Source organism: Mobula hypostoma, chromosome 18 (assembly GCF_963921235.1).
Source record: "Mobula hypostoma chromosome 18, sMobHyp1.1, whole genome shotgun sequence".
NCBI classification, from domain to species: domain Eukaryota; kingdom Metazoa; phylum Chordata; class Chondrichthyes; order Myliobatiformes; family Myliobatidae; genus Mobula; species Mobula hypostoma.
The window spans coordinates 66,377,491-66,449,579 of record NC_086114.1 but is presented as its reverse complement, the minus strand read 5'-3'; positions in this window follow the sequence as shown (position 1 = coordinate 66,449,579).

The window sequence follows — 72,089 nt, the reverse complement described above, 5'->3', positions numbered from 1 at the left end:
AAAGACTGGATGAACTAGGCTTGTACTCGTTGGAATTTAGAAGATTGAGGGGGGATCTGATTGAAACGTATAAGATCCTAAAGGGATTGGACAGGCTAGATGCAGGAAGATTGTTCCCGATGTTGGGGAAGTCCAGAACGAGGGGTCACAGTTTGAGGATAGAGGGGAAGCCTTTTAGGACCGAGATTAGGAAAAACTTCTTCACACAGAGAGTGGTGAATCTGTGGAATTCTCTGCCACAGCAAACTGTTGAGGCCAGTTCATTGGCTATGTTTAAGAGGGAGTTAGATATGGCCCTTGTGGCTACAGGGGTCAGGGGGTATGGAGGGAAGGCTGGGGCGGGGTTCTGAGTTGGATGATCAGCCATGATCATAATAAATGGCGGTGCAGGCTCGAAGGGCCGAATGGCCTACTCCTGCACCTATTTTCTATGTTTCTATGTTTCTATATTCCGTCTGGGTAGCCTCCAACCTGATGGCATGAACATCGACTTCTCTAACTTCCGCTAATGCCCCACCTCCCCCTCGTACCCCATCTGTTACTTATTTTTATACACACATTCTTTCTCTCACTCTCCTTTTTCTCTCTCTGTCCCTCTTAATATACCCCTTGCCCATCCTCTGGGTCCCCCCCGCCCCGTGTCTTTCTTCCCGGACCTCCTGTCTTCTCCTATCATTTTGGATCTCCCCCTCCCCCTCCAACTTTCAAATCCCTTACTCACTCTTCCTTCAGTTAGTCCTGACGAAGGGTCTTGGCCTGAAACGTCGACTGCACCTCTTCCTAGAGATGCTGCCTGGCCTGCTGCGTTCACCAGCAACGTTTTTGTGTGTTGCTCCCTCACACACTGTCTACTGACTTTCTCTATTTGTGAACTAACCTCCTCTCTCCTAGTCTCTTTAATTTGATTCCCTCTCCCCAACCATTCTAGATTAAAGTCTCCTCAGTAGCCCTCACAAATCTCCCTGCTGGGATATTGGTCCCCCTAGGATTCAATTAAACACCGTCTCCAACACACAGAGGTGTGTCTGGATAGAGCACAGTTAAAGAAGATCCGCCAAACACCGTCTCAAACACTCAGGTTGGGGGCTGGCTGGTTTAAACAGTCAAAATGTAATCGGCAATTGGTTGTATTGCAAGTAATTTGTTGGTGTCGCAATAAAAAATTAATAATAAAAAAACACTGTCTCCAACACTCAGAGGTGTGTCTGGATATAGTACAGTTACAGAACCCACTGTCTAACACCATCTCCAACACTCAGAGCTGTGTGTGGATAGAGTACAGTTACAGAACCCGCTGTGAAGCATCGTCTCCAACACTCAAAGGTATGTCTGGATGGAGTACAGTTACAGAGCACTCTGTCAAACACCATCCCAAACAGACAGAGCTGTGTCTGGATAGAGTATTGTTACATACACCCCTGTGAAACACTATCTCCAACACTCAGAGTGTGTGGATGGACAGAGTACAGCTGTAGATCACCCCCCATCAAACACCATCCCCAACACTCAGAGGTGTGTCTGGATACAGTACAATTACAGAACCCCCATTAAACACCATCTCCAACACTCAGAGGTGTGTCTGGATAGAGTACAGTTACAGAACCCCTTGTCAAACACTGTCTCCAACACTCACTGGTGGGTCTGGATAGAATACCGTAACAGAACACTCTGGCAAACACTGTCTCCAACACTCAGAGGTGTATCTGGATTTGGTGCAGTTACAGAACTCCCTGTCAGACATCATATCCAACACTCAGAGGTGTGTCTGGATGGAGTACAGTTACAGAACCCGCTGTCAAACACCATCTCCAACACTTAGATGTGTGTGTGGATAGACTACATTTACAGAATGGTGTGAAACACCGTCCCCAACAGTCGGAGGTGTGTCTGGATAGAGTGCAATTACAGAAACCCCATTAAACACCCTCTTCAACACACAGAGGTGTGATTGGACAGTTACAGAACACCTGTCATACACCGTTTCCAACACTCAGAGGTGTGATTGGACAGAGTACAGTTACAGAACCCCCATCATACACTGTCTCCAACACTCAGAGGTGTGTCTGGATAGAGTTCAGTTAAAGAAGACCCGCCAAACACCATCTCAAACACTCAGGTTGGTGGGGGTGACTGGTTTAAACAGTCAAAATGTAATTGGCAATTGGTTGTATTGAATGTAATTTGTTGGTGTTACAATAAAAAATTAATAATAAAAAAACACCATCTCCAACACTCAGAGGTGTGTCTGGATAGAGTACAGTGTTACATACTTCATGGCCATCTTGTGACTGTCTTGTGAGGATGATGTAATAGTCTTGCGGAGGTCACATGATGTAATTTTCCCGCCAATGTGAGGTCATGTGATGACCTGTTCTCACCAGGTATGTAAGTGTAGACCCCTGGTGACGCAGTTAGTTTACAGTTAGATCATCAGTCAAATACTCATCTGCACTGCTTATTAATCTCATGACGCAGTATAGTTTTGATTTAAAACGGAGTTTTACATTCTGTTGTAAGGTACAATAGTGTTGGGCCAGCAGTTTAACCAATAGCTACCAGATTTGATGATGTACCTTTTCAGTAATATTGGAGAGTGAAGACGGGAGCCTGAAGGAGTCGTTCAGCAGTTTTGGATAGGATCAACCATTATTGAATTTGTTCAAGAAAGAGTGATCTGCATGAGATAGCCTCCACTAAAAGCAACAGAAAAGGCTGTGCAGTATCTAGTATCCAGAGGGAAAGGTCAGTGCCTTTAAACCATTTTATTTCCGTCCTCGTGAATCCTGTGGACAAGGCAGGATCCGGCTGGGATCGGCAGTGACGTCGTGTCTTCGAGGAATTCTTTACTTCAGGAAAGTCTGTCCTAAGTAACTGTATAAATCTCTTGGACTTTGGAATTTACCATTCTAAGAACTGTGTTTGAATTTACCACTTTAAGAACTGTTTTCGCATTTATCGCTTTAAGAACTAGAACTGAGTGGCGCTTTGTTAAATGTCCGCATAGCAGATTACTTCCGGTTAAGATTTTCATTTGTTTACTTTTTTTAGTATTGAGCAGAGTTTAGTAAATGTTTGATTGTTTTTATCAAACCTGACTCAATTCTATATTCATTGTTGCCGGTCACGTGACATAATTTGGGTGCACGTCGGGATCTGTTCCGATTTTTGAGCTTATTTGCTAGTTTAAGTATCAATCTGATTTGAAAAAGGGAAATACTTAATTCTTTTGTTTGATTGGTGTGTGCGTGGTATTCAGCAGCAATGACTATTGACAACTTTATGGAATCGCCAAACCTGGAGTTTTTAGCGAAGGCGAATAAGGGTGATGTATCCGAGTTTGCTAGAAGGTTGAACCTTAAAGGAATTACGAAGGTTACAACAAAGCCCGTAATTCAGAGAAAAATCGCGGAACATTATATACATTTGGGTGTTTTTAATGAAGCGGAGTTAGATAGGTTCCCTGTAAGTAAAGCAGCAATCCAGTTACACCTGGAACAGGTAGCGTTAGAAAAGCTTAGAGTAGAAACTGACGTAAAACAGAAACAATTAGAAGCTGACTTGGAACGATGTCGGTTAGAAGCTGCAAATAAGCAGAGGGAATTTGAAGAAAGGGAAGCAGATAAAAGGAGGGAGTTTGAGCTACAGACGGAGAAATTGAAATTCGAGAATCAGGCTTCTGGTTCTAAGAAACAGCTTATTGCTAGTCGAGAGGTCATTTTGGCTCCTCCATTTAGTGAAGCAGAAGTGGACAAATATTTCCAGCATTTCAAAAGTGTTGCTCTGAGTTCAGAGTGGCCGAAAGAGAGATGGCCAGTGATGTTACAAAGTGTAATTAAAGGAAAGGCAGAACAAGTCTATACAGCTTTAAATGCTGAGCAAGCACTGGATTATGATATTGTGAAACAGCATATATTGAAGGCATATGAGTTGGTTCCAGAAGCGTATAGAGAAAGATTCAGAAATTTGAAGAAATCTGTGGAAAAAACTTGGAATTTGCCTACGGGAAACCTGTGTGTTTTGAGAGATGGGATTCCTCTGAAAATGTGAATGGGGAGCATAATAAATTAAAAGAATTGATTTTACTGGAGGAAGTTAAAAGGTGCATTCCTGTTGAAGTGAGGACATACTTAAATGAAAGGGGCACTGCTACATTGCCCGAGACTGCTAAATTAGCTGATGAGTACGCTTTAATTCATAAGAATAAATTTTCTGCAGGTAGGACTTTTAAAAGGAAAAATAGCACAGAGAGTCAAGGTAAACCAGAAATTAAATCTGAAGTTAGTGAGAAAGGTAAGGATGAAGGGAGACATGTGAAGGAAAGACATTTTGGTCTTATTTGTAATTATTGTAAGAAACCTGGACATGTAATAACTAACTGTTTTCGACTGAAAAAGTAAGAGAAGGAAGCAGTACCAGACGCTTGTGTGCAGCATATTGAAACACCTGTAAATCCACAGAGTTCGATAAATACCAATGAAGTTTTGTCGGAGTCTGACCAAGTTAAGAGGGGATATGAACATTTTATAACCGAGGGATTTGTATCCTTGAAAGAGGGATCCACTCCGGTACCAATGAGAATACATAGAGATAGTCATAGTCACAGTCATAGTCATACTTTATTGATCCCGGGGGAAATTGGTTTTTGTTACAGTTGCACCATAAATAATTAAATAATAATAAAACTATAAATAATTAAATAGTAATATGTAAATTATGCCAGGAAATAAGTCCAGGACCAGCCTATTGGCTGTCTGACCCTCCAAGGGAGGAGTTGTAAAGTTTGATGGCCACAAGCAGGAATGACTTCCTATGACGCTCTGTGCTGCATCTCAGTGGAATGAGTCTCTGGCTGAATGTACTGCTGTGCCCACCCAGTACATTATGTAGTGGATGGGAGACATTGACCAAGATGGCATGCAACTTAGACAGCATCCTCTTTTCAGACACCACCGTGAGAGAGTCCAGTTCCATCCCCACAACATCACTGGCCTTACGAATGAGTTTGTTGATTCTGTTGGTGTCTGCTACCCTCAGCCTGCTGCCCCAGCACACAACAGCAAACATGATAGCACTGGCCACCACAGACTCGTAGAACATCCTCAGCATCATCCGACAGATGTTAACGGACCTCAGTCTCCTCAGGAAATAGAGATGGCTCTGACCCTTCTTGTAGACAGCCTCAGTGTTCTTTGACCAGTCCAGTTTATTGTCAATTCATATCCCCAGGTATTTGTAATCCTCCACCATGTCCACACTGACCCCCTGGATGGAAACAGGGGTCACCGATACCTTAGCTCTCCTCAGATCTACCACCAGCTCCTTAGTCTTTTTCACATTAAGCTGCAGATAATTCTGCTTACACCATGTGACAAAGTTTCCTACCGTAGCCCTGTACTCAGCCTCATCTCCCTTGCTGAAGCATCCAACTATGGCAGAGTCATCAGAAAACTTCTAAAGATGACAAGACTCTGTGCAGTAGTTGAAGTCCGAGGTGTAAATGGTGAAGGGTGAGGGAGACATGACAAGACAAGATACTGGAGCTTCTCAGTCACTAACGTTAGACAGTGTTCTAAAGTTTAGTGATGAGTTTGACATTGGTGAGGTAAACTATATAAGAGGAGTTGGGAGTGCTCTTATGCCGGTACATTTGCATAGAGTAAATTTAAGGTCAGGTTTAGTTACAGGGCTTGTTAAAGTAGGACTACAACCCAGTTTACCTGTGAATGATGTTTCTCTTTTGTTAGGGAATGACTTAGCAGGTGGACTAGTTTATCCTGAAGTGCATTTGACAATAAAGCCTACTTCTGAGGATCCACAGAGGAATTCTAACACAGATTCTACCTGTGTTGTAACACGAGCTATGGCTAAAAAGACTGGTTGTTTAGCTATGGCTAAAAAGACAGGATGAGGTTGTTACCATTTACTGTTCAACTTGGGATGTGAATTTTGAGGATGTGTCAGAAACTTTCTTACCTTCATTATTTGATCAGGAATTTGGTAGTAAGTCTGACCATGAAGATTTGCCTTTATCTCGGAAGGAGATGATAGCAAAGCTGGGTAGAGATCCTGAGATAGTTAAATTAAAGGAACAAGCTCTTCCAGATAGTGAAATTGTGAAAGTGGCAGTAGGATATTATTTTGAAAAAGGGGTATTAATGAGAAAGTGGAGATCACCTACAATTTCTGCAAGTGAAGAATGGGAAGTTAATCACCAGGTAGTAGTTCCTAAAGTTTATCGAAGTGAGATTTTAACTATGGCTCATAGTATGCCTTTGGGTGGCCATCTAGGTGTAAAGAAAACTATGAACAAGGCTTTTAAGCATTTTTACTGGCCTAGTTTGAGAAAAGATGTGGCGATATTTCGCAGGACATGTCATACTTGTCAAATTGTGGGTAAACCTAACCAAGTTACTCCAGTGACCCCACTGCAACTGATTCCAGCATTTGGTGAGCCGTTTTCCAAAATTATTACAGATTGTGTTGGCCTATTGCCAAAAACTAAAATTGGACATTAATATTTGCTGACCATTATGTGCACAGCATCTAGGTTTCCAGTGGCAATCCCACTCAGGAATATAACAGCCAAAACTGTGACAAAGGCTCTTATAAAGTTCTTCACTTATTTTGGGTTGTCTAAGAAAATACAGTCTGATCAAGGTAGTAATTTTATGTCTGGATTGTTTCAGCAGATAGTTTATAAACTGAGAGCAAAACAGATTACCTCATCTGCATATCATGCAGAATCACAAGGAGCCTTGGAGAGATTCCATTCTACCCTCAAAACTATGATTAGGATGTATTGTGTGGAAAATGAAAAGGGTTGGGATGAAGGCGTACATTTACTACTTTTTGCAGTACGAGAGGCAGTACAGGAATCATTAGATTTTAGTCCTTTTGAACTTGTGTTTGGGCAAAGAGTTTGGGGACCATTGGCCTTGTTGAAAGAACAGTGGGTTAATAAAGAGGTACACACGAATTTGCTGGATTATGTTTTGAAATTCAAAGAAAGATTACATAAAGTTTGTAGCTTGATCAAGGAAAATTTAAAATTGGTTCAGGAGAAGATGAAAACTTGGTATGATAAGGAGGCTAGGATGAGGTCATTTAAGCCTGGAGATAAGGTGTTGGTTCTTTTCCTGGTGCAAATGAACCCATTACAAGCTAAATTTCATGGTCCTTATGAGATTAAATCTAAAGTAAATGATGTGGATTACGTGATAAAAACTCCAGATCGAAGAAAGCCAACTCAGATATGTCATATAAATATGATAAAACCATATTATGAGAGAAAGGCTGCTACTATGACTGTTGTGGTCAATTATGAGTCTGATCTTTCTAAAAACTTAATGGATGATTCATCTGAAACTCATTTTAAATACATTACTTCTGCCAGGTTACCGAATTCAACAATTCTAGAAAATATTGATAAGAAATTAGCTCCTTTACAGCCAGAGCAGAGAGAGCAGATGAAACAGTTAATTTTTAAATATAGAGATTTATTTCCAGACGTTCCTAGAAGAACCAATGCAGCTTCACATGATGTAGATGTTGGAAATGCAAAACCCATAAAACAACATCCGTATCGTATGAACAAGGAAAAATGTGAACTTGCTGAACAAGAAATTAAGTATACGTTAGAGAATAATATTATTAGATCTTCCAATTTGAATTGGAGTTCATCGTGTGTTATGGTGCCTAAACCAGACCATAATATTAAGTTTTCTACAGGAAGGTGAATGCTGTGACAAAAACTGATGCATATCCAACCCCTAGGGTAGATGATTGTGTGGATAAATTTGGACAAGCAAAGTTCCTTACAAAGATTGATTTGTTAAAAGGTTATTGGTGTGTTCCATTGATGGATAGAGGTAGAGAGATTTTTGCATTTGAAAATCCATCTGGGTTATATGAATATAATGTTCTTCCATTTGGGATGAAGAATGCACCAGGTACTTTCCAGGGGATGATGAAAAGTGTGATTCATGGGTTAAAAGACACAGATTCCTATATTGATGATTTAGTTACAGGAATTAATACTTGGAAAGCACATATTACTGTGGTGGAGAAATTATTTGAGAGACTTTCAAAAGCTAACTTAACTATTAACTTAGCTAAAAGTGAATTTGGTCATGCCAGGGTAACCTACCTTGGTTATGTTGTGGGTCAAGGAAAATTAGCTCCTGTTCAGGCAAAAGTTCAGGCAATTTTAGAAGTACCCACTCCAAATGGTAAGAAGACTCTCAGAAGATTCTTAGGTATGATAGGATATTACCGAAAATTTTGTAAGGATTTTGCGAACGTTGCTCTTCCATTAACTAACCTCTTGAAGAAAAATGAAAAGTTTGTTTGGATAGAGCCTTGTCAAGAGGCCTTTGATAAATTGAAAACTATAATATGTAGTCAATCTGTGCTCAAAACCCCTGACTTTGAAGAACCATTTTCATTAGCTGTAGTTAGTGATGAAGCTGCAGGAGCAATGTTACTTCAAAGGGTTGAGGGTGATGAAATTGATCGTCCGGTAGCTTACTTTTCTGTAGCCCCCTTGGCCACTCTCTGGGTCGCTCGGCTCGCTGTCATCTAGGGAAACAGCCCTCGGCCCCGCCAAACTGGGCAATTAGTTTGTGTGGATGCTGTGTGATGTACCCCACGGCACCAAAATAACAGACAATACACCAGATACGATTAAATGATTTACAGTTTATAGATATTACTGGAATAAAATATAAAAGGAAAATAAAAGGCGCCACACTTATCAAAATTCAATCTCTTCATGCACAAACAGTTGGAGTTCGGGACCCTCCTTCTTCCACCTCGACCGGCCGCCTGGGACCATTGGTGAGACTGGAAGGCCATTGAAGACCAGGATACTAGAACATAAAAGTGCCTTAAAGAGCAGAACGAAGTTGAATTGCTGAACACTACCTAACATGCTCACGTAGACCAAGGTTTGGTGAGGCCAACATCCTTAGCAAGGAAGAGAAAGGGTCCCAGAACATGTCCCTGAGTCACACCACTGATTACCGACTTCCATGCGGAATATGGTCTGGGACCTCTATTCGTGGTGATTTTTATAAATGATCTGGATGAGGAAGTGGAGGGAAGGGTTAGTAAATTTTCTGATGATACAAAGGTTGGGGGTGTTGTGGATAGTGTGGAGGGCTGTCAGAGATTACAGCGGGTCATCGATAGGATGCAAAACTGGGTTGAGAAGTGGCAGATGGAGTTCAACCCAGATAAGTGTGAGGTGGTTCACTTTGGTAGCTCAAATATGATGGTAGAATATAACATTAATGGGAAGACTCTTAGTAGTTTGGAGGATCAGAGGGATCTTGGGGTCCGAGTCCATAAGACACTCAAAGCTGTTATGTGGGTTTGCTCTCCAATTAAGAAGGCATACAGTGCATTGGACTGCATCAATCATAGGATTGAGTTTAAGAGCCGAGAGGTAATGTTGCAGCTATATAGAACTCTGGTCAGACCCCACTTGGAGTACTGTGCTCAAATCTGGTCGCCTCACTACAGGAAGGATGTGGAAACCATAGAAAGGGTGCAATGGAGATTTACAAGGATGTTGCCTGGATTGGGGAGCATGCCTTATGAGAATAGGTTGAGTGAACTCGGCCTTTTCTCCTTGGAACAACGGAGGATGAGAGGTGACTTGATAGAGGTGTACAAGATAATGAGAGGCATTGATCGTTTTGATAGTCAGAGACTTTTTCCCCAGGGCTGAAATGGCTAGCACGAGACGGCATAGATTTAAGGCGCTTGGAAGTAGATACAGAGGAGATGTCAGGCTGTAAGTTTCTTTGTTCTTTGTTCTTTGTTCTAAGTTTTTTACACAGAGAGTGGTGAGTGTGTAGAAAGGGGGTGCTGGCGACAGTGGTGGAGGTGGAAACGATAGGGTCCTTTAAGAGACTCCTGGATGGATACATGGAGCTTAGAAAAATAGAGGGCTATGGGTAAGCCTAGGTAGTTCTAAGGTAAGGATATGTTCGGCACAGCTTTGTGGGCTGATGTATTGTGCTGTAGGTTTTCTATGTTTCTATGTTTCTATGAAGAGAATGCCTACAAGAGAAAGATTGGGAAATCACTAGAGATCTAGCATGTAGGGGACCTAAATGCAGGATCTACAAGTGTAGAGATAGCTCCAGTCTGAGACCATTCCTAAAGAGAGCTTGGCCTAAAATATCAACAAGAAAAAAAAGCCAATTCAATCTAACCAATCAGGAATAGGCAATACAAATCCAGCCAATCATGTTTGAGCATTAAGCCCCACCCATGTCCTGCTGACTCAAGAGGTATATAAGGCGTTGTCTCGAGTGGGACTTGCCCTGATTCTATGACTAATTTGTGCCTGGGGAAGATGGTGGGTTTTACTATTGAAACATTGCTATCAGTAAGTGCGTGACTGTTAAGGCCAACGGGTAGTATGGGTAGATTTGATGACCAGTCACAAAGCTTCTGCTGTCAGTTATCTTTGATCTACAGTGACAGTCAAAAGCTACGGTTCTGCATGGTGATGTGCTCCCGTTCTTGGAGCTCGCTGATTGACTGCACTTTGGAATGTCCAGGTTCAGCTTGAAGTCAGGCGTCTTCGAGGTCTTGCGTGGCCCTGTAGACATGAATTCTTGCTGATGTTGTGGACTGAAACGTAGTGGGAGCCGGAATATCAAAATCAGTGAGAGTGACTGTCAGAGGGCTCTGCACTCGGTGATTGATCTGCTGTTTTTCGAGTTGGGGAACTCGAAATAAAAAGCAATGCTTCAGACTGACAGTAACATCGAAATAGCAACTGTTGTCTCCCCTGTCGCTGTAGAAGGAGCGATATCTGTCTCTCCCTTGTCAGTGACAGAGTGCCCGTGGGGTGTCGAAATATCGGAGTGAATGGTTAGTTTTTGATGTACTGCAGACCATGGTCTCCCTTTGGGGGCTTTGCCTTTTCTGGCCTGGTGGGTGTGGGAATGCTGATGCTTTCTGCTCAGATAAATGGATGGGAGATTGGAGGGTTGATGCTGCTTGTGTGTGGGAGGGGGCAGGGGGCTTTGGGGTTTTTACATTTATTTTTCTCTGTCATTCATTCTTTAGGAGCTTTCTTCAGTTTTGAAGATGTCTTCAGAGAGTAAGAATTTCATGTTGTATATTGTATACATTCTCTGATATTAAATGGAGCCATTGAACATAAAAACTATAAATTATGGTATGTATATGCATGTGTGTGTGTATATATATATATATATATACACACACAAACAAATTAATAAGTTAAATAAGTACCAAACAAAGAGAACAATGAGGTTCAATGTCCATTCAGGAATCAGATAGCAGAGGGGAAGAAGCTGTCTCTGAATCATTGAGTCTTCAGGCTCCTGTAGCTGCTCCCTGATGGTAGCAATGAGAAGGGGGCATGTCCTGGCTGATGGGGGTCCTGAGCGATGGATGCCACCTTCTTGAGGCCTCGATCCTTGAAGATGTTCTGCATGCTGGGGAAACTAGTGCTCATGATGGAGCTGACTAAGATTGCAACTTTCTGTAGCTTATTTCGATCCTTTGCAGAGGCTCATCCATATCAGGCAGTGATACACTCAGTTAGAATGTTCTCCAAAGTTAATTGGTCATTAGAAATTGTCCTGTGATTAGGCTAGTGTTAAATAGGTGGGTTGCTAGATAGTGCGACATCAGGCTGGAAGGTCCCGTATCGCTTTGTATCTCTAAATAATTAAACTGCCTCAGTAGCTCATTCCATTCACTCACCACCTCTGCATGAAAAGGTTTCTCTTCAAGTCCCCTCTCACCCTAACTCCATGCCTTCTTGTTTTAGTCTCCCCTACCCTTGAAAAAGACTACAGCCATCCACTTTATACAGTATATGCCACTGATGATTTTATAAACCTCTCTTCTCTCAGCCTCCTTTGTTAAAGGGAAGAATATCCGGCTGCTCCTCTTTTAACTTGAACTTTGCAGTGCTGTAACATCCTTGTGAATGTTTTCTGACTATTGTGCAGTCTGCACTAATCTAAATGTCACAAGGTTGCAGTTTGAAATAAATGTGAAAATTAAGTGACCTCTAGGCAAATTTTTATGCAACCTCCACAAAACTCTATAATCCTGTTCGTCTCTTCATCCATGATTAGACAACAATTCAGTTGAAATGCTTTTTCGTTAGAAACCTAATGGAATATGCACATTGGATTAAAACTGGGATCAAAGTCTCTTATCTTGTAACTGTGGAGTTACCTAAATTGAAAGAGATATCTACACTGCAGATTTAAAGGCCCTAGTAATTTTGGCAATCCAGAAGTCTGTATTTAAAAAGCACCTTTAACGTACTATCACTTCTAAAGTTGCCTCAGCAAGGTGATTACCAACAAAATCTTAACACTAAGCCTGACAGAGTGATTTTTTTTTCAGTGGGAGATAAAGCACAGTAGCAGGTACTTCCAGCATGGCTTTTGTCCAGGTAATCTGGTTTCCTCCCACATTCCATAGACATATCAACTTCAAAATCCCTTGGCAAGCAAAAATCTATCAACCTTCACATTGTGTATAATCAACAGAGAGTCCCCTACACTCTTGGGCAGTGAGAGTGAAATATTGTTGGGGGTATACAGTGGATTCTGGATAATTGGGTCATCGGTTAATCAGGGCAGTCACTTATTTGGGACAACTCTTCACAAACGGAAGGCTATATTGGCTTTTAGAGGGAACTGCATCAGCTGGAAAATGGCAGAGTGCCGAGAGAATTTACAAGGATGTTGCTGTGTCTGGAACACCTGAGTTATAAGGAAAGATGGAATAGGTTAGGACTGTATTCTTTAGAGCATAGACTTCAATCAAAGGTCATGGGTTAAGGGTGAAACATGAGAAGTTTAAGGGGAACATGAGGGAAAACTTCTTCACTCAGAGGGTCGTGAGAGTGTGGAATGAGCTGCTAGCACAAGTAGTACACACAAGCTCAATTTCAACATTTAAGAGAAGTTTGGATAGGTACACGGATAGAAGGGGTAAGGGCCTGCTACAGGTCGATGGGAGTAGGCAGTTATAATGGGTTTCAGCATAAACTAGATGGGCCGAAGGGCCTGTTTCTCTGCTGTACCTCTCTATGACTCAATAATTCTAACAAAAACTAATGGAGAAAGTAACCAGGAATCCCTTCAATTATTTGGGACACTATGCCACTTAATTGAGGCAGGCAACTGTTGAATGTGTGTCTATAAAGTTGATTGTTTGTCCATAAAGTGACACTAGGCACAGGAGTGTCTTACGTAAAGTGACTCTGACAGGAGATGATAAAGTAGTAGTGGTTGGGGGTGTGGATGGGTGGGTTAGTGTGTGGAGGTGTTGATCAGCCTTACTGCTTGGGGAAAGTAACTGTTTTTGAGTCTGGTGGTCCTGGTGTGGATGCTATGTAGCTTCCTCCCTGATGGGAGTGGGACAAACAGTCCATGGGCAGGGTAGGTGGGACCCTTCGTGATGTTCCTGGCCCCTTTCCAGCACCTCTCTGTATTTATATCCCTGGTGGCAGGTAGGATGGTGCCAGTGATGCGTTGGCCAATTACGCCTACCCTTTGTAGAGCCGGTATCTGTACTGTTTCTTCTGGAAGATATGGAGGCGTCATTACTGCGGTACATCTGTGTGTGCCGCATCATTACTGTAGTACACAGCATGCCAACAGTCACCACTCAACGTGCTTTGGATGCACAGCTGGCTGCCAGGTCCTTGCAATATTAACAAAGATATCTCTTCCATTATGGATAGCACTGGCTTACTTTCTCCCCCGGACAGGATAAATTATGCAAATGACTCACACGTTTGAAAAGTTAATGTATTTCACACACACTGAATGCAGAAGAGACCAGCCAGAAGAAAGCCAATGCTCATTAAGACCAGAGACTCTCTGCTCAGCAGAGCCTGATGATGCCATTAGCATTCTTCAGCAGTCCCATGGGCTTGAGGAGGACTTGATTCTGCAGGTGCTGATACTGCAAATGTAGGAACCACAGGCCCTGTCATAGTGGGGATGGAAGCCTCCATCCGTTGTCCAAACTGGACTAACGTCCCCAACAATGGCCCAGTTTCGCAATATGTCCTTTTCATTCTGAACAGTTATGCATCAGGAATCCCAGGCGTTGGTGGAGAGGATATATTTGTTCAAGAACAACCTGGAATCTCTCTCCATGTCCACCTGGAAAACTCTTTCAGTATGGAAATTGGAATATTCGGCTTTGGGATCTGGTGCTGAGCCTAGTACTCTGCCCTGTGGTGCCTTGTGCAGCCATGACTTACAGAGTCATAGAGCACGACAGCACAGAAACAGGCCATTTAGCCCATCTGTTATTCTGCCTAGTCTCATTAACTGGCATCTGGACCATAGCCCTCCATATCCCTCCCATCCATGTATTTCTCCAAACTTCTCTTAAATGTTGAAATCAACCCTGCATCCACTAGCAGCTCATTCCACAGTCGCTCCACCCTCTGAGTGAAGAAGCCCCCCCTCGTTCCACCTGTTTCATCTTTCACTCTTAACCTATGATCTCCAGTTCTAGTCTCAGTGGAACAAAACCTGCCTGCTCTTACCCTATCTATAGCCCTCATAATTTTGTATGCCTCTATCAAATCTCCACTCATTTTCCAGCTCTCCAGGGAATAAAGTGCTAACCTATTCAGACTTTCCTTATAACTCAAGTCCCGGTAACATCTTTGCAAATTTTCTCCATGCACTTTCAAACTTCAGCGCTGGTGAAGTTGTCCTGTGAGAGGATGTGAACATTGCTCACATGTCCACTCTGGGTTTGATAGTTTTGCAGTGATGGGATTGGTACATCTCCCCTAGTACTTAGAGATGCCCCCTTTAGGTGGGCAGCATCTACACAACGTAAGGAGAATGGGGATTACTGCATTCAGTAAGCACAAACTTCTGGTCTTGATGTTCAAGCACATGGCCACAGACTGTGCTGACACACTGGAGGCAACGGTGAACATAATCATCGATATCAGATTGACTGAGAAGCTGCTCACTTCCTTAAGCCCATTATCCTTTCTGGGGCATTGGCCACCAACAGTGGCTCACCAGAATCTTCTGTCCTAGGAAATCTTTCAAGTTTTCCCAGGTGTAGTAACTGTGACGCTTCTCTTCCTGACGAACTTAACATATTCTACGCAAGATTCAAACAGAAGAGGAGCGTCCTGCTCCCTCCGGATGAACCGGACCTGGTGGCATCGAGATTGATCATCAAAAAGGACGTTAGAAGGGCCTTCCTGAAGATAAATCCAAGGAAGACGACGGGCCCAGATGGCGTCCCAGGACAGGTTCTCCGGGCCTGTACAAGCGAGCTAGCTGGAGTGTTTGCTGACATCTTCAACTGTTCCTTGCTTCAGTTTAAGATCCCCTCGTGTTTTAAGAAGGCAACGATAATCCCAGTGCCGAAGAAGAGCAAGGTGGCATGCCTGAATGACTATCGACCTGTGGCTCTGACATCAATTGCTATGAAGTGCTTTGTGAGATTGGTTATGGCACACATCAACCACAGCCTACCGGTCAACCTCGACGCTTTGCAATTCACCTACCGGAGCACCAGGTCAACGGCAGATGCCATCTCTGGCCCTACGTTCCTCCTTAGAACACCTGGAGAATAAAGACGCATACGTAAGGCTTCTTTTCATTGACTACAGCTCTGCCTTTAATACCATCATCCCAAATAAACTGATTCCTAAGCTCCGGAACCTGGGCCTTAGAACTCAGATCTGTAGCTGCATCTTCAACTTCCTCACAGACAGGACCCAGGCTGTAAAAATAGGGGACAAGCTCTCCTCTACAATCACTCTGAGCACCGGTGCCCCACAAGGCTGTGTACTCAGCCTCCTGCTGTACTCACAGTACACCAATGATTATGTAGCCAAGTTTCCATCAAACTCAATATATAAGTTTGCTGATGACACAACAATTGTAGGCCGTATCTCAGGTAATGATGAGTTTGAGTACAGAGAGGAAATTAAGAACCTGTTGGCATGGTGCAAAGACAATAACCTATTCCTCAATGTCAGCCAGACAAAGGAATTGGTTGTTGACTTCAGAAGGAGTAGCGGACCGCACGACCCAATTTACATCGGTGGTGCGCAAGTGGAACAGGTCAAAAGCTTTAAGTTCCTCAGGGTCAATATCACAAATGATCTGACTTGGTCCAACCAAGCAGAGTTCACTGCCAAGAAGGCCCACCAGCGCCTTTACTTCCTGAGAAAACTAAAGAAATTTGGCCCGTCCCCTAAAACGCTCACTAATTTTTATAGATGCACCGTAGAAAGCATTCTTCTAGGGTGCATCACAACTTGGTATGGAAGTTGTCCTGTCCAAGACTGAAAGAAGCTGCAGAAGATTGTGAACACGGCGCAGCACATCACACAAACCAACCTTCCATCTGTGGACTCACTTTACACCACACACTGTCGGAGCAGAGCTGCCAGGATAATCAAGGACACGACCCACCCAGCCAACACACTTTTCACCCCTCTTCCCTCCGGGAGAAGGCTCAGGAGCTTGAAGACTCGAACGGCCAGATTTGGGAACAGCTTCTTTCCAACCGTAATAAGACTGCTGAACGGATCCTGACCCAGATCTGGGCCATATCCTCCAAATATCCGGACCTGCCTCTCGTTTTTTTTGCACTATCTTACTTTCCATTTTTCTATTTTCTATTTATGATTTATAATTGAAATTTTTAATATTTACTAATTTTTACTATTTTTAATATTTTAAATATTTAATATTTGTAATCCAGGGTGTGGGAAGTGCAGAATCAAATATCACTGTGATGATTGTACGTTCTAGTACCAATTGTTTGGTGACAATAAAGTGTAAAGTAAAGCAAGTAAAGTGTAGCCTACCTTGGTGTACCCTTCCTCTCCCAGAGATGAGGTCTTTGGAGCTTCTCTTGTCATTTCTGTAGCTCTGTGTTTTTACAGGATGGGGCTGCTGGCCCAGTCCTCCTCCTTTTACCGACGACCATGGCAGTAGAGCTACTAGGGCTTGATGTTTCAGTCCCTATGGTAAGTTGGCACTCTCGATGTTGGCAGTGGGTTTGTAGTGGTGACAAGGAGGGAGGGTAGGTACGTTATCGGGGTCATCAGGTGGGCACCCTCCTTCTTTGACATTTCGTTGATAAGCCCACAACGTTTCCAGAGGGCTCAACGGTGCTACCTGGCATCCCAGATACACCCCCCTCAGTTCCATACCTTCCTGTCTTGATCTTGCAGCCCAGTTGTTGTCTTTCCTTTTAATCCAAATCCAGTTGCTGCTTTCTTCTGCTGCATTTGACAACGACTTGATTGCTTGTTGGACGGAGTGATCCCTCACCCCCATCTTCTTCAATAGACTGGTCGTAGATGTAGCAATGAATCCCCTGCATCCCACTTCTACAGGGAAAATCTTGGTCTTCCAGCCATTCTGGGCAGCTTCAATTGCCAGTTCAGCGTACTTGATCTTTTTCCTCTCAGAGTTCTAGTGAGAAGTAGTTTCCATATTTCAGGGTCACACCAAGAATGTTTATCAATGGAGAGCAATGTGTGGGTGGCTTGGTAGATCCACAGGTTGTGGGAGATATTGAGTATAAGGGCCATTCTTGCCTATACCTTCCATCTACAATATCTGTGAGCTCAACTACCAAGCATGCATGTACCCAAATATTGTCTACACACTGAGCTTCAACCTCAGGACACCTGAAGAGTTTCATTCCTTTTGAAACCTTCTGAAGATCCAATCAACGATAATTTGCATTTTTATTGATTAGTAGTTCATGAACCTACTGGTAGTTTGCATCGAAACAGGCCGGGGGGTGGGGGGTGGGGGGTGGCGGGTGGTGGGTCTAGCAGAGAAGCAAAGAGCCTCTGGCCAGTGCTGGGTGTGGTGAGCTTCACTCTCGTCCTATGTCCTGTTGTGCTTCCACCTACATACCTGAGTGTAACCTGAGCCCTGATCAACACATTACTTCCCCCCCACCCCGGTTGGGGTGTCTGTTCTGCATTCCTTTGAGTCTTTCTCCCTGTATCCACGCTAGGGCCTGCCTCTAGAACTCCAGCGACAGAATCTTGGAATCACAGAGCGATACAACACAAAGAGAGGATCTTCACTCCACCCAATCCTTTCTGACCGTCAAATCACCCAACTTTACATTAATGTTCTCATCCTCCCCAGATTCCTGTCCTTTACTCAGATTCCACCATTCTACTGCATATTAGGGAGAGCTCCTTGTGGCCAATTTGCACGCCAACCTTGCCTTTTTTTGCTGATTTGGAAGGAAACCTGGATGAGATTTACAGGAAGAACATGCAAATTCCGCACAGACAGCAATGAAGGTCAAAATTGAATGTGGTTTACTCGAGCAATGAGCTCTACCGACTGTATTTCACTTTGTCACCCCAGTTACCGGGTTCATACCTGTTCCATCAAACATAGGAGCAGCTTTGCCTTTCAAACTTGGCTGATTTATATTCTCTCTCAACCTCAATCTCCTGTCTTCTTCCATGTAACTTTTGACGTCCTGACTAATCAAGAATCTGTCAACCTCTGCTTTTCATATACCCAACGACTTGTCCTCCACAGTCATCTGTGGCAATGAATTCCACAGGTTAACCATCTTCTGGCTAAAGTAATTCCTCCTGATCTTGGTTCTCAGTGGGCATCCCTCTATTCTGAGGCTGTGTCTTCTGGTCCTAGACCACTCTCTCCCACTGCAGGAATCATCCTCTCTACGTCCACTTTGTTTAGGCTTTTCAATGTTCAATAGATTTCAATGAGACCCCCTTCATTCTTCTAAACTCCAGTGAGTATAGACTCAGAACCACTGAAGGGGTCTTATACTTTAACCCTTTCATTCCCAGAATCATTCTCGTGAACTTCTTCTGAACCCTGTCCAACGTCAGCACATCGTTTTGTAAATAAGGGGCCCAAAACTGCACACAGTACTGCAATTGCAGTCTCACCAATGCCTTATATAGCCTTAACATTACATCCTTGCTTTTGTATTCTTGTCCTCTAGAAATGAACGCTAGTGTGCCTTCCTTACCATCAACTCAACTTTCAAGTTAACCCTTAGGGTATTCTGCACAAGTCCTTTAGTGCAGGAACTTTACTGTACAACTTTCTTCGATGTGCAGGGTGAATACTGCAGGAGTGGTGTACAGAGTCCTGCTTCGGAACGTGCAGGGTGAATATAGCAGCAGTGGTGCTGGTACCGAGTGCTCTTGACTGCAGAAAGTGCAGACTCCCTTCTTGTACAGACAATTCCTGTCTAAACCAAAGATTTTTAGAACATAGAACATAGAACAGTACAGCTCAGGAACGGGCCACTCAGCTCATGTTGTTGTGCCGAACCAGCTAAAAAACAAATCAAAAACAAACAAAGCACTAATCCCTGCTACCTATATGATGTCTATATCCCTCCACCTTCTCACATCCATGTGCCTATCCAAATGTCTCTTAAAAGTCATTAATGCATCTGCCTTTACCACCAAACCAGGCAGTGCATGCCAGGCACCCATGATTCTCTGAGTTAAAACTTAACCCTAACATCCCCCTTGAACCTACCCCCTCTCACCTTCAATGCATGTATTAGACATTTCCATCTAACTATGCCTCTCATAACCTTGTTCAATCCGTCAACAGGTACATTTAATGTCAGAGAAACATAATCAATATGCATCCTGGAATTCTTTTTCCTTGTAAGTATCCACAAAAACAAAAAAGTGCCCCAAAGGATGAATGACAGTTAAATATTAGAACCCCAAAGCCCTCTCCCTCAGCTCCCCCCTCCCACGCATAAGCAACAGCAAGGCAATGACCCTCCCCCACCAGCAAAAATGCATCAGCGACCCCCCCCCCACAGAGCACTCAAGCATGCAGCAAAGCATCAATAAAGACACAGACCCGCAGTACCCCAAAGACTACTCATTCACCAGTATTTGACATACCACAGGCTCTCTCTCTCCGTAATAAGGGAAAAAGAGATGTCCTCTTTTCACAGTGAGAGGGGAGACATAACAAACAACTCATTGATTTGTGATGTTAAAAAGTCTGTAGCATCGCTTTTTCCAAGCTCTGAGCTCAGAGAATCAGCCCTGGAAAGGCTCAGGTCTCCGGGCACACAGCCCATGGCAGCTAACCCATTGCTCCTGATGTTCCATGTTCTCCCACGATGCCTCAGTCAGGGGCACCTGCCTAGAATCAGTCTGTCTCCAGAGCCAAGAAAATCCGGCATCCTGAAAACAGCTTGGCTTCCAGGCCGTGTCCTTGGGATATCAAAAAGCACCCGGTCATGAAGCCCTGAGAGCAGGTCCCATTTCTACAAAAAACCTCAGTCAGAGTGTAACTCCAGGTCTGTCATGGTCCAGTCTGTGAATTCCGCATCCTGGATCACAGCCTGGTCCGTCGATTCCTTATTCTGGCTTTTCCTGTTCTCCCTTGTTCCCTTGGGTGCCTTAATTGAGGCACCTGATTCTCATTTTGGGATGGCACATAAATACCTCTCATACCAAGGATTTGGGGCAGGACTGTTCCCTTGCCTTTCCTTCTGAATCCTCGCCAGTATTGCCGTCAATTTCAACAGCTGGAGTGAGACTGGAGCCTTGCCATGCCAAGATAAGGACTATCTATCGTTGCGTTTGGAACTGTCTCGTTGTGTCCCTTGTGTTTAGTGTCCGTGTCAAAGAAGAGTCCTGGCCCTATGTCCTGTTCCCAAGGAGGGATCCTGGCTCTGTGTTCTGTGTTCCTGTTTTCCTAGTTCCAGGTGCCGTGTTCCAGTCCTGTCCAAATCAAGGCTTCGTGTTCTCATCTTGTGCTGGAGTTTCTTGTCCGGTGCTGGATCGTCCCCATCCGTGTCCTCGGCAGTTCCTTCAGCAAGTGTCCTCGGCTGTCATCCTGGCCCTGCGTCCAAGAAAGGGTCCCGGCCCTACTCTTCAAGGAGGAGCCCCGGCTCTGTACTCAAAGGCCTAACCAAGCTGAGCCCAAGAGCCGAGCCTAGCCTAGTCCAAGAGCCAAGTCCTGCCCAGGAGTACCTTGCCCAGTCCGGTGCTGGAGTTCCCTCGTCCAGTCCAAGCCACATCCAAGAACCTCGTCCAGTCCAAGCCACATCCAAGAACTTCGTCCAGTCCAAGCCACATCCAAGAACCTCATCCAGTCCAAGCCACGTCAAAGAACCTCGGCCAGTCCAAGCCAATTCCAAGAACCTCGTCCTGTGCAAGTCAAGGCTTTGTGTCCTCGTCCTGTCCATGCGCCTTGTCCTGTGCAGAAGTTCCACATCCAGTCCTGTAGCCACGTCCTATCCTCACCTAGATCCGGGGCCCAAGCCTGAGTCAAGACCCAGGTTCCAGGACCCTGTCCAGTCTCTGGCTTAGAGTCCTAGCCCAGGCTCCTAGTTCCAAGTTCCTTGTCCTGGTCCTGCTTTTCTAGTCTTAATCCTAGCCCAGGCTCGGTATCTTTGTCTCATCCAGGGCCTGTGTCCATGTCCAGCGTCGTTTCTTCCTGACTCCCCTTGCTTTCTTGATAAACCTTGTCCTGTTCCTAGTACTTCAGTGCCTGTGTCTTGCATTTGGGTCCGCTCTCAATGCCCCCTTTTGACAAGGTCAGGGTCTTCAAAAGAACAGTGAAAAAGAAAAAGAAAGATATGAAAGATAGAAATAGAGCTGTTTCCAAAGATGCAAGCAGAGGAGTCGCCGTTTAGCACCATCTTGACTTTGCTCTGCACTCCAATGCCCCTGTCAGATCTCCCCTCAGCCTCTGACACTCCAGAAAAAACAACCCAAGATTATCCAAACTCTCATGATAACACATGCCCTCTAAATCAGGCAGCGTCCTGGTAAACCTCTTCTGCATCCTCTCCAAAGCCTCAACATACTTCCTATAGTGAGGCAATCAGAACTGTATGCAATACTCCAGATGTGGCCTAACCAGAGCTTTATAAAGTTGCAACATAGCCTCCTGACTCTTGACCTCGATACCTCAACTAGCATTCCATAAGCCTTCTTAACCATCTCATCAACCTGTGTAACCACTTTCGTGGAGCTCTGAACTTGGATCCTAAGATCTCTCTGCTTAGCAACACTGTTGAGGACCTTGTCCCTAACAGTTACTGTCTCCTTGCATTTGCCCTACTGAGGTACAACACCTCACATTTATCCGGTTAAACTCCATCTGCCATTTCTCTGCCTATATCTGCAATTGATATTGTGCTGTATTTTTTGTCAGTCTTCTAACTATCCACAACTGCACCAAACTTGGTATCATCTATAAACTTACTAACCCACCCATCTACATTTTCATCCAGGTCATTTACAGACATCACAAACAGCAGAGGTCTCAGCATAGATCCCTGCAGAACACCACTAATTACAGGGCTCCAGCTTGAACAAGTCCCTTCAACCACTACCCTCTGTCTTTTATGCATCAGCCAGTTCTGAATCCAAGCAGCCAATTCGCCGTGGACCCTTTACATCTTAATCTTCTGGATTAGCCTCCTGTGAGGGACTTCGTCAAAAGCCTTACTGTAATCCATGTAGACAACATCCATTGCCCTCCCCTCATCAACCTCTCTCATCATCTTGTCAAAAAAACCCAATCAAGTTGTAAAAGAGCGCCTGAAGGCTTTGTGTGTCAATGCAAGGAGCATTCGTAACAAGGTAGATGAATTGAAAGTGCAGATTGTTATTAATGATTATGATATAGTTGGGATCACAGAGACATGGCTCCAGGGTGACCAAGGATGGGAGCTCAACGTTCAGGGATATTCAATATTCAGGAGGGACAGACATGAAAGAAAAGGAGGTGGGGTGGCGTTGCTGGATAAAGAGGAGATTAACACAATAGAAAGGAAGGACATAAGCCAGGAAGATGTGGAATCAATATGGGTAGAGCTGCGTAACACTAAGGGGCAGAAAACGCTGGTGGGAGTTGTGTACAGGCCACCTAACAGTAGTAGTGAGGTCAGAGATGGTATTAAACAGGAAATTAGAAATGTGTGCAATAAAGGAACAGCAGTTATAATGGGTGACTTCAATCTACATGTAGATTGGGTGAACCAAATTGGTAAAGGTGCTGAGGAAGAGGATTTCTTGGAATGTATGCGGGATGGTTTTTTGAACCAACATGTCGAGGAACCAACTAGAGAGCAGGCTATTCTCGTCTGGGTTTTGAGCAATGAGGAAGGGTTAATTAGCAATCTTGTCGTGAGAGGCCCCTTGGGTAAGAGTGACCATAATATGGTGGAATTCTTCATTAAGATGGAGAGTGACATAGTTAATTCAGAAACAAAGGTTCTGAACTTAAAGAGGGGTAACTTTGAAGGTATGAGACGTGAATTAGCTAAGATAGACTGGCAAATGACACTTAAAGGATTGACGGTGGATATGCAATGGCAAGCATTTAAAGATTGCATGGATGAACTACAACAATTGTTCATCCCAGTTTGGTAAAAGAATAAATCAAGGAAGGTAGTGCACCCGTGGCTGACAAGAGAAATTAGGGATAGTATCAATTCCAAAGAAGAAGCATACAAATTAGCCAGAAAAAGTGGCTCACCTGAGGACTGGGAGAAATTCAGAGTTCAGCAGAGGAGGACAAAGGGCTTAATAAAAAAGATTATGAGAGAAAACTGGCAGGGAACATAAAAACGGACTGTAAAAGCTTTTATAGATATGTAAAAAGGAAAAGACTGGTAAAGACAAATGTAGATCCCCTACAGACAGAAACAGGTGAATTGATTATGGGGAGCAAGGACATGGTAGACCAATTGAATAATTACTTTCGTTCTGTCTTCACTAAGGAGGACATAAATAATCTTCCAGAAATTGTAGGGGACAGAGGGTCCAGTGAGATGGAGGAACTGAGCGAAATACATGTTAGTAGGGAAGTGGTGTTAGGTAAATTGAAGGTATTAAAGTCAGATAAATCCCCAGGGCCAGATGGTCTGCATCCCAGAGTGCTTAAGGAAGTAGCCCAAGAAATAGTGGATGCATTAGTGATAATTTTTCAAAACTCATTAGATTCTGGACTAGTTCCTGAGGATTGGAGGGTGGCTAATGTAACTCCACTTTTTAAAAAAGGAGGGAGAGAGAAACCGGGGAATTATAGACCGGTTAGCCTAACGTCGGTGGTGGGGAAACTGCTGGAATCAGTTATCAAAGATGTGATAACAGCACATTTGGAAAGCGGTGAAATCATCGGACAAAGTCAGCATGGATTTGTGAAAGGAAAATCATGTCTGACGAATCTCATAGAATTTTTTGAGGATGTAACTAGTAGAGTGGATGGGGAGAACCAGTGGATGTGGTACATTTGGATTTTCAAAAGGCTTTTGACAAGGTCCCACACAGGAGATTAGTGTGCAAACTTAAAGCACACCGTATTGGGGGTAAGATATTGATGTGGATAGAGAATTGGTTAGCAGACAGGAAGCAAAGAGTGGGAATAAATGGCACCTTTTCAGAACGGCAGGCAGTGACTCGTGGGGTACCGCAAGGCTCAGTGCTGGGACCCCAGTTGTTTACAGTATATATTAATGACTTGGATGAGGGAATTAAATGCAGCATCTCCAAGTTTGCGGATGACACGAAGCTGGGTGGCAGTGTTAGCTGTGAGGAGGATGCTAAGAGGATGCAGAGTGACTTGGATAGGCTAGGTGAGTGGGCAAATTCATGGCAGATGCAATTTAATGTGGATAAATGTGAAGTTATCCACTTTGGTGGCAAAAATAGGAAAACAGATTATTATCTGAATGGTGGCCGATTAGGAAAAGGGGAGGTGCAACGAGACCTGGGTGTCATTATACACCAGTCATTGAAAGTGGGCATGCAGGTACAGCAGGCGGTGAAAAAGGCAAATGGTATGCTGGCATTTATAGCAAGAGGATTCGAGTACAGGAGCAGGGAGGTACTACTGCAGTTGTACAAGGCCTTGGTGAGACCACACCTGGAGTATTGTGTGCAGTTTTGGTCCCCTAATCTGAGGAAAGACATCCTTGCCATAGAGGGAGTACAAAGAAGGTTCACCAGATTGATTCCTGGGATGGCAGGACTTTCATATGATGAAAGACTGGATGAACTGGGCTTGTACTCATAGGAATTTAGAAGATTGAGGGGGGATCTGATTGAAACGTATAAAATCCTAAAGGGATTGGACAGGCTAGATGCAGGAAGATTGTTCCCGATGTTGGGGAAGTCCAGAACGAGGGGTCACAGTTTGAGGATAAAGGGGAAGCCTTTTAGGACCGAGATTAGGAAAAACTTCTTCACACAGGGAGTGGTGAATCTGTGGAATTCTCTGCCACAGGAAACTGTTGAGGCCAGTTCATTGGCTATATTTAAGAGGGAGTTAGATATGGCCCTTGTGGCTGAAGGGATCAGGGGGTATGGAGGGAAGGCTGGGGCGGGGTTCTGAGTTGGATGATCAGCCATGATCATAATAAATGGCGGTGCAGGCTCGAAGGGCCGGATGGCCTACTCCTGCACCTATTTTCTATGTTTCTATGTTTCTGTGTAGGCTGATAAGACACGACCTGCTACATACAGTCATGCTGGCTCTGACTAATTGAGCCAAGGCTTTCCAAATGCTTGTCTATCCTATCCCTAAGAACTTTTTTCCTGCAATTTTCCTGCAACTGACATGTGACTCTCTGGTCTATAGTTCCCATGATTTTCCCTTCTTCAGTAGATGTACATTAGCCACTGGGACCTCGCCTATGGCTAGAGAGGACACAAAGATACTGATCGAGGTCCCTCCATATTCTTTTCCTTGGTAAATACTGAAGCAAAGTTTTCATTAAGTACCTCACTCACATACTGATCCTGATTCTCTGCATGCAGGAAAATGTTACCCTCTTCATCCCTGAGTGGTCTCTCCCTCTCCCTAGTTATCCTCTTGTTCTTGAGGCATTACTATAGAATGTCTTGCGATTCACCTTAATCCTACTTGCCAAGGGCTTTTCATGGCCCCTCCTGGCTTTCCCAATTACCTTCTTTAGTCCTATTCTGGCTTCATTATATTCCTCATGTGCCTTATTTTACCTGAAGCTTTGCATATTTTTCCTTTTTCTTCTTGACTAAATTCATCGCCTCTCTGGACATCCAAGGTTCTCTTATCTTTTCATCCCTGCCCTTCCTTCTAACAGGGGCATACCTTTCCTGACTCTGTGCCATTGTTAAACAGCATCCACATGCCTGATGTGGATTTGCCAGAAAAATTCTGTTTCCATTAACTCTTCTTAGTCTTTGCCTAATGCCCTCATAATTTGACCTACTCCAATTTAAAACTCTCCCACAGGTCCATACGTATCCTTGTCAATAGCTATCCTGATAGATAAGGAGTTGTGGTCACTGTTCCCTAACTGCTCACCCACTGAAAGGTCAGTCACCAGGGCAGACTCATTACCCAACACCAGGTCCAGTACGGCCCCTCCTCTTGTTTTACCGTTCACATATTGATTTAAGAAACTTTCCTGGATACACTTAACAAATTCAGCCCCACCTAAACCCCTTACGTGAAGAAGGTTGCAGCTTATGTTTGGGAAATTGAAATCCACCCATGCCAACAATCCTATTATTTTTACACATTTCGTTAATCTGATTACATATCAATTCCTCAATGTCCCAGTGGCTATTGGGAGGTCTGTAGTACAATCCCATCAGTGTGATTGCACCCTTCCTATTCCTGATTTCCACCCAAGTGGACTCAGTGTCTAACCCCTCCATTATGTCTCCTGAGTGCAGCTGGGATATTTTCCCTGATTAATTGTGTATCTCTACACCCCTCTTTTACCTTCTCCTCTATCTTTTCTACAACTTTGAAAATCTGGTACATTAATCTCATTCCTGCCCCTCTCTCAGCTAAGTTTCAGTAACGGCCACAACATCATATTTCCATGTACTGATCCATGCTCTAAGTTCATCACCTTTGCCCTTAAACCTCCGAGCACTAAAATATACACACTTCCAACTACCTGACCCATCATACCTGTAATTTCAATTTTGCCTTGCAATACTTTTCCTGACATCTATCTCCTGGTCCAATCCTTCCCTTACTGACCTGGGGCCCTGGTTCTCTACCCCTTGCAAATCTAGTTTAAACTCTCCTGAGCAGTATCAGCTAACCTCCCAGCCAGGATATTGGTTCCCCTCCAGTTCAGGTACAGCCTGTCCCTCTTGTACAGGTCACCCCTTCTCCAGAAAAGGTTCCAATGATCCAAGAACCTGAACCCCTGCCCACTGCACCATCTCCTCAGCCACTCATTCATCCGTGCTATCACCCCATTCCTACCTACACTAGCCCATGGCACAGGGAGTAATCCGGAGATTACTACCTCCGATGCCCTTCTCCTCAGCCTCTTTCCTGACTCTACGTACTCACTGCGTAGGACTTCTTCCCCCTTTCCGCCCATGTCATTGGTGCCAATTTGCACCACGACCTCTGGCTGCTCCCCCTCCCGCTTCAGAGTATCCTGCAGCCGTTCTGATACATCATAGACCCTAGGACCTGGGAGACAACACATCATCCTTTTGCAGCCACAGAATCCCCTCTCCAGACCTCTAACCATCGAGTCCCCTATAACTATTACCCGCCTGACTTTACCCTTCCCTGTTGAGGCTCAGAGCCGGCCACCTTGCCCCAGCCCAGCAGCTGCTGCCATGATCTGATGAGTCATCTCCCCACCCCAGCAGAACTTCATTATTCTGTATTCCTCTCCATAGATGCTGCCTGACCTGCTGAGTTCCTCCAGCACTGCGTGTGTGTTGTTCTGGATTTACACCAGCCACAGAATCTCGAGTCTATAGGTCGCAGAGGAAATTCAGCATTAAGATGAGAGAAGTTATCCAGGCTGGTTCAGAAGCCTGATGATTGTACAGTGATTACTGTTCCTGAACCTGCTGGTGTAGGACCGAAGGCTTGTTAAGACTATTTATTTCCTATGGTGACAATGGCCAATACCAGAGGACATCTGCTTAATGTGAGTGGAGGAGGGTTTAGGAGAGATGTCAGAAGTAGTTTTTTTTTTACACAGAGAGAGCTGGATGCCTGGAACGCACTGCTGGGTTAGTGGCAGGGGCAGATACATTAGGGATAATTAGGTGACTCTAACATAGATACATGGATGATGGAAAAATGGAAGGCTATGTTCTGTGAGGGAGGGAATGGTTAAATTGAACATGGAACAGGTTTATATAAGATGACACAATATTATGGGCTGAAGGGCCTGTTTTGTGCTGTATCTCTTCTCCTCCTCAGCTGCCTATCACCTCCCCTGATGCCCTTCCTCTTTCCCTTTCTCCTACAGTCTTCTCTCCTCTCTTATCTGATTCTCTCCAGCCCTTGATAGTTCCCTCCCACCTGGCTTCACCTATCGCCTTCTAGCTTGTCCTTCCCCCCTCCACCATCTTCTTCTGGCTTCTAGCCCCTTCATTTCCAATCTTGATGAGGGGTCTCAACCCAAAATGTGGACTATTTATAGATGCTGCTTAATCTGCTGAGTTCTACCAGCGATTTGCTTCTTCTGTTGCTCCAGATTTCCAGTATATCTTGTATTTCTGTAATGCTTTGTGTTCTGTAGAGTTCAGCCATCCAGATACACCAATTTAATTAAGCTGAGTTCAGCACTAACTGTGTCTCATGTTTATGGCTGTCACAGACATGCATACACAGGGCATAAATGCCATAAAAATTAGCTTTATGCAGCTACAGAAGAGTACATTATGAGGACGAGCATAAGAAAACATGAAGTTAAATTAATATAAGCGTGTGAACATTTCAGTTTCTCACGCAGCCATTGGGCGATGGCTGATAAATTGTAATATAAGATCTGTCAGCCTATTAAGCTGATGAGGCAACATCCCATTGCACCTTCCCTTAACTAACCACATTGATTCGTTAATATCATAAGCTGATCTCAGCCAGATTTGCTTGCTCAACGTTCTGAAGCAAAGAGCAGGCAGGGACATCCACTCTCACTGCCTCAGCTCTCAAATCTGATTTCACATTAAGGTTGGAAATGCAGTACCGACAACAGATGCACTCCGTGTTTTCTGTGTCAGTATCGTGCAGTTGCTCTTTGTAGATCCTTTTTTTTGGCAACGTGATTGAAATGGAAAAGGGGTGAGGTGCAGCAGATAGGGCTTTGGTGGGTGGAGGTGGAGATGGGGGGTGGGGAACAGTAGGAGAGAATAATTGCTTGGTTCCGAATTCTGCCCTATTCAGCAATCTTGTGCAGTAGTTCTGTCTAGGGACCAGCAGCATCATTATGATTAAAATGCTCTCACTGCAGATGGAGCCCTGCTTTGTAAATCCTGAAATTCCACGTTCCTCATTCATCCTGTTCCCTGCCTTATGTTGCAATAAATCAGTGGGAATTCGCAAGATTTGCATCACAAACACATTTTTCTCTGAGCCAGTAATATTAAATTGTTTGAAGAGAAAATCTAGATTTTAATGATTAATAGCAGAATGCATGGCGTTTGAGATCTTCTTGCCTGCAGAGTTTGCTTGAGTATTTCCAAATCTAATGATGGAATGACTGCCTCTCAGATAGGCAAAAAAAATCTGAATATATAGACATCTAAATGATGTCACAGATTGATCTGTAATCTGATATATTAATGTTCAACAGCCTGCTCTGCCTAATATTAATGATGAGATGATAAATCAAAACTGGCAATGTTATTTTATGCATCTCTATTAATTCATCTTAATTTTGAGTTGATCCTCATATAGTAAACTGCACGCCGATGATGGAATAGCCTTCAGTGAGAGAGATTTTCACTTTACATGTTTTATGTTGGTTGAGTAATGAGCCATCTGTCAGTCTGACAAACGAGATTTAAAACAGGTCATGGCGTTTCTCAAAATGGGGCAGGGATAGCTGGGGCTAAGCAACGTTTATTTCATCTTAAAACACTAAGTGTACGTCTGCAGGCTCCTGTCCCCCCTCCTCTTCACAGTGCTACAGTGAAGAAGGAGCTGCAGGAACCTGAAGTCACACACTAAAAATTCTTTCCCCCACTATCACATTTTTGAATGGATAACGAACATTACCTCAATATTTGTTTCTTTTTTTCCCCTTCTTGTACTACTTGCTTATGTAGTTCTTTGGTTAAGAAAATGTTTTGTTGTATTCCTACTGTCATGCTGTTGGGCTTATTATTTTCTGCAGCTTTTCTGTAGAATGCAATGTGTTCTGTTAATCAAATTTTACAGTCCAGTATTTTGGTTTCTATTAAGATAAGGAGTCATTTGATCCGCTGAGAAATGTTGTGTCAGCCAATCAGGTTTGTCTTGATAACACAAACACGAGAAAATCTGTAGATGCTGGGAATTCAAGCAACACACACAAAATGCTGGTGAATGCAACAGGCCAGGCAGCATCTATAGGAAGAAGTACAATCGACATTTCGGGCCGAGACCCTTTGTCAGGAATATCTTACTATCTTACTATCTCTTCTTTCAGTTAGTCCTGACGAAGGGTCTCGGCCCGAAACGTCGACTGTGCCTCTTCCTCTAGATGCTGCCTGGCCTGCTGCGTTCCACCAGCATTTTGTGTATGTTACTTGTCTTGATAACATTCTGGCCATGAAACATTCGAGAGAGATTGAGGGGGCCGGGAGCAGATTTCTAAGACAACGTGGGTTGGTTTTTGGTCTTTTTGCAGGAGTTACAGAAGGAGTGAGGTACAAAGAAGAGACAACGGAGCCCCACCCGAAGGAGAGAACCCATTGTAAGAAGTTCTTTGTGCAGGCAAATGATTCCATGGAGGAAGTGTCAATACTGAGTGAGTCGTTCCTTTGTAACGAACTTCAAGGAGAGTTTGTATTGTGGCTGGTGCTTTTCACACAGAATGTGGGTCCAGCACCATGAATAATTGAAGCAAAGAACCCGACTACCCAACAATGAGCTCCAATGTTTATGTGCACGTTATAGACTGGTTTACCTGTAATGGGTCTTTTTCCTGTTACTGTTTGTTGAAGTTGAAATATTTGTAAATATACTTCCACTTTAAGTTTATGCCGGTGTAAGTTCCGTCATTCCCTGGCAAATGATAAATTTTGGATGGGGCAATATTTATACAGCATTCCCCATAACTGTCATGCCCTCATCGATCCATTTCCTGTTTGGCTGAGCAGAAATCATACCGATCCTAGACGTGTGTTGCTTATTGGAGAAGGTCATCTCACTGTTACTCATGCATTGCTGAATCATGTGGCTGTTAGTCAGAAATAGCTACGAGCCTAATTTGTTATGAGCTACAGTGAGAGGGTTACACTCAGTTTAATTATTTAAATGGACTTCTTATTGTAATTTATAGTTGTATTATTATTATTCAGTATTGCAAAGCCTCGCTGCTGAAAACCAACAGACTTCACAACATTATGCTGGTGATATTAAACCCAATTCTGATTCTGCTATATTTGGAGAACCGGTGTTTCCCAGGAAGGCCAGAAACACTCAGCAGGTCAGGCAGTGTCTGTGGAGCAGATGTGAGACCTCACATTCTCTTTCCCAGAATGCTTTCAAAACTTGTGTTTCTGGCATTTTCTATTTTGACTTAGAATTTTATTTATACGATATTATTTTAAAGCAAAGCATTAAATCCAGAGACTTGCGGATAAAAAGGAAGAAGGCCCAGAATCCAGTGCTCAGGAGGAGGTACTATTTTTGAATTTTATTCAGAGATACATCACGGTAACGGGTCCTGAGCCGCCCAATTACACCACGTGAGCAATTCACCGACTAACCGGTACGTCTTTGGAAGATGAGAGGAAACTGGAGCACCCGGAGGAAACAATGAACACTACCGCACTACATCTTTCCTCTCCGTTTGCACCCCTTACTTTCTCTAAGTCCATACATCAGTGATATGAAACCTGATTCTGATTCTCATTCTAACTGATCCAGTTGTAGTAGATACTGGTTAACACGGCAGGCATTTCTTTGGAATAAATTTCGACAATTTGCAGATGACACCAAAATTGCAGGAGCAGTGAACAGCAAGGAGGGCCAACAAGACTTGCAGTGGGGTCTGGGAGCTGGAAAAATGGCCGATGGAACTTAATGCAGACAAGTGTGAGGTGTTGGATGGAATTTAATGCAGACAAGTGTGAGGAGTTGGATGGAATTTAATGCAGACAAGTGTGAGAAGTTGGATGGAATTTAATGCAGACAAGTGTGAGGTGTTGAATGGAATTTAATGCAGACAAGTGTGAGGTGTTGAATGGAATTTAATGCAGACAAGTGTGAGGTGTTGCACTTTAAGAGGGCCAAGCAGGGTCGGTCTTACACTGTGAGCAATAGAGCACTGAGGAGTATGGTAGAACATAGGGATATACTGGTGCTGTGGTGGTACAGCAGCGTAGAGGTCAGCACAACGCCTTACAGAACCAGTGAACCAGGTTCGATTCCCGCCACTGTCTGTAAGGTGTCTGTACGTTCTCCCCATGACTGCGTAGATTTCCTCCCACAGGCCACTATACCGGTTGGTAGGTTAATTAGTCCTTGAAAATTGTCCCATGATTCGGCTGGGCCTAAACTGGGGGTTGTTGGGTGGTGCGGCTGGAAGGCCAAGTCCGTGCTGTATCTCAATCAATAAAGAAATACCCGTAATTCCTTGAACATGGTGTCGCAGGTAGGTGAGCTCCGAGACGGTGGCCTTTATAAATCAAAGTACTGAGTACAGGAGATGGGATATTAGGCTGAAGTTGGTGAGGCTCAATGTGGAGTAATGTTTGCAGATTTGACCACCTAATTACAGGAAAACTATCAATAAAATTGAAAAAGTGCAGAGAACATTTACAAGGATGTTGCCAGGACTTGAGGACCTGAGTTATAGTGAAGGGTTGAACAGGTGAGGATTTTGTTCCCTGGAGTGTAGGAGAATGAGGGGAGATCTTATAGACGTATACAAAATGATGAGAGGTGCAGATCGGGTGAGTGCAGGCAGGCCTTTTCCACTCAGATTGGGTGAGACCAGAACTTGAAATCGTAGGCTTAGGGTGCAAGGTGGAATACGTAAGGGGGACCAGATGGTGAGCTTGTTCACTCAGAAGGTGGTTTGTGTGTGTGGAATGAGCTCCCAGCCGATGTGGGAGATATGCGTTCAACTGGAATATTTAACATTCAAGGTTTGGATAGGTGCAAGGATTAGCAGTGGAAGGAGTGAGCAGTTTCAAGTTCCTGCATGTCAGCATCTCTGAGGATTTATCCTGGGCCCAACATATCGATGCAGTTACACAGGAGGCACCATATTTCATTAGGACTTTGAGGAGATTTGGTATGTCAGGAATTACACTCACACACTTCCACAGATGTACTGTGCAGAGCATTCTAACTGGTTGCTTCACCATCTGGTCTGGAGGGGCCACTGCACAGGATCGGGAAAAAGCTGCAGAAAGTTGTAAACTCAGTCAGCTCCGTCACGGGCACCAGCCTCCCACCATCGAGGTCACCTTCAAACGGCGATGCCTCAAAAAGGCAGTATCCATCATTCAGGACCCCCATCACCCTGGACATGCCCTCTTCTCATCGCTACCATCAGGGAGGAGGTACAGGAGCCTGAAGGCACACACTCAGTGATTCAGGAACAGCTTCTTCCCCTCTGTCATCTGATTTCTGAATGGAGTTTGAACTCATGAACACTTCCTCGCTGCTTTCCTCTCTTCTTGCTCTACTTCTTTAATTTAATATTTTTATATATACACTTATTGTTTTGCAATGTACTGCTGCCACATAACAACAATTTCAGGGCATGTGCCAATGATTCTTATTCTGGATGGGAGGATTTGGAGAGATATGTTGGCGTGCAGGTAGATGGGCTGAAGGGCCTGTTTCTGTGATGTAGTGTTCTAAACTCCAATCTGTGCAGTCCCAGTGTCTGAAGGGCCAGTGAGATAGGTGCTTTCCTTTGAATCTAACCAATACTGACTCCTTCATGTTGCTTTGTGTGCATGATAGCCACTTTCTGAGAGGTAGTCTTTCAACGTTAAGTGGTCCTGATGCTTTGTTAGAGAAGCTGACTTTAAATCAGCCTCCAAAAGGAAGGTTCCTGCTTAGCATGCCGGAAGTGTGACTCTGCCTCATTTCTATTCTAACTAAGTCTCCCCTGATTATTATGTCAAAAACATATAAAATTGAAAATCTCTGAAATAAATCCCAATTTTGAAATGTAAATAGAGGAGATCACGTTTAACGTGGTGAGAAGAAAACTAGGATACAGTAATTGCAGTCTCCTAATTCATTCACCATGCAACTGAATAAACTAATATTCCCATTGGCTTTTAATTGAATTACAGAGTGCTTCTGCAGAAAGGCTCCCATTGTTCAAGGAGCAAGGGAATGTACTTCATGGATCAATGAACCAGTGCCTCCAGTCCTAAAGTGTTTAATCTCTGTCTACACACTCACTGAGTTCCCTTAATTACACTTTTTAAAACTGATCATTGCCACGATAATTCTATTTCTCCTGCCCTTATTGTTCGGGCTGCTCACTGCTCCCACACTCTGTTCTCAAAGTTCATTCACTTACAATGACTTGTTTCGTCCAGAAGTTCCTTCCACTCGATCATTTCCTGGAGTTGAGAGCTGGATATTTGACAGTCCCCTACCTCAACTGTTTATTCCCCTTCATAGATGCTGTCTGACTGTCTGACCCGCTGAAATCCACCTTCATTTGGTGTGTGTGTGTGTGTGTGTGTGTGTGTGTGTGTCTGTGTGTGTGTGTGTGTGTGTGTGTGTGTGTGCATGTGTGTGTGTGTGTGTGCACGTGTGTGTGTGTGTGCACATGTGTGTGTGTATGTGTGTGTGTGCGCACGTGTGTGTGTGTGCATGTGTGTGTGTGCACGTGTGTGTGTGTGCACGTGTGTGTGTGTATGTGTGCATGTGTGTGTGTGTGTGCACGTGTGTGTGTGTATGTGTGTGTGCGCGCACATGTGTGTGTGTGTGCATGTGTGTGTGTGCACGTGTGTGTGTGTATGTGTGCATGTGTGTGTGTGTGTGCACGTGTGTGTGTGTGTGTGCGCACGTGTGTGTGTGTGTGTGCATGTGTGTGTGCACGTGTGTGCACGTGTGTGTGTATGTGTGCATGTGTGTGTGTGTGTGTGCACGTGTGTGTGTGTGTGCATGTGCGTGTGTGTGTGTGTGCACGTGTGTGTGTGTGTGCACGTGCGTGTGTGTGTGTGCACGTGTGTGTGTGTTTGTGCGCGCGCTTACAGGAGGTACCTAATAAAGTGGTCATGGTCTGACTGTATGTTCATGGTCTGCTACTGCAGCCCTTCCACTTCAAGGCTCAACGTGTTGTGTGTTCAGAGATGTCCTTCTGTACACCACTATTGTAACGCATGGTTATTTGAGTTACTGTCACCTTGTCATGAGATCTTATTAGGGAGCTAAATATAGAGGAACCCTTTATAATGATCATAATATGATTGAATTCATACTGATATTTGAGAGGGAGAAGCATCAGGCACACGCGTTGGTATGGCAATGGGATAAAGGGAATTACTTAGGCATGAGAGAGGAGCTTGCTCAGGTGGATTGGAGGAGGATAGTGGTGGGGATGATGGCAGAGCAGAGATGGCTGAAGTTTCTGGGAATAGTTCACAAGGTGGAGGATAAATATGTCCCACAGAAGATGTTCTCAAATAGGAGGGTTAGGCAACCATGGCTGACAAAGGAAGTTAAGGAAAGGACATATAATGTAGCAAAAGTGAGTGGGAAGTTGGATGGTTGGGAAACTTTAAAAATCCAACAAAAGGCAACTAAAAAAGCTATAAGAAGGGAAAAGATGCAAATTAGCCAATAATATAAAGCAGGATGCCAGAAGTTTTTTCACTTATTTAAAGGGTAAAAGGGAGGTGAGAGTTGATATTGGACCACTGGAAAATGATGCTGGTGCTGTTATAATGGGGGACATGAAATGACAGATAAACTTAAAGGGTGCTTTGCATCTGTCTTCACTGTGGAAGACACTAACAGTGTGCCAGAGGTCCGTGAGTGTCAGGGAGCAGAGGTGAGTGCCATTGCTATTACAAAGGAAAAAGTGCTAGGCAAACTCAAAGGTCTTAAGGTGGATAAGTCACCTTGGCAGTTGGACTACATCCCAGAGTCCCAAGAGAGTTTGCTGACAAGATAACAATGCATTTGTCATGATCTTTCTAGAATCACTTGATTCTGGCATAGTCTTGGAGGACTGAAAGATTGCAAATGTCACACCACTCTTTAAGAAGGGAGGAAGGCAAAAGAAAGCAATTATCAGTTAGCCTAAGCTTAGTGGTTGGGAAAGTGTTGGAGTCTATTATTAAGGATAGGGTTCCGGGGTACTTGGAGACTAATAAGTCAAAGTTGGCATGGTTCTGTAAATCTTGCCTAACAAATCTGTTAGAGTTCTTCGAGGAAGTAACGAGTAGGGTGGACAAAGGAGAGGCAGTGGATGTCATTTACTTGGATTTTCAGACGGCATTTGATAAGGTGCCACAGATGAGGCTGCTTAACATGATAAAATCCAATGGCATTACAGGAAAGATACTGGCGTGGATAGAGGAATGGCTGAGGGCAGGAGGCAGCAAGTGGGAATAAAAGGGGCCTTTTCTAGTTGTCTACCAGTGACTAGTGGTGTTCCTCGGCAGTCAGTATTGGGACCATTACTTTTCACATTGTTTGTCAGTGATTTGGATAATGGAATTGATGGCTTCGTGGAAAGTTTGTGGATGCTACGAAAATTGGTGGAGAGGTAGGTAGTGCTGAGGCCAAGTCCGTGGGTATATTTAAGGCTGAAGTTGTGTTTCCTGATCGGTCAGGGCATCAAAGGATATGGCAAGAAGGCAGGTGTATCAGGTTAAGTGGGATCCGGGATAAGCCATGATGGAATGGCGGAGCAGACCAGATGGGCTGAATGGCCTAGTTATTCTCTTATGTCTTATGTTTTATGGTCTTTCTGTTAGCTTGAAACTGTCTGGCCATTCTCTCTGACCTGGAGAATCCTCTTCAAAAATTGCTTTTTTTTGCACCAATCTCTGTAAACTCCAGAGACTTTTATGCATGAAAATTCCATGAGATCATCAGTTTCTGAGACACTCAAACCTTTTGGCACCAACAATTATTCCTTGGTCAATGTCACTTAGATCATATTTCTTCTGCATTCTGAACAACCAAAGCCACCAGAGGCATGGAGTCGAGAGGATGCAGATGAAGATGCCCATTCTCCGTTCTGATGTTTAGTCTGAACATCTGAGCCTCTTGACCATGTCTGCCACATGATTGGCTGATTAGATATTTGCATGAATGAGCAGGTGTACAGGTGTACCTGATAAAATAGCCACTGAGTGTAATGTTGATGGTTTATTTCTCTCCATAGATGCTGCCTTACCCGCTGAGTTCCTCCAGCATTTTGTGTATGTTATTCCCCGACCTAAATGCATATTGCAGAGACTGAAGGACTATGATATCTCCATATGGCCAGATGTGGCCCTATACCTGCCTGCTGGCACTTCACAGTCTTGGGGTTTAGATAGCTAGGGACTAGAACTACATGGACAGTGTTGAATAAGGGGTAGGACATGTTGTATATCGTGCTACCAAATGTTGCTGACCAGGAAGACCATCAAAGGGGTGGTGAAGGTGGAATATGCTTGCCTTTATTGGTAAGGGCATCAAATATAAGATTTGGGAATCTATGGTTCAAATTTACAAAATGCTGGTTAAGTCACACTGCATAGATCTGGTCACCACACTATAAGAAGGGCGTGACTCCACTGGAGTGAGTGCAGAGGAGATTATTCACCAGTATGGTGGACTATGGTTGTGGGGAGAGATCGTTAACCCCTTCTCCTCAAGAATGAACTCAGTAGACCTGCCCTGCAGTGTCCCAGGTACAAGCACATGCAGTCCATACTCCAGCTGTGCTCTAATGACTGGCCTATAAAGTTGTTTCAAAACTTTAATTCTGTTATAGTTGATACCCTTGAAATAAATTTTGTATACCTTCCTAATTATTTGATTTATTTTCCTTCTCAGACCCATTCCCCTGTCTTCTCCTAACACACACTAATCAAAACCTATCAACCTCTGCTTTAAATATATCAAACAACTTGGCTTCCACAGTTGTCTGTGGCAATGAATTCTACAGATTTACCATGCTCTGGCTAAAGAAATTCCTCCTTATCTACTGTATGTTCTAAAGGGATCTCCTGCTATTCTGAGACTGCACTCACACACTAGCATTTTATATTTTGCCACTTGGACAGGTATATGGGTAGATTTAAGAAACTGCAAGGGTAAAAAGATCCTGATGGGAGTTATATACAAGCCTCTGATGGTAGCCAGGATGTAGGCTACAAATTACAACGGGTGATAGAAAAGCCATGTCGCATGTCAAAAGGGCAATGTTATGATAGTCATGAGAGTGTCATAAGGCGGTGGCTGGGAACAGACCCACGTGCAAGACACAGACACTGAAGTACTAGGGACAGGACTAGGATACCGGGTGAGGGCTAGGACATAGACACGAAAACCAGGAACCCAGAACAGGACTGGACAAGAGAGCTAGGAGCCAGGGCTTGGACTCCGAGCCAGAGACTGGACAAGGACCCAGGACCTGGTTCTTGCCTCTGGCTTGGACCCCAGAACTAGGCAAGGACGTGACTTGGCTGGCAGGCAGGATGAGGCTGGAGTCTACAGACTTGAGGCGAGGCTAGAGACTTGAGGTCTTGCAGCTCCTCCCGAGCAGGACGTGGTACTCCTGGGCAGGGCGCGGATCTCCACACGATGGAGGCAAGGGACAGGAAGGGACAGAACCCACTGCAGGGTAACGGCAATCTGGCCTGACTTACCCGATGGAGACAAGGGACAGGAAGGGACATAGATACAGGATGGCTCCAAGACAAGAACTTCAGGCGAGGCAAGAGTTACCGGCAAGACAAGGCAGGGCTTCAGGTGAGGAAACAGAAGGCAGGGGAAACATAGAAACATAGAAACATAGAATATAGGTGCAGGAGTAGGCCATTCGGCCCTTTGAGCCTGCACTGCCATTTATTATGATCATGGCTGATCATCCAACTCAGAAGGGATACAAGGAACAAGGACAAGAACAATCCAGCCGCCATGCCCTGGTCTCTGGAGGTATTTATGCAGCCAGCTCCAATGAGAATCAGCTGCCTCAATTAGCGCTCAACAGGAACAACAACAGGGTAAACAGGAAAACCTGGAGCAAGGGTTGATGGACCAGACCGTGAACTGGAATGCGGACTTCACGGACCAGACCATGACAGGGAGATTTCAATAAACGGGTAGATTGGGAAAATTGAGCTGGTGCTGGTTCCCAAAAGAGGATCTGTAGAATGCCTACAAGCCAGCTTTTCAGAGTAGATTGTGGTTGAACCACAGTAGGGGAATGACTATTTTGGATTAGGTGTGACCTAGATTTGATCAGGGTGCTTAAGACAAAGGAACTCTCAGGAGAGAGTGATCATAATATAATAGAATTCACCCTGCAGTTTGAGAAGGTAAGTTCAAATCTGACATATTAGTATTACAATAAAGTAAAGAAAATTGCAGAGGCATGAGATCCAAGCTGACCGAAGTTGATTGGAAGGGACCACTAGCAAGGATGATGGCAGAACAACAATGGCTGGTGTTTCTGGAGGAAATTCAGAAGGTGCAGGAAAAATACATCCCAGAGAGGGTGAAGTATTCTATAGGGAGGAAGTGGCAATGAGTCAAAGACAGCATAAAAGCAAAAGAAAGGACTTATAATTTAGCAAAAATTATTGGGAAGGTAGATGACTGAGAACCTTTTAATAACTGAAAGAAGGCAAGTAAAGAGGCCTCAGAGAGAAAAAAAGATGAAATCTGCAGGTAAACTAGCCAATAGAAAGGAAATTATAGGCCAGTTAGCCTGACCAGTGATTGTAAAGATGTTGGAGTCTATTATTAAGGATGTGGTTTTAAGGTACTTTGAGGCACATGATAAAATAGGCCAAATTCAGCATGGTTTTTCAAAGGGGAAATCTTGCCTGACAAATCTGTTGAGGAAATAATAGACAGGATAGGCAAAGGGATTTTCACGCATGAGGCTGCTTAATAAATTAAGATCCCATTGTGTTAAGGGAAAGGTACTATCATGGATAGAAGATTGGCTGACTGGCAGGAGGCAAACGATGGGAATAAAGGGGGCTGCCTTTGATTAGTGGTGTTCCACAGGGGTCGTGGTTGGGACCGCTTCTTTTCAAGTTATACATCAATGATTGGTATGAAGAAATTGATGGCTCTGGGGCGAACTTTGCAGACAATACAGAGATAGGTGGAGTGGCAAGTAGTGTTCAGGGTGTCTGCAGAAGACTTGGACAGATTGGGGGAATGGGCAAAGAAGTGGCAGATTGACTACAATGTAGGGAGGTGCTCGTTCATGCGCTTTGGCAGAGTGAATAAAGGTATAGACTACTTCATAAATGGGGAGAAATTTCAGAAATCAGAAATACAGAGGGACTTGGGAGTCCTCTTGCAGGAATACCAAAAGGTTAACTTGCAGGTTGAGTCGGTGATGAGGAAGGCAAATACAATGTTAGCATCCATTTCGAGAGGACGGAGAATACGAAAGCAAAGATGTAATGGTCAGACTGCATTTGGAGTATTCTGAGCAGTTTGAGGCCCCTGATCTAAGAAATGGTGTGCTGGCATTAGTGAGAGGAGATTAACGAGAATGATTCCAGGAATGAAAGGGTTAACATATGAGCAGTGTTGATGGCTATGTGCCTGTACTCACTGGAGTTTGGAAGAATGAGGGCGATCTCACTGAAACATATTGAATATTGAGAGGTCTGGATAGAGTGGATGTGCAGAGGATGATTCCAATAATAGGGGGGTCTACAACTAGAGGGCTCAGCCGGAGGGTGCTGGATCTGCAGAATTCTTTACTACAGACTGCCGTAGAGACCGAGCCATTAGGTATATTCAAAGCTGAGGTTAATAGGTTCTTGATTAATCATGGCATCACAGGTTATGTGGAGAAGGTAGGAGAATGAGACTAAGTGGGATAATAAATCAGCCATGATGAAAGGGCAGAGCATGTATGATGGGCTGAATGGCCTAATTCTGCTCCTGTATCTTATAATAGGACAGCTTTAGAGGGATAAGGGGTGAGGAAAGAGGACCAGGTCGAGACAAAAGAGACTTATGGAGAAGTGGAGCCCGGTGGGTAATAAAATAGATGAGTTCACGGCGTTAGCCAGGCATCAGAGAACATTTTGGGAGTGCAGTGTTCTGTGTTTTACTGGAACGGGGCTGCACGAGGACATGCCCGATCAGAACTTTTCCATAGACGGCTTCCAGACCATTTGGACTGACCGGAAGTGCACTGAGAGCGGTAAGCGTAAAGGAGTTGGGTGCTTACTGTTCTGGTTAACAACGGATGGTGCAATCCGGGTCATATTACGATCGAGGAACGTGTTTGTAGACCCGACATTGAACTTTTTGCTGTTGAACTCCAGCCATATTCCACCGAGATACAACACTGGGCATCACGGGAGGTTGTTCCTGCCTGTGGCCGTTGAACTTTGCAGCTCCTCCCGTGGAGGGTCAGACACCTTGAGCCAATGGGCTGGTCCTGGACTTATTCCCACCTGGCATAGTTTGCATTTTGTTGTTTGATTGTTTGTGGTTTTTATATTGCTATATTTATGCTCTATTCTTGGCTAGTGTGGCTGCAACAAAACCCAATTTCCCTTCGGATCAATAAAGTATATCTATCTATCTATCTATCTAAATAGGACTAGTTTGGATGATAATCTTAGCATGGACCAGTTTGGCTGAGATTCTAGTTCCCATAATTTGTCTTATGGCTCTATGACACGCCTTCCTCCATCAGATCCTTTTCTACAACAACATTTTTACCCTCATTCCATGGTTTAAATAATAACATTTTCTTACCCTTCCTTCCTTCCAAAGTGGAGAACCTTTCATTTTCCTACATTGAAGACCATAACACATAGGAGCAGAATTAGGCCATTCGGCCTATCGAGTCTGTGCTACCATTTGATCATGGCTGATTTATTATCCCTCTCAACCCCATTCTCCTGTCATCACCCTGTAACCTTTGACATCCTGACTAATTAAGAACCCATCAAGCTCCGCTTTACATATACTCAGGACTTGGCCTCCACACAGCTGCCTGTGGCAACACCTCTGGTTTTAGACTTCCCCCCACGGGAGACATCCTCTTCACATCCAGTGTATTGAAGCCTTTCAGCATTCGACAGGTTCCAATAAGGTCACCCCCCATTCTTCTGAATTCTAGTGAGCAGAGGTCGAGGGCCATCAAATGATCTTCACATGACAAGCCTTTCAAACTCAGACTTATTTTCACAAACCTCCTTTGAACCCTCTCCAATGTCAGCATTTTCTTTCTTAGATAAGGGGCCCAGAACTGTTCATAATACTCCAAGTGAGACCTCACCAATGCCTCATAAAGCCTTAGCATTATATCCTTGCTTTTATATTCTAGTCCTCTCAAAATGAATGCTAACCTCAGATTAGCCTTCCTCACCACAGACTCAACCTGCAGTTTAACCTTTAGGGAATCCTGCATGAGGACTCTCAAGCCCCTTTGCACCTCAGAGTTTTAAATTTTCTCTCCATTTAGGAAATAGTTAAGAGTTTACCTTTTCATTTCTTCTATCAAAGTGCATGACCAGACACTTCCTGACACTGTATTCCATCTACTGTTTCTTTGCCCATTCTCCTAATCTGTCTAAATCCTTCTGCAGCCTCTCTACTTCCTCAAAACTACCTGTCCCCCCACCTATTTTCATATCATCTGCAAGCTTGCACAGCAAGCCATCAATTCCACCATCCGAGTCATTTACATTGAACATTCAAAAGAAGCAGTTGCAATACAGGCCTGTGGAGCACCACTAGTTACTGACAACCATCCAGGAAAGGTTCCCCTTATTCCCACATTTTGTCTCCTGCCAATAACAATACTAGTGTCTTTCCTGTAATACCATGTGTTCTTGACTTATTAAGCAGTCTCATGTGGGGCACCTTGTCAAAGGCCCTCTGAAAATCCAAGTACACCACATCCACTGATTCTCCTTTGTCTATTTTGTTATTTCTTCAAAAACTTCCAACAGATTTGTCAGGCAAGATTTTCCCTTGAGGAAGCCATCCTGATTATGGCCTGTTTAATAATGTGCCTTCAAGTACCCCAAAACCAAATCCTTAACAATTGACCCTGACATCTTCCCAACCTCAGAGGTCAGACTAACTGGCCTATAATTTCATTTCTTTTGCCTCTCTCCCTTCTTGAAGAGTGGAGCGACATTTGAAATTTTCCAGTCCTTTGGAACCATTCCAGAATCAATTGTTTCTTGAAAGATTACTACTAATGGCTCCACAGTCTATTCAACCACCTCTTTCAGAACCCTGAGGTGTAGCTCATCTGGTCCAGGTGACTTAGCTACCTTAAGACCTTTCAGTTTCCCCAGAACCTTCTCCCTAGTAATAGCAATTTCACACACTTCTGCCCCCCAACACAGTCAAACTTCTGGAATACTGCCAGGGTCTTCCACAGTGAAGATTGATGCAGGTTGTACACCATTTCCTCCTCATCTGTTCTAAAGAGACATTGTTCTGTTCCGAGACTGTATCCTCTGGTCCTAGACTGTCCCACTATTGGAAACATTTTCTCCACGTCAACTTCATCTAGACTTTTCAGCCCAAACTGTCAACTTCTTGCCTATTCACTCAACCTTCTATGTCTCTCTGCAGGCTCTTTGTATCCCCTTACAATATGCTAACTCACTTACCTCTGAACCATCAATAGATTTTTCTGCATTTGTCCAGGACATGAATACTGTTATAGATAATTGTGGCTCCTATGGCACTCAGCCCCGACTACTGCTTTCTGCTAGTCAGTCATCGCCTTACCGTTGTCAATATTTACCTCCAATTCCATGTACTCCCATGTGGCACTTTACTGAATTATTGCTTCAAATCCATGTACACCACATCTACTAGTTCCCTTTATTTACTGTTCATTACAACAGAAAATTTGTCAGACTTAATTGCCCATTCATAAAACAATATTAACCCCAACTAGATCATCTCATAATGTTCGAAATGTCCTACAATGACCTATTGAGTTATGGATTCCAGATGGCTCCCCCACTTCATGAACAGTGGTTGCTCAATCCTAATGGACTTCTCCAAAGAAATTGAAGAACTTTTGGTAGTTTACAGTGCCCAATCTAGAAGGAAGAAGGGCATAACCACAAACTGCTTTAAGAAGCGCTACTCTGTGGCCTCTTCATTTAAGGCATTTGGATGCAGGCCATTAGGTCCAGATGGCTCATTAACTTTTAGCCTAAATTGGTTCGTCTAGTGTTTTTTATCTAGTGATAGAAATGAAGATCCTCCCTTCCTATAGCCTCTTGAGTATCTATTGAAGTTAAACATTTAGGATGCCTTGATATTATCACTATGGATAAATGCCGCTTAATGTTCTCTTGATTAAAACCATTTTGAGCAGTACGGACATGGGACAATGATGACACCACCCTGCTTGTCACCTTGCTCTCATTAGAAAAGACCCCAAGTATGCACGAATGAAATAAGCCCATAAGACTTTGCAGCAGAATGAGACCATTCAGTCCATCATGTCTACTCTGTCATTCAATCATAGCTGAATTATTTTCCCAATCAACCTCATTCTCCTTCCCTCCCCCTGAAACCTTTGGGAGGTCAAGAACCTTTCAAAAACCTAACAAACTCCACATTAAATATACCCAATGATTTGGCAATCAAAAACTCCCTCATCAAATCTGGTTCATTACACAATACCCAATCTGGAATCACCTTTTCCTTATGGGCTTAACCACAAACCGCTCTAAAAGACCATCTCATGAGCATTCTATAATTTCCTTCCCTTGAGACCTAACACCAACTTGATTTTTCCAATCTACCTGCATATTGAAATCCCCCATGACCATCATAGCATTGCCCTTTTTACATGCCTTTTCCATCTCCCATTGTAATTTGTATTCCACATCCTGGCTACAGTTCAGAGGCTTATATACAACTCCAGTCAAGATATTTTTACCCTTGCAGTTTCTGAACTTTACTCATAGGGATTCTAAATCTTCTGACTCTATGTCTCCTCTTTCTAAGGATTTAATTTTGTTTGTTACTAATGGACCAGCCCACCCCTCTTCCTACCTGTATGTCCTTTAGATACTATATGTATGCTTGAATGTTAAGCTCCCAACAGTGATCTTCTTTCAGCCATGTCTCAGTGATGCCCATAATGTCATATATGCCAGGCTCAAACTGTGCTACAAGATCATCTCCCTTGGTCTGTACTGTGTGCATTGGTTGTTGACTTCAGAAGGAGTAGCGGACCGCACGACCCAATTCACATCGGTGGTGCGCAAATGGAACAGGTCAAAAGCTTTAAGTTCCTTGGGATCAATATCACAAATGATCTGACTTGGTCCACTGCCAAGAAGGCCCAACAGTGCCTTTACTTCCTGAGAAAACTAAAGAAATTTGGTCTGTCCCCTAAAACCCTCACTAATTTTTATAGATGCACCGTAGAAAACATTCTTCTAGGGTGCATCACAACCTGGTATGGAAGCTGTCCTGTCCTAGACCGAAAGAAGCTGCAGAAGATCATGAACACAGCCCAGCACATCACGCAAACCAATCTTCCGTCCTTGGACTCACTTTACACCTCATAGTGTCGGAGCAGTGCTGCCAGGATAATCAAGGACACGACCCACCCAGCCAACACACTTTTCGTCCCTCTTCCCTCCGGGAGAAGGCTCAGGAGCTTGAAGACTCGTACGGCCAGATTTGGAAACAGCTTCTTTCCAACTGTGATAAGACTGCTGAACGGATCCTGACCCGGATCTGGGCCATACCCTCCAAATATCCGGACCTGCCTCTCGGTTTTTTTGCACTCCCTTACTTTCCCTTTTCTATTTTCTATTTATGATTTATAATTTAAATTTTCACTATTTACTATCGAGTTGTACTCCAGGAAGCGGGAAGCGCAGAATCAAATATCGCTGTGATGATTGTATGTTCTAGTATCAATTGTTTGGTGACAATGAAGTATAAAGTATGAAGTATTCAAATATAACACCTTCAGTCCTGTTTTCACAACACTTCTTCTCAAATTTCTCTCTGCATTGCACTAAGTTAAATTTTATCCCTTTCTAAACTTTTAGCCTCATTCTTTACTCTGGAGATATTGGTAAACTCTACTGCAGTCTCCTTCCTATTTCCTTCATCCATACTTTTCCAAGTTGTTGAATCCACCGCTTATTATTTTGACCCAGTTAAGTGTTTCACCATAATAGAGAGACAGAATGCAGGCTTCTGATCTCTAATATAGAATTCCTTGAGAGAATCAACTTTCCTGGAGTCTGAGGTAGAGGGAAACCAAACACTGATCAATTTAATCACAAACAAGAGAAAATCTGCAGATGCTGGAAATCCAAGCAATGCACACAAAATGTTGGAGGAACTCAGCAAGCCAGGCAGCATCTATGGACAAGATTACAGTCAACGTTTCGGGCTGAGACCCTTCAGCAGGACTGACGAAATAAAGCCGAAGCGTGGAGTTACAAGGTGGGGGTGGGGGTGAAACACAAGGTGATAGGTGAAACCAGGAGGGTTTTTCACCAATCAACATCCCAGCTCTTTACTTCACCCCTCCCTCTCTTGGTCTCACCTATCACCTTGTGTTTCTCCTTCTCCTCCCCTCACCTTTAACTCTGACTCCTCATATTTCTGTCTCCAGTGCTGCTGAAGGCTCTCGGCTCGAAACGTCGACGATATTGTTTTCCATAGATGCTGCCTGGCCTGCTGCGTTTCTCCAGCATCTTGTGTGCATCTGCAGATTTCTTATGCTACTGATTAACTTACATTGGTTTAACTATTTTGACTTCATGTTTAATTGTCTATTTAATCCCACTTTATTCCATTCAACAGCTGTCTGATAAACACGTTTGCAATCAGCCAGTGCTATTGGGACACAATGGTTCCAGAGCGGCTGGAAAACATGTCCAGAGAGGTCGAGGGATACAGATCAAGTAAAATAGATGTAAAGGCCGTGGATACTGTAGTGTTCCAGGAAAGGGACTTCTGCTCAGGAGAACAAGACTGAGTATTGTCCTTGGGGTTTGGTAGGAGTAGGCAGAGCACAGACCACAATAGAGCCAATTCAACATTGGTCATGGAAGAGGTGCGCCTGATGGGTTGAAGTGAGACTGTCATTCTCCAGTTGCTTTTCTTCTGTAAACTTAATTTGACCCATTAACGATTTTGCAAACTTCCTCATCATATTGATGTTAATATATTGGGGCAGGTGGACCCAGGTGCAGGAGATCTCAATAGATCATCAGAAACATCAAATGGACTCTTAATTGCCTCCTTAGTCCCCAGCGCTGCCAACACATGCCTGATGAGTTCATTATCTGTCTCTTTGGGAAAGCAATTAGTCAAAGATTTTGCTTTAGAATCTTCCTAATTTGAAACATTCTAGTTCTACAAAAGCTTAACTGTTGAGAACCATTTTCAGCTGCCATCCTCTCTGCTTCACACAGGCAAAGCAAAGAGACAGAATGATTCAGAAATAGGTGCTAATCTGATCCCTGAAAGCAACTATGGCCATTGTAGAAGGCTACTGTTTCACACCATTTCAATTGGATATTGCAAGTAAACAAACTCCAGGCCCTTTAAAACATGAGGACATGAATGAGGAAAGGTTGAATAGTTATGTTAGAGTGCAGGAGAATGAGGGGGTATTTGATGGAGATATGTAAATGAGGGGTAATAGATAGGGTAATTACAATCAAGCATTTTCCACTGAGGTTGGGTGAGACCAGAACTAGAGATCTATAACAGTGAGCTTTGATTTATCTTCATCCCACACATTGCTAGGTTCCTTAAAGTTGTCATAACTGGGACAAGGGGTGGGGGGGGGGGGTGTTGTTAGTGCTTCTGATGACATGCATCTCAAATAGCTTCTGACAACCAAGTCCAGCTCGTGGCCTTCACGTTTGGTTTCGCTCCTAATCCCAGTGGAACCGTTTCTATCGACAGGAGACGGGGTAAGACTGGTGCCTTAAAACCAGTTGCTTTGGGCAGATGGGGCTTGTCAGCCACGGTTGGCAGCTCATCTCGGAGAAGGAAAATTCTAATCTCAAACCTCTGCTGCCTCGTGGCTACATCCACTCATGGGGAAGGCTTTGGGAGTAAACGTCAAGGAAAAACCTGGAGCTGGATTCCTAAGGCAGTCCTACATTCTCATGGTTATCTCCTGCAACAACACTGATGTCAAACTGTATCGATCTCAGCCATTCCTTTGAGTTCATCAGCTGTGTGGAGATGGGGAGTCTGTTGTATGGACAACAGCTTGCTCTTTATATTCCACTGCTCTGGCTTGCATACTGACTTGCATATCAACTTTGCTAGGCAGCTAGGAGCAACATCTGTGGTTGAACCTGACCGGTGGAGGCTCACAAAGAACATACCACTGTGCTCCTGAGTCACGTGTCTTCCTCACAGGACTAGGGAACTGAGAGGGATAAAGAATGTCCGTTTGATTAAGAGCCCATGAAACATGCCAAATATATTAAATGGCTGATGTGGGGCTATAAATCGGATTGTCAAGCTCTGATTTTGTCAAACAGCTGAAACTATAATTTTAAAAAGAGCATTTGTGCATTAATAATGGGGAATACTTCTCAAAGCTCTCATCTGCACTGGTTCTCACTTGCTCCAGCATGCTAATCCCGTACTCGGCTCTGTAAAATCCTTCAATCATTTAAATATACCATTACTTTCTCAGAGACACCAGGGATGAGCAAAACTAAAACAGAAAAGGCAAACACATACTTCTGGCCTTTTTTCCAGAAATTTGTCAGGAGACGGTGTTTTGGAAATGGAATACCTTCCTGAACAAAAAGTTAGATCCCTACTTTAAATTGACTCACTTTCAAAGATGCTACGATTCATGTTCTGAGTATTATATATTTACTTATTTATTTATTACTATTATTTAGTTTTTTTTATATTTCATCTTTTGCACATTGTCTGCCAGTCTTTGTGTGTAGTTTCTCATTGGTCTGGTCTAATTTCTTTGTTCTACTGTGAATGCCCACAAGAAAATGAATCTCAGGGTTGGATATGGTGACATGTACAGCATGCACTTTGATGATAAACTTACTTTGAACTTTGAACATTTTAACTTTACCCCCATGAATTCTGCCATAGACTTTGTGTGGAGTTGGAATCCTACAGTCAAGGAGGTAATCCCCAGATTTGATATTAAACAACTGAATGCCACAATGAAATATTTCTTTAGCATTACAAGCAACACAAAGTGACAGCTTCAGTTCTAAAATGGACATATGCTGCAGATGTTTCAAGTTTTGTTAGTTTGTCACAAACTAAAATGCTTAATCACAGCCTGCCAGCAAAGACCATCCCTTTTCTCCACATTCTATAATCAAAAGGAAGGCATTACTGAAGAAGGAAAAGGCAGAGGTTTCTTCCCACAAGAGAGGAATAGAGAGATATCAATATCTTCCTGAGAGAGGAAGGGGCCCTCTGCCGGTGTAGTGGTATCTCTGAGAGATGATCAAAAGTTAGTGAACAAGTCTCTGTCTGGTGGTGAGGAATAGGCAGTTACAAGACAACATGTTGTTTTGATTAGCTGTATCCTAGTGTGTGGTTGAATGAGAATTAATCTTGAACAGAGCATCTTCTGGGTACAATGTTCATGGAAAAAGTTGGACCTTTCATGAGGTTGTGCCCTAGTGAGTAAAAGAAAAACATTCATCAAATATCCGTTTGAATGCAGGCATGGCAGACCAGGTGAGGAGCTGTATATGGGGAGGGTGTAGGAGAAGGGATTGAGGGTGTTGATGGAAATTGTTAAGATCCATTGTGACCACATCTATAGTGTCTGGATTTTGAGCTCCAGGCCAGTGCTGATGAGCTGAAGTCTGAGGTTCTAATTCAGTCTCTCACCGTCGCCTCATCATGACAGTAGAGGAAACCATTGACCAAGAGCACCTCATTTTCTGTCCGGGTAACCGACAGCCTCTCCAACTTCTGGTAATTTCTCCACACTCCCTGGTGACTCTTTTTCTATTCCCCATTCTGGATTTGTTCCTCCCTTCCATTCACCTGCCTATCACCTCCCTCTGGAACCCTTCCCCCTTCACTTTCTCCCTTTCTCCCTTGAGCCATCTCCTTTCCTATTGGATTTTTTCTTCTTCAAAGTTTAAAGTAAAATTTATCATCAGAGTACAAACATGTCATCACATACAACTCTGAGATTCTTATTCTGCAGGCGTACTTAGCAAATCTATAGAACAGTAATTGTAAACAGGATCTGCAAACTGTGAACAAACTGCAAATGCAGATATAAATAAATAGCAATAAATAACGAGCATGAAATAACAATATAACAAAGTCCTTAAATGATTGTACCTATCCCCTTTTGTTCACGAGCTTGATGGCTGAGGGGTAGTAACTGTTCTTAAACCCGGTGGTGCAAATCCAGAGGTACTTGAATCTTCTACCTGACAGCAGCAGCGAGAAAAGAGCATGGTCTGGGATGACCTTTGATGATGAATGCTGATCTTCTTCAACAATGTTTCAGGTAGATGTACTCAATGGTTGGGAGGGTTTTACCCATGATGCACAGGGCTGAACCTACCATCTTTTGTGGGATTTTCCACTCAAAGGCATTGGTGTTCCTATAGCAGGCCGTAATGCAGCCAGTCAGCACACTTTCCATCACCCATCTATAGAAACGTTTTTGATGACATGCTGGACCTCCACAGACTCCTGAGGAAGTAGAGGTGCTGTAACGCATCCTTTGCAATAATATTCATCGAATGGGTCCAGGACAGACCCTCTCTAGATAGTGATACCCAGGAATATAAAGTTACTGACCCCCTCCACTTCCAATTCATTGATGATTACTGGCTCTTGGATCTTTACCATTTCCCTCAGTTTCACCTTTTCCACCTATCACCTCCCAGCTTCTTATTTCATCCCCCACCCACCCAGCATCATCTCATCCCTCAGCTGCTAGGAGTATCACCTGTCCTCCCTCACCCACCCACCCACCCAGCATCATCTCATCCCTCAGCTGCTAGGAGTATCACCTGTCCTCCCTCACCCACCCACCCACCCACCCACCCAGCATCATCTCATCCCTCAGCTGCTAGGAGTATCACCTGTCCTCCCTCACCCACCACCCACCCACCCAGTATCATCTCATCCCTCAGCTGCTAGGAGTATCACCTGTCCTCCCTCACCCACCCACCCACCTACCCACCCAGTATCATCTCATCCCTCAGCTGCTAGGAGTATCACCTGTCCTCCCTCACCCACCCACCCAGCATCATCTCATCCATCAGCTGTTAGGAGTATCACCTGTCCTCCCTCACCCACCCACCCACCCAGCATCATCTCATCCATCAGCTGCTAGGAGTATCACCTGTCCTCCCTCACCCACCCACCCAGCATCATCTCATCTATCAGCTGCTAGGAGTATCACTTGTCCTCCCTCACCCACCCACCCAGCATCATCTCATCCCTCAGCTGCTAGGAGTATCACCTGTCCTCCCTCACCCACCCACCCACCCACCCACCCAGCATCATCTCATCTATCAGCTGCTAGGAGTATCACTTGTCCTCCCTCACCCACCCACCCAGCAACATCTCAGCCCTCAGCTGCTAGGAGTATCACCTGTCCTCCCTCACCCACCCACCCACCCAGCATCATCTCATCCCTCAGCTGCTAGGAGTATCACCTGTCCTCCCTCACCCACCCACCCACCCACCCAGCATCATCTCATCTATCAGCTGCTAGGAGTATCACGTCCTCCCTCACCCACCCACCCACCCACCCAGCATCATCTCATCCCTCAGCTGCTAGGAGTATCACCTGTCCTCCCTCACCCACCCACCCACCCACCCAGTATCATCTCATCTATCAGCTGCTAGGAGTATCACTTGTCCTCCCTCACCCACCCACCCAGCATCATCTCAGCCCTCAGCTGCTAGGAGTATCACCTGTCCTCCCTCACCCACCCACCCACCCACCCAGCATCATCTCATCTATCAGCTGCTAGGATTATCACCTGTCCTCCCTCACCCACCCACCCACTCACCCAGCATCATCTCATCTATCAGCTGCTAGGAGTATCACCTGTCCTCCCTCCCTTTCCCCCACCTTCTTACTCTGGCTTCTTCACTCTCCCTTTCCAATCCTGATTAAGAATCTCGGCCTGAAACATCAACAGTTCATTCATTTCCATTGTTGCTGCCTGATCTGTTGAGTTCTTCCGGCATTTTGTCTGTGTTGCTCTGGACTTCCAGCATCTGCACAATCTCTCGTGTTCAGCTTGATCAAGGAAAAGGATGTCAAAGTTGAGAAAGGCTAGCGTAAAGCAGGTGAAGCAACTGCAGGACTTTCCGTGGAGAGCACAAACAGAAAGCAACAAACTCGATTAAATTAACAATCAGGAATATGAAATACCAGAGAAATTAAATATTTTTATTTTATTCATTTATTTAGAAATCATTTTATTTATTTACAGATTTTGCATCTGTTTTCTCAGAACAGCAGTCGACCTCGTGCAGATAAAATCCTCCCTGCAAGCTCCCTTTTCCAAAATCTTCCTTCTGGAAAGTGTTATAGGGCTATTAAAACTGAAATAAAAACTTCACGCCATCTTAAAAGTTTTTTCCCCCAGGCAGTTAATCTGATCAACCATTCTAGTTATCTCCACCTCACCACCCCACCCCATCTATGTATGAACTCACTCACTGCACTACACTGTAAACACTTTAAACAACTTTTTATAATGTTATTTACATTATAAATATATACTGGTATTTATGCATCAATGCATGTTTAAATCTGTATCCGTACTTTAACCTCAAACATTATTTTTATATATTTCTTTACCATTGTTGAATGGTGTTTTTTTGTGTGTCGCGCCAACTCTCCACAGCAAATTCCTAACACGCGGATATATGTGGGTAATAAAGTTGATCTTTGATCCTTGAATAAAGAGCTCAAAGATACTGACATCAGAATTAGTGAGAAATGAATGGACTGAATGGTGACACACACTCAGTGGCCACTTTATTAGGTTCACCTGTACACCTGTTCATTATTGCTACTATCTAATCAGCCAATCATGTGGCAGCATAAAAGCATGCAGACATGGTCAAGAGGCTCAGATCTTCTTCCAACCAAACATCAGAATGGGGAAAATCGAAGTGACTTTGACTGTGGACTTCGGACTGTGGACTTTGACTGTGGACTTTGGACTGCCTAGCACTGTTGGTTGGGTTGAATACCTCAGAAACAGCTGATCTCCTGGGATTTTCACACATAACAGTCTCCAGAATTTACAGAGAATGGTGTGAAAAACAAAAAAAAACCCAGTGAGTGGCAGTTTTGTGGGCAAAAATGCCTTGTTAATGAGAAAGGTCAGAAGAAAATGGCCAGACTTGTTCAAGCTGACAGGAAGGTGACAGTAACTCAAGTAACCACACATTATAACAGTGGTGTGCAGAGAACACAACACACTGAAGGGCTACTACAAGAGACCACAATCTACCAAATAAAGTGTCCATAGAGTGTATGGCGATAGGTGGCCATGGAAATTGTGGATGCACAGGTGGACATTTTCCAAAACTCCACAGAAAGACACTCTTTTACTTTTCTTCTCTCAGCCTCCTCCAGTTTGAGACTACACCACATTGTGACGAGTCCACTTTGACACAAGTCCAGATTGAGACTATTCCACTCTGAAACTAGTCCAATTACAGACTTGTGCATTTTGAGACAGGTCCAGGTTGAGACCGGTCCATTTTGAAACGAGTGTAAATTGAAATTTGTCCATTTTAGTCCACATCGAGGCTAATCCAGGTTGAGCTTTGTCCACTTTGAGACGAGTTCAGATTGAGACTAATCCAGATTGAGATAAGTCCATTTTGAGACCAGACCAGATTGAGATAAATCCATTTTGAGACCAGACCAGATTGAGAATAATCCAGATTGAGAATTGCTCACTTTGATACTAGTCTGAATTGAGACTAGTCCGAATTGAGACAAGTTCAGGTTGAGATATTCCAGACTGAGACTTAGAAACCATAGAAACCATAGAAAAACTACAGCACAGAAACAGGCCTTTTGGCCCTTGGCTGTGCCGAACCATTTTCTGCCCAGTCCCACTGACCTGCACACGGACCATATCCCTCCATACACCTCCCATCCATGTATCTGTCCAATTTATTCTTAAATGTTAAAAAAGAACCTGCATTTACCACCTCGTCTGGCAGCTCATTCCATACTCCCACCACTCTCTGTGTGAAGAAGCCCCCTCTAATGTTCCCTTTAAACTTTTCCCCCCTCATCCTTAACCCATGTCCTCTGTTTTTTTTTCTCCCCTTGCCTTGCTGGAAAAAGCCTGCTTGCATTCACTCTATCTATACCCATCATAATTTTATATACCTCTATCAAATCTCCCCTCATTCTTCTACGCTCCAGGGAATAAAGTCCTAACCTATTCAACCTTTCTCTATAACTGAGTTTCTCAAGTCCTGGCAACATCCTTGTAAACCTTCTCTGCACTCTTTCAACCTTATTAATATCCTTCCTGTAATTTGGTGACCAAAACTGAACGCAACACTCCAGATACGGCCTTTGAGACAAGTACAGATTCAGACTAGTCTGCTTGAAACTAGCTCAGATGGAGACTAGAATCATCCAGATTGCTATTAGTCCAGATTGAGAATAGACTACTTTGAGATAAATCCAGATTGAGATTTGACCAGTTTGAACCTAGTCCACTTTGAGACAAGTCCAGTTTGACATTACTTCACTCTGAGACTAGTCCATGTTGTGACTAGTCTGGATTGAGACTAGACCACTTTGGAACAAGTCCAAATTGAGTATAGTCCATTTATTCAGGTCCAGATTGAGATGAAACCTTTTAATAATTATAACTGATTGAGACTAGTCCACCTTGACACTAGTCCAGATTGAATCTTGTCCACATCGAAATTACTCCAGATTGAGATTGGTCCACATTGAGACTAGGGCAGATAAAGACTTGACCACTTACAGACGACTCCTCTCTGAGACTAGTACAGATTGAGTCTAGTCCTCTTTGAGACTGGTCAAGATTGAGACTAACACAATCTGAGACTACTCCACATTGTGACTGGAGCAGATTAAGGCTGGTCCAGATTACATAAAACTCATTTGAGACTAATTCAGATTGAGACTAACAATTCAGATTAATTCAGATTGAGATTAGTCTATTTTGAGACTAGTCCACTTTGATACAAGTCCAAATTAAGACTAGTCCACTTTGCAAAGATTCCAACTTGAGACTAGTGGAATTTGAGACTAGTCCACTTTAAGACTCGTCTACATTGAGACTAGTACAGATTGAGTCTTATCCACTTAGCAATGATTTCACCTTGAGACCAATATAGTTTGAGATTAGTCCACTTTGAATTAGTCCAGATTGAAACTGGTAGACTTTGAGACAAGTTCTCTTTGAATTTAGTCAAGATCAAGATGAGTCTACTTTAAGACTAGTTTACATTGAGAATTGTCCAGATTTAGAGTTGTCCACATTGTGGCTAGTACAGATTCAGAATAATCCAGATTGAGATATCCACTTTCAGACTAGATCACTTTGAGAGTAGTACAGACTGAGTCCACTCCACTTTGAGTCTATTCCTGATTGAGACAAGTCCATTTTGATATGAGTTCACTTCAAGAATAGTCCAGTTTGAGACTAATAAACTCTGAGCTAAGTCCACGTTCTGACTTGTCCAGATAGAGAATTGTCCACTTTGAGACTAGTACAGATTCAAAATAGACCGGACTGAGACTTGTACATGTAGAAACTAGTCTGGATTGAGACTGATCTAGATTGAGACAGGTCCAGTTTAATACTAGTCCACTTTGAGACTGTTCCAGGTGGAGACGTGCACTTTACGACGTTTCCACCTTGAGGCTAATAGAACTTGTTACTAGTCCACTTTGAGATTAGTCCAGACTGAGATTCGTGTATGTAGGGACTAGCCTAGATTGAGACTAATCCAGATTGAGAGAAATCCACTTTAAGACTAGTCCAGTTTAAGACCAGTTTAGATTAACACTAGTATACTTTGTGACTGATTGTCATGGTCCAGTCCATGAAGTCCGTATTCCAGTTCACGGTCTGGTCCATCGACCCTTGATCCAGATTTTCCTGTCTACCCTGTTTCTGTTCTTGTTGAGCTCTAATTGAGGCAGCTGATGCTCGTTGGGGCTGGCTGCATAAATACCTTCAGAGACCAGGGCGTGGCTGCTGGATTGTTCTTGTCCTTACTCCTTGTATCCCTTCCTCTGCCTTCTGTTTCCTTGCCTGAAGCCCTGCCTTGTCTTGCCGGTATCTCTCGCCTCGCCTGAAGTTCTCGTCTCGCCTTGCATTGCCTGAAGCCTTGCCTTGTCTTGCTGGTAACTCTCACCTCGTCTCGCCTGCAGTCTTATCCTGGAGCCACACCGTACCTAGCACCCTTCCTGTCCCTTGCCTCCGCTCAGGTAAGCCAGGCCGTCTTGCCCTTACCTGCAGTTGGTTCTGTCCCTTCCTGTCCCTTGCCTCCGTTGGGTTAGCCAGGCCATATTGCCATTACCTACGGTTGGTTCTGTCCCTTCCTGTCCCTTGCCTCCGTTGGGTAAGCCAGGCCATATTGCCATTACCTACGGTTGGTTCTGTCCCTTCCTAACCCTTGCCTCCATTGGGTAAGCCAGGCCGTCTTGCCATTACCTGTGGTTGGTTCTGTCCCTTCCTGTCCCTTGCCTCTGTCGGGCGGTGATCCGCCCCCTGCCCAGGAGTACCGCACCCCGCCCAGATGTACCACACCCTGCCCAGGAGGAGCCTCTAGCCTCCGGCCTCCAGCCAAGCCTCTAACCTCCAGCCTCCAGCCAAGCCTCTAGCCTCCTGCCAAGCCTCACCTCTGGTCTCTAACCTCAAGCCTGAAGACTCCAGCATCCTGCCAAGCCTCCAGCCTGAAGACTCCAGCCTCCTGCCTAGCCTCAAGCCTGAAGACTCCAGCCTCCTGCCGAGCCTCACCTCAAGTCTCTGGCCTCTAGCCTCAAGCCTCAAGTCTCCAGCCCCCTGCCTCCTGCCAAGCCTTGCCTCAAGTCTCTAGCCTCCTGCCTCCTGCCTCCTGCCAAGCCTCGTCTCAAGTCTCTAAGACTCCAGACTCGTCCTGTCTGCCAGCCAAGCCTCGTCCTTGCCTAGTTCTGGGGTCCAAGCCAGAGGCAAGACCCAGGTACTGGGTCCTTGTCCAGTCTCTGGCTCAGAGTCCAAGCCCGGGCTCGTAGCTCTCTTGTCCAGTCCTGTTCCGGGTTCCCGGTTTTCGTGTCCATGTCCTTGCCCTCATCCTGTATCCTAGTACTTCAGTGTCTGTGTCTTGCACTTGGGTCCATTCCTAGCCACCTCCCTATGACACTGGTCCAGATGGAGACTAGTCCACTTTGCAACGATTCCATTTTGAGACCAGTGGAATTTATTACTAGTCCACTTTGAGATTGGTCCAGATTGAGACTTGTCCACTTTGAGACCAGTCTAGACCTACAGCCGAGACTTTGAGACTAGTCTACTGTCATGTGACAGGCAGTAATGAATTATCAATGGAGTCAGGTTTTATAAAAAACAAACAAACATATATTAAACTCTGCTCAACAATAGAGAAAAGTATTTCAATGACTAACTTAACCGGAAGTTAACTGCTATATGCCAACTCAGGAACAGTTCTTAAAAGGGTAAATTTGAAAACAGTTCTTAAAGTGGTAAATTCGAACACAGTTTTAAAATGGTAGATTCGAAAGTCCAGATGATTTACACAGTCAATAAGGAGAGACTTCTCTGGAAATGGATTTCTTCAAAGTGTGACATTACTGCTGACTCTCCAAAGGATTCACGACAAAGGAAATAGAACGGCTTAAAGGAACTGACCTTTTCCTGGGGAGTGAACACTGCACAAACTTCCCTGCTCTTGCAGGAGTTATCTCAGATACAGGCCACTATTTCTGAACGAAGACTTAATAAGGTCTATCCTTTATAAAACCGCCAAACGACTCCATCTTTATTCGATCCTTCAGGTTCCTGTACTTTAGTAAGGTCTTCACTCTCCAATACTACTGTAAAGGTAAATCAAAGATACACCAAACAAAAGTCCCAACGATTGGCGAAACTGCCGGCACAACCATTCTGTACCGTACAATAGAAAGTAAAACTCCATTTTAAAATGAAACTGCGTCATGAGACGAATACGCAGCATAACGAAGTAACTAATGAAGCAATTGAAACTAACTGTGTCACACCAGGGGTCTCCCTTTTATACCTGTTGTGAACATGTCAGCACGTGACCTCATATCGGCAGGAAAATTATGTCACGTGACCGCACACTGGCAGGAAAATTACATCACCCACCATCACAAAACCATTACATCATGGCATAAGACAGTCACAAGATACCCACGGGGTATGTAACACTACATGGAGACTAGTCCAGATTGATAGTTGTCCACATAGAGACTAGTTCATATTGAGACATGTCCATTTTCAGGCTAGTCCGCTCTGAGACTAGTACAGATTGATTCTGGTCAACTTTGAGACTAGTTCAGATTGTGACCAGTCAACTTTGCAACTATTCCAATAGAATTGAGACTAGTTCAGTTTACGACTAGTGCAGATCGACACCATCTCCATTTGAGACTTGTCCAGCTTGAGACTTGTCGAGTATGACACTAGTATACTTTGAGACTGGTCTAGATGGAGACCAGTCCACCTTGTGACGATTCCACCTTGAAGCCAATAGAATTTGAGATGAGTCCACTTTGAAATTTCACCAGATCGAGTCTGCTCCATTTTGAGACGACTCCTGTTTGGGACTTGATTGAGAATAGTCCACTTTGAGGCAATTCCACCTTGAGACTAGTCCAGATTGAGATTTATTGACATTGATAATAGCCTAAATTCAGAATAATCCAGATTGAGACATTCTCTTTCAGACTAGTCCACTTTGAGACTTTAAAATTAGTCCAGGTCGAGACTGATCCATATTGTGACTAGTTCAGATTTTGACCAGTCCACTCTGAGACAAGATCAGACAGAGACTGGTACACTTTGAGGCTAGTCATCATTTTGACCAGACCAGATTGATGCTAAACCATTTGGAGACTAGCGCAGATTGAGACTCTTGCAGGTAGAGGCCAGTACAAATTGAGAGTAGTGCAGATTCAGACTAGTCCAGATTGAAACTAATCAAGATTGACACGAGCCCACTTTGAGACTAGTCAAGATTGAGACTGATCCATATTGAGATTAGTCCACTTCGAAATAAGTCTATCTAGAGGATAGTCCATTTTGAGATGTTCAGATTGAGACTCATCCATATTGTAACTAGACCAGATTGAAACAAGGTCCACTTAGAGACAATTCCAGATTGAGCCTTGACCACTTTGAGATTGAGACTCATAAAATCTGAGACTAGTACACTTTGTGACTATTTCAGATTGACACTTGTCCACTTAGAGACTAGTCCAGACTGAGACTCGTGCAGGCAGAGACTAGACCAGATTGAGCCTAGTCCAGATTGAGACATTATCTGATTAGGGATAGTCAGCATGGCTTTGTCGAGGGCAGGTCATGTCTTACAAGCCTGATTGAATTCTTTGAGGATGTAACAAAACACATTGATGAAGGTAGAACAGTGGATGTAGTGTACATGGATTTCAGTAAGGCATTGGATAAGGTTCCCCATGCCAGGCTCATTCAGAAAGTAAGGAGGCATGAGATCCAGGGAGACCTCGCTTTGTGGATCCAGAATTGGCTTGTCCACAGAAGGCAAAGGGTGGTTGCACATGGATTGTGTTCTACATAGTAACCAGTGACCAATGATGGTCTACAGGGATCTGTTCTGGGACCCTTCCACTTTGTTAGCTTTATAAATGACCTGGATGAAGAAGTAGAAGGGTGTGTTAGTTAATTTGCTGATGACACAAAAGTTGGGAGTGTTGTGGATAGTCTGGAGGTTACAGAGGAACATTGATAGGATGCAGAACTGGGCTGAGAGGTGGCAAATGGAGTTCAACCCAGATAAATTGAAGTGGTTCATTCCGGTAGGTCAAATTTGAAGACAGATTATAATATTAATGGTAAGACTCTTGGCAGTGTGGATGATCAGAGAGATTTTGAGGTCCATGTCCATAGGACACTCAAAGTTGCTACACAGGTTGACAGTGTTGTTAAGAAGGCATATGATGTGTTGGCCTTCATCAACCATGGGATTGAGTTCAAGAGCCGTGAAGTAATGATACAGCTATATTAGACCTTACTTAGGCCCCACTTGGAGTATTGTGTTCAGTTCTGGTCACCTCACTACAGGAAGGATGTGGAATCTATAGAGAGAGTGCAGAGGAGATTTACAAGGATGTTGCCTGGATTGGAGGGCATATCTTATGAGAATAGATTGAGTGTACTTGGCTTTTCTCCTTGGAGCAACTGTGTATGAGATTCGACCTGATAGAGGTCTACAAGGGTGTCAGAGGTAATTGTTTTTTATACAAAGAGTGGTGAGTGTGTGAAATGCACTGCCAGCAACCGTGGTAGAGGTGGATACAAAAGGGTCTTTTAAGAGACTTTTAGATCGGTACATGGAGTTTAGAAAAATAGAGGGCTATATGGTAGGGTAATTCTAGGCAGTTTCTAGAGTAAGCTACCTGGTCGGAACAACATTATGGACCGAAGAGCCTGTAATGTGCTGCAGGTTTCTGTGTTCTATCTTCTATGAAACTGGTCCAGATTCTGACTTGTACAGATTCAAACTAGTCCAGATTGAGACATATCCAGATTGAGACTAGTTCAGATTGACACTCATCCACTTTGATACTATTCCAGATTGAGATTAATCCACTTTACAATGGTTCCATCTTCAGACGAATAAAATTTGACACTAGTCCAATTTGAGATTAGTCCAGATTGAGACCAGTATAGGCTGAGACAAATACAGATTGAGACTAGTTCAGACTGAGGCCATTCCAGATTAAGACTTGTATACTTTTAACTAGCCCAGATTGTAACTAATCCAGATTGAGAATAATCCATTTTGAGGCTTCCAGATTGGGAATAGTTCAATTTCAGACAAGTCTACTTTGAATCTAATCCTGATTCAGACTAGTCCAGAATGAGACTCATGCAGGTAGAGACAAGCCCCATTTCTAACTAGTGCAGGTTCAGACTTGTACAGATTCAGTCTAGTCCATTTTGAGAATAATCCGGATTGCAACAACTCCACTTTAGACTAATCCATCTTGAGACTAGTCCAGATCGAGACTGCTCCACTTTGAGATTACCACAATTCCACTTTCAGATGAGTAAAAATTGACCAAGTCCAATTTGAGATTAGTCCACTTTGAGACGAGTCCAAAATGAAATTTGCCCATTTTGAAATGAATCCAGATTACTTGTCCACTTTCAAGCTAGTCCACATTGAGTGGAGATTGAGTCTAGTCCACTTTGAGACTAGTCAAGATTGAAACTCATCCGCATAGAGACGAGTACAGACTGGGACTTGCCCAGATGGAGAGCAGTCCTGATTAAAGCTCGTCAGATTGGGACTTGACCACTTTGAGACTAGTCCAGATTGAAACTCATCCGCATAGAGACGAGTACAGACTGGGACTTGCCCAGATGGAGAGCAGTCCTGATTAAAGCTCGTCAGATTGGGACTTGACCACTTTGAGACTAGTCCAGATTGAGAATCACCTAGACTGAGAGTAGTCAAGTTTCAGACTCGTCCAGAATGAGACGCGTCCAAATTGTGGTTAGTCAATTCTTATTTCACAGTAGTCTAGATCAACACTATTCCAGATTCATATTAGTCTGGACTGAGAAAAATCTAGCTTGTGACTAGTTCAAATTGGGACTGGTACAGATTGAGACTCATCCACTTTGACATATGTGCAGATTGGAGCTAGTCCAGATTGCAACTACTGCTCTTTGAGTAGTTCAGATTGAGACTAGTCCACTTCATGACTTGTCCACTTTGAGACTAGTCCAGATTGAAAGTTGTCCACTTTTAGACTCGCAACCTTCGATACTAGTCCACCTTGAGATAGTCCAGGTCAAGACAAGTCGAGATTGAGACTCATGTAGACCGAGACCTGTCCACTTTGAGATTAGTCCAGATTCATATTTTTCCAGTCAGAGACTTGTGCAGCTAGAGGCAAGCCCAGATTGCGACTATTACAGATTGAAACTAGTGCAGATTGACACTAGTTCACTTTCAGACTCGTCTAGAATGAGACTAGTCCACCTTGAGTCTGGTCCAGATTGAGAACAGTCCAATTTGAGTCTAGTCCAGATTAAGAGAGTCCACTTTGAGTCTAGTGCACATTGAGACTCATCCAGATGTCCAGTCCAGATTAAGACCAATCTACTTTGAGAAAATTCCAGATTGAGACTTGACCACTTTGAGATTAGTCAACATTGAGGATAGTCCAGATTGAGAATAGTTCACTTTGTGTTGAGCCCAAATTCAGACAAATCCAGACTGAGACTTGTGGAACTAGACGCTAGACCAGATTGAGACTGGTATAGATTCAGCCTAGTCCAGATTGAAACTAGTTCACTTTCAGACATGCCCAGAATGAGAATAGTCCAGAATGAAACTAGTCCAATTTGCGACGAGTCCAGATTGGGTCTCATCCAGATTGCAACTAATCCAGATAGAGACTAGTCCAGAGTGAGGCTAGTCAAAACTGTGACTCGTCCATTTTGAGACTAGTCCACACTGAAACTTGTCCACTTTTGGATGAATAATCTTTGGGACTAGTCCACCTTGAGATAGTCCAGGTCAGGACAAATCCAGATTGAGAGTGATCCTGATTGGGACTAGTCCAGATTAAGGCAGGTCCATTTTGAGACAATTCCGTATTGAGACAACCACTTTGAGATTAGTCCAGATTGAAATTAGTCCACTTTAGACGATTCCAGATTCAGACTAGTACAAACTGAGACTCATGCAGCTAGAGTCTAGTCCAGAGTGACATCAGTATAGATTTAGACCAGTCCATAGACTAGTCCACTTTGAAATTATTTCTGATTGAGATTAATCCAGATCGAGACTTGTCCACTTTAAGGCTAGTCCACTTTGAGACTCACCCAGATTGCGGCTTGTCCACTTAAAGAATATTCCATAATGAGACAAATCCAGATTGTGATTAATCCAGATCGAGACTAGTCCAGATTAAGACTAGTTCATTTTGAGTCTAATCCAGATTGAGACTAATCCACTTTGAGGCTAGTGCAGATTGAGACTAGTCCACTTTGAGGCTAGACCAAATTGATAATAGTCTGATTTGAATCTAGTCCAGATAGAGTCTCATCCAGATTGTGTTTTGTCCAGATTGACACTAGCATAGATACAGACTAGCCCAATTTTGAGACTAGTCCACATTGAAACTAATCTACTTGGAAACTTGTCATGATTCACACTAGTCCACTTCGAGACTGGTCTGAATCTAAGCTAATCCACTTAGAGACTAGTCCAGATTCAGACTCGTCCATTTTGAGACATGTCCAGATTGAGATAAATCCAGATTCAGAGTTGCCCACTTTGATCAAATTCCACTTTGAGACAAGTACAGATTAATATGTCTAGATTAAGACCTGTTAACTTTCAGCCTAGCCCAATTTGAGATTTATCCTCCTCGAGACTAGCCCAGATAGAGAATAGTCTACTTTGAGACAAGTCCATTCTGAGATTAGCCCACCTTACAACTATTCCACTTTGAGACTAACCTGGATTGAGGCTAGTTCACCTTGAATTTATTCTGGACTGAGACTAGTTCCAATTGAGTCTGGTCCAGATAGAGACTAGTTCACTTTAAATCTCATCCACATTAAGACAAAATTGGATTGAGACTAGTCCACTTTTAGACCAGTCCAAATTGAGGCAAATCCAGATTCAGATTTGCCCACTTTGAGACGAGCCCATTTTGAGATTAGTCCACTTTGAAACTTGTCCAAATTGAAATAAATTCAGATTCAGATGTCCACTTTGAGATAATTACAGATTGAAACTAGTCTAGACTGAGACCTGTTAACTTTCAGACTAGCACAATTTGAGACATCCTCTTTGAGACTAGCCCAGATTGAGTAGTCCACTTTAGGACCAGTCCATTTGAGACTAGCCCAGATTCAGACTAATCCAGATTGAGACAAATTCACTCTGAGTAGTCCAGAGTGAGACTAGTCTAGATTGAGACTACTCCACATTGACACAGGTCCAAATTGAGACTAGTCCACTTTTAGAAGAGTCCAGATTTGGACTAGCCCATTTGAGACTAGTCCATACTGAGACTAGATTTAGGCGAGACAAGATTGAAGCTGGTCCATTTTCAGCTGAGCCCAGATTGTGTCTAGTCCTGGTCAAGTGCAGGTTCAGAATAGTCCACTTTGTGACAGTTCCCCTTGACACTTGTCCAGATTGATACTAGTCTGCTTCGAGATAACTCCTGATTCAGCGTAGTCTTTATTGAATCTAGGCTAGATTGCGACTCCTCCACTTTGACAGTGGTCCGGATTAAGACTAGTCCAGATTGAGACTATTCTACTTTGAAACATGTCCAGATTGAGAATATTCATCCTTGACACTACTCAACTTTGAGACCCATGCGTATTGAGACTAGTCCACATTGAGACAAGTCCCAATTGGGACAAGTAAATCGTGAGGCTACGTTTTACGATTTGTCCACTTTGAGATTAGTCCAGATTGAGCCTTGTCCAGATTGAGACTAGTTCACTTTGAGTCTTGTCCACAATGATACAAGACCAGACTGAGTTAGTGCACTTTGAGACTAGTCTACAGTGAGACGAGCCCAGATTCAGAATTACCTACTTTGATACATTTCCACTTTGAGACGTGCAGATTGAGACTAACTTTGATTAAGGCCTGTCAATTTTCAGGCTAGTCCAATTTGAGACTTACCCTCTCTGAGATTAGACCAGTTTTAGACCAGTCCACTTTGAGACAAGTCGAGGTTGATACAAACCCAGATTCAGACTTGCCCACTTTGATACGATTCCACTTTGAGGCAAGGGCAGATTGAGACGAAACCAGATCGAGACTATCCTACTTTGAGATGAGCCCATCTTGAGATGACTCCACTTTGAGAATAGTCCAGATTGACTAGTCCACTTTAGGACTAGTCCAGACTGTGACTAGTTCACTTTGAAACTAGTCCAGATTTAGACAATTCCAGATTCAAACGTGCCCACTTTGATATGTTTCCACTTTGGGACAAGTAAAAACCGAGACTAATCTAGATCTAGTTCAATCCAGATTGAGACTAGTCTAGATTGAGAAAATTACTGATCGAGATGAATCCACATTAGGACTAGCCCAGAATGAGGTTAGTCCACTTTGAGGCTAGCCCTTATTGAGTCTTGGCCAGATTGAGACTCATATAGACTGAGACTAGTCCACTTTGAGACCAGTGCAGATTAAGACTGGTTCACTTTGTGACTGGCCCCTTGAGACTAATCCAGATTGAGACTTTAAGACTAGAACAGGTTGAAACTAATCCAAATTGAAATTAGTGCAGATTGATACTAGTTCCAGATTGAGTCTGGTCCAGACTGATACTAGTCCAGATTGAGACTCCTCCACTTTGACACTGGACAATTGTGACTAGTCCAGATTGAGACTAGTTCACTTTCAGACTAGTCCAAATTGAGACAAGTCCAGATTCAGACTTGCCCACTTTGATGCGGTTCCACTTTGAGACAAGTGCAGATGGAGACTAGTCTATATTTCAATCTGTTACCTTTTAGGCTGGTCTAATTTGTGACTTATCCTCTTTGAGACTGTATCAGATTGAGACTAGTCCACTTTCAGCTAAGTCCATTTTGAGACGAGCCCAGATTGAGACTAGTCCAGGTTGAGAGTAGTCCTGATCGCGGCTAGTCCAGATGAAACTATTTCAATTTGAGATTGCTCCAGATTGAGACTAATCCATACTTAGGCTAGTCCAAATTGAGACTAGTTGTCTCAATCTAGACTAGTCTCAATCTGGATTGAACTTCTAGATTTGTATCGGTCTGTACTTGCCCCAAAGTGGAAACATATCAAAGTGGGCAAGTTTGAATCTGGAATTGTCTAAATCTGGACTAGTCTCAAAGTGAACTCCTAAAGTGGACTAGTCAATCTGCTCCAGACTGAGACTAATCCATACCTAGGCTAGTCCAAATTGAGACTAGTCGAACTTGAGTTGAGTCCATATTGAGTCTAATCCAGATTTGAGTTAAATCTAGATTTAGACTAGTCTGGATTAACACTAGGCTAGATTGAGATCATTTCTGATAGAGACTAATCCACATTGAGACTAGCACAGAGGTTAGTTTGCATTAAGGTTAATCCAGGTTGAGACTAGTCCACTTTTTGACTCGTCCATTTTGATTCTAGTCCATATTGAGACAAGTCCAGTTTGATACTAGTCCACTTTGAGACTACTCCAGGTAGTCCTAATTTAGGCTAGTTCAGGATGTGACTAATCCATTTTAAGATTAGTTATGATTGAGACTAGTCCAGATTGAGACTAATCCAGTTTGAGATTAGTCCAGATCAAGGCTTCTTGAAATTGAGACTTCTCCAGATTGAGACTAGTCCAGATTGTGGCTAGTCCAGACTGAGTCTATACTTCTTTGGGAGTAATCCAGATTAAGACTACTCCAGATTCATACTAGTCGAAATTAAGATAATCCAATTAAGTCTAGGCCAGATTGAGACTGGTGCAGAATGAGACTCCTTCATTTTGATACTTGTGCAGTCTCGGACTAGTCCATATTGGGACTAGTCCACTTTATGCCTAGTCTAGACTGAAACTAGTCCAAATTGAGACTAGTCCAGAGTAAGACTAGTCCAGATTGAGATGAATCCAGGTTGAGACTAATGCAACTAATAAAGTCTGATCCATATTGATGGAAGTCTGGATTGAGACTAATCCAGATTGAGATTCCACCACTTTGAGACTAATCCACTTTGAGATTTGTCCAGTTTGAGACTAGTTCTGATTGAGATTAATTGAGATTGAGACTCCTCCACTTCAAGTAGTCTAGATTGAGACTAATCCAGATTGAAACTAGTCCTCTTTGAGACTAGTCCACTTTGAGATTTGTCCAGATAGAGACTAGTTCTGATTGAGACTAATCCAGATTGAGAGCAGTTCAGAGATAAACTAATCTAGATTCAGACTACTTTAGATAGACTGATCTGGAATTAGTCTAGTTCAGAGAGAGACTGATCTAGATTTAGACTAGTTCGGAGAGATACTAGTCCAGATGGAAACTAGTCCCAGATTGAGTTTGGTCCAGATTGAGACTCATCCACTTTGACTGCTCTAGATTGATACTCATCCTCCTTGAGATTAGTCCACTTTTAGTCATCAACATTGGGACTAGTCTACTTTGAAACTAGTCCACTTTGAGATTGGTCCACTTTAAGACTATTCCAGATTGGGACGTCTACTTTAAGACTAGTCCAAATTGTGACTAGTCAACTTTGAAACTAAACCAGATAGAAACTAGTCCACTTTGAGACCAGTCCAGATTGAGACTGGTCCACAGTGAGACTTGTCCAGATAGAAACTAGTCCATTTTGTTACTAGTCCTCTTCGAAACTTGTCCACTTTGAGACTAGTCCAGATTGGGACATATCTAGATTGAGACTAGTCCAAATTGTGACTAGTCCACTTTGAAACTCGACCACTTTGAGACCAGTCCACTTTGCCTGGTCCAGATTGAAGCTAGTCCAGATTGAGGTTTGCCCACTTTGAGTCTAGTCCATTCTTAGTTGTCCACGTTGAGACTAGTCCACCTTGAAACTAGTCCGAATTGGGGCTTGTCTACTTTGAGAAGATGAGTTTCTGCTGAGTCTAAATGAAATACGTGGAACAATCTGCATCTGGTCTCATTTGCTTTATCATTCAAAATGTCACTGTTCATAAGTTATACTGAAGAGATACTTTGTTGTAGCAGCTCCCTGAGGTAATAACTGTTGTCATCACATCAGGCACAATAAGCTTTCCTCATCCAGTTACTGCCACCTTTTGATAGAGAACATCTGACCATGGTTTTATTCAGTGGGATAAATGCTTCCCTTGGCTATCTCAGTTGAATCTCATTTTTCCTAATATCTTAATATTTTCAAAACATCAAAATGCTATTTCTTGAACAGTGTTTCTCTTAGATATTTATTAATTATCCAGGTAGCAGGGCCGCATGTGAAATTGATGGTGAGGAGCAGAGAAAGGGGCCTGCCTGTAAATGATCTGAAATAGTAAAAATGTCATTTTCCTTCCCACCCACCTGCCTCACCTATCTCTTTCTAGCGTGTCCCCCTTCTGTCCCACCACCTTTTTATTCTGGCATTTCCTCGCTTCCTTTCCAGTCCTGAAGAAAGGCCTTGGCCTGAAACATCAGCAGTTTAGTCATAGATGCTGCCTGGCCTGCTGTTTTCCTCCAGCATTTTGCGTGTGTTGCAGAGGGAATAAACAGTTGACATTTCAGGCAGGGACAAAGGACAAGGGCCTAAGCAGCACCTTGGTAAATCTCCTCTGAAGCCTCTCAAAAGCTTCCACATCCTTCCTATAATGAAGCAACTAGAACTGAACACAATACTCCAAGTGTGGTCTAACCAGAGTTTTACAGAGCTGCAGCGTGTCGTCAACACACCATACGCCTTCTTAACCACCCTAACAATCCATGCATCGAGGGATCAATAGACATGGACCCCCAGATCCCTCTGTTCCTCCACACTGCTAAAATCCTGGCATTAACCCAACTGTTCATTCTGCTCCATAGATACTGCCTGACTTGCTGAATTTGTCCAGCATTTTACATGTCTTGCTCAAGATTTGCATCTTGATTTGCAAGACCAAGTTATTCCACCACAAATTGACCTATTGAATCAGGCACACCAAAGTCTCAGCACTTGGGAAAGAACATCGCATTGCAGGGAGAATGTTGCATCATCTGGGTCTAGGTAACCAGTTAGGGGTATATGAATGCAACAGGGGTAGCAGAGAGTTCAGTGACCAGAGGGTGTTCTGGAGCACAGTGGGAAGGAAGACAACCAACAGTCAGAGCATAGGAGAGAGGCAAGGGCAGAGAGATAGACAGAGGGATTGGTCAGCGACTTGGGGTGGTGGTGAGGACAGTGAGATAGACATGGGGATTGGTCAGAACATGGGAGGCTGGTGAGGGCAGTGAGGTATACAGTAATAGAGCAAAAATTAGTGGGAAGTTTGAGAATTAAGAAGCTTTTGTAAACTAACAGAAGGCTACAAAAAAGTCATTAAGAATGTAAAGATAGAATATGAGAGTAAGCTAGCCAATAATGTTAAAGAGGATACCAAAAATTTCTTCAGATAAATAAAATGTAAAAGGGAGGTGAGAGAGGATATTGCACCACTGGAAAACAATGCTAGAAAGGTAATAATGGTGGCAAGGAATTGGCGGACGAACTGAATAATTATTTTGCATCAGTCTTCACTGGGGAAGTCACTAGCAGTATGGTGGAAGTTCCAGGTGTCAGGGGTCATGAAGTGTGTGAAGTTACCACCACTAGAGAGAAGGTTCTTGGGAAAGTTAAACGTCTGAAGGTAGCTAAGTCACCTGGACCAGATGATGAACACCCCAGGGCTCTGAAAGAGGTGGCTAAAGAGATTATGGAGACATTAATAATGACTTTTCAAGAATGAGTAGTTTCTGGAATGGTTCCAGAGGAATGGTAAATTGAAAATTTCACTCCACTTTTCAAGAAGGGAGAGAGGCAGAAGAAAGGAAACTAAAGGCCAGTTAGTCTGACCTCAATGTTTGGGAAGCTGTTGGAGTCGATTATCAGGGATGACATCTCAGGGTACATGAAGGCACATGATAAAACAGGCTGTAGACAGCATGGTTTCCTCAAGGGAAGATCTTGCCTGACAAATCTTTTGGAATTCTTTGAAGAAATAACAAGCACAGGGCAATCAGCTGACGTTGTGTACTTGGATTTTCAGAAGCCCTTTGACAAGGAGCCACACATGAGGCTGCTTAACAAGCTACAAGCTCATGGAATCATAGAAAAGATTCAGCATGGATAAAGCAGTGGCTGATAGTCAGGAGGCAAAGAGGGGGAATTTACAATATACGTCAATGATTTTGATGATGGAATTGATGGCTTTGTTGTAAGAAGATAGGTGGAGGGGTAGGCGGTTTTGAGGAAGTAGAAAGGTTACAGAAGGACTTAGAAAGATTAGAAAAATGGACAAAGAATTGGCAGATGGAACACAGTGTTGGGAAGTGTATGGTCATGTACTTTGGTAGAAGAAATGAAAGGGTTGACTATTATCTAAATAGAAAAAAATACAAAAAAACTGAGCTGCAAAGGGACTTGGGAGTCCTTGTGCAGATTCCCTAAAGATTAATTTGCAGGTTGAGTCTGTGGTGAAGAAGGCAAATGCAATGTTAACATTCATTTCAAAAGGACTAGAATGTAAAGGCAAGGATGTAACATAAAGGCTTTATAAAGCACTGGTAAGTCCTCACATCGTGAGCAGGTTTGTGTCTTTTAACTTAGGTAGGGTGTGCTGAAACTGGGGAGCATTCACAAAGATGATTCCAAGATTGAACGGATTGTCATGTGACGACTGTTTGATGGTTCTGGGCCTGTATTCACTGGAATTCAGAAAAAAGAGGGGGGGATCTAATTAAAAACTATTGAATGGTGAAAGGCCTTGATAGAATGGATGTAGAGAGGATGTTTCCTTTGGTGGGAGAGTCTAAGACCAGAGGACACAGCCTCAGAACAGAGGGTGTCCCTTTAGAACAAAGTTGAGGAGGAATTTCTTAGGCCAGAGAGTGGTGAATCTGTGGAATTCTTTGCCACAGGCTGTTGTGGAGGCCAAACCTTTATGTGTATTTAAGGCAGAGGTTGATAGATTTTTGATTGGTAAGGGCATGAAGGGATATGAGGAGAAGGCAGGAGATTGGGGCTGAGAAGAAAATTGAATCAACCATGATGGAATGGCAGAACAGACCTGATGGGGCATTTGGCCTAATTCTGCTCCTATATCTTATGGTCTTAACGTCTTAAAGCCCAAAGTTCAAAGAAAATTTATTTTCATGTTGATAGTATAGGCATCCATTAGACTCATGAGACCATGGGTTTGTGTCTTGGAAGGTTTCCAGGGCACAGGCCTGGGCAAGGTTGTATGGGAGACCGGCAGTTGCCCATGGTGCAAGTCTTCCGTCTCCACGCCACCGATGTTGTCCAAGGGAAGGGCACTAGGGCCAATACAGCTTGGCACCGGTGTCATTGCAGAGCAATGTGTGGTTAAGTGCCTTGCTCAAGGACACAACACGCTGCCACAGCTGAGGCTCGAACTAGCGACCTTCAGATCACTAGACTGACACCTTAACCACTTGGCCATTAGCCAACACTGTATATAATATACACCTTGAGATTCATTTTCTTGCAGGAATAGACAGGAAAACAAAGAAACACAATAGAACCTACAAGAAAGCACACACTACACAAAGACTGCCAATCATCCAGTGTGCAAAAGAGGACAAATTATGTAAATATTGAAAATAGTAAACAAGTAAGACTGAGAATATGAGCAGCAGGGCCTGGAAGTGAATGCACAGTCTGTGGAGTCTGTTCAGTGTAGAGGAGATAGAAGCCAGTCCGGGAGCCTCTGTCTGCAGGAAAACAGCTGTTCCCGAACCTGCAATCATGAGACCTGAGACTCCGGCACCTCCTACCTGATGATAGAAGCTTTGGTATTAACCTAACGGTAGTAATCTTGCAGTTAGCAATTCAACAGAAATGGTGTTTTGTGGTTGTTAGTGTTTTCTTTGAGGAAGAGCAGTTTTTGAGGAGATGAAAGTGGCCGATGTGGTGATACATCTGCAGCCTCGCTTGTAAGAA